The sequence below is a fragment of the Ostrea edulis genome, chromosome 9 (genome assembly GCF_947568905.1).
Source record: "Ostrea edulis chromosome 9, xbOstEdul1.1, whole genome shotgun sequence".
Taxonomy (NCBI): Eukaryota; Metazoa; Mollusca; class Bivalvia; order Ostreida; family Ostreidae; genus Ostrea; species Ostrea edulis.
The window spans coordinates 8,417,102-8,489,190 of record NC_079172.1 but is presented as its reverse complement, the minus strand read 5'-3'; the positions used below and the strand labels follow the sequence as shown (position 1 = coordinate 8,489,190).

The 72,089-nt window shown below is 34.8% G+C and overlaps 5 long non-coding RNA genes across 5 annotated transcripts in view; 1 reads left to right on the top strand and 4 right to left on the bottom strand.

The window, feature by feature from the left end:
• Positions 1–3,164, bottom strand: part of LOC130050028 (uncharacterized) — a 3,330-nt gene extending 166 nt beyond the window's left edge. The window contains exons 1-2 of the long non-coding RNA XR_008798408.1: positions 3,079–3,164; positions 1,902–2,015 (exon numbers count right to left, since the gene is read on the bottom strand). This is a non-coding gene — a long non-coding RNA (uncharacterized LOC130050028). The remainder of the gene's footprint in view (positions 1–1,901; positions 2,016–3,078) is intronic.
• A 10,617-nt stretch (positions 3,165–13,781) lies between these two features.
• Positions 13,782–17,119, bottom strand: LOC125659562 (uncharacterized). The gene is made up of 3 exons (XR_007364120.2): positions 17,034–17,119; positions 15,849–15,962; positions 13,782–13,923 (listed from the first exon to the last, which is right to left on the bottom strand). It is a non-coding gene; the product is annotated as an uncharacterized LOC125659562 (long non-coding RNA).
• A 9,917-nt stretch (positions 17,120–27,036) lies between these two features.
• On the bottom strand, positions 27,037–30,373 carry LOC130050027 (uncharacterized). Its single transcript, XR_008798407.1, has 3 exons — positions 30,288–30,373; positions 29,105–29,218; positions 27,037–27,178 (listed from the first exon to the last, which is right to left on the bottom strand). It is a non-coding gene; the product is annotated as an uncharacterized LOC130050027 (long non-coding RNA).
• Positions 30,374–40,876: 10,503 nt separating this feature from the next.
• On the bottom strand, positions 40,877–44,204 carry LOC130050030 (uncharacterized). The gene is made up of 3 exons (XR_008798410.1): positions 44,119–44,204; positions 42,944–43,057; positions 40,877–41,018 (listed from the first exon to the last, which is right to left on the bottom strand). It is a non-coding gene; the product is annotated as an uncharacterized LOC130050030 (long non-coding RNA).
• A 22,530-nt stretch (positions 44,205–66,734) lies between these two features.
• On the top strand, positions 66,735–68,136 carry LOC125659565 (uncharacterized). The gene is made up of 3 exons (XR_007364123.2): positions 66,735–66,808; positions 67,626–67,739; positions 67,983–68,136. It is a non-coding gene; the product is annotated as an uncharacterized LOC125659565 (long non-coding RNA).
• Positions 68,137–72,089: the final 3,953 nt, after the last annotated feature.

The following is a 72,089-nucleotide window of genomic DNA, read 5'->3' as shown; positions in this document are numbered from 1 at the left end:
TGAATACGTTTGATCAAAGCTGCAATAATCAAAGGTGAAGATAACGAACAGTGATCGATCTCATAACTCCTATAAACAATACAAAATAGAGAATTGGTCAAATAAGGACCCCTAAATATGCCAGAGGTGGGATCAGGTGCTTAGGAAGAGGTCAACCATTCGTTAAAATCACTGTAATGGTGCAAATGCGGAAGTTATTTACCCCCGCAACATCTGTGATCATTCTAAACATTTGCTGACTTTCTTTACGTAAATAAAAGGACATTGTATGTTTCTTAGTCAATATATAAAGTAACAACCTGCAACGTACGATTTGTGAGGCGATATTCGACCATTTTCAACAACTTCGATATATTCTAATTTCTCGATTTATATTTTTGCGCAATGTTTGGGATATTGAAGTTTCAACTTCCGATTGTCAAGTTATTTGCATATGGCATATAAGGTAGTATTTACATCAATGCACGAGTGCAGAGGAGTAAGTTATTTCGTCGATATTGAAAAAGTTTAAATCTAATATCAATTTGAAAAACGAACAGCAGAGAGAAAACTCTTTCTGCAATCATATTGTTGGGTACTATTTCCTTGCACTAAATTGACTCCTGTGACCTAGATTGTTCTGGAGATCTGATGTATATATTGCATTGACACATGACTGTGACTTAGATTGTTCTAGATCTCATGTTACTTTTAGTAGAAAGATGACGTAATGGTCGCATCATTGTCTTTCAAGATTGTACTGGAAAATTCAATGTTATTATAAATAAACTGAAATGCTTATGATAAATAGAATTGCCACGATGGTCTAGAGGTTAGAGAGTTCGCCTTACATGCGGAAGCCCGAGGTTCAAATCCGGTCACAACAAACCTAAGTCGTTAGAATAGGTAGTGACAGTTGAATCGCCAAACGCTCGGTATCAGATGTGAATGTCACGAGTCCTCGGTGAAGACCTTAAAAACGAATGTCCCGTGTCACAGTAAGTGTGGTACGCTAAAGAACCCTCATTCCTCAATGGATGTAAGCGTCGAGCAAATGCCTAACTTTGAAGCCCCTCACCGGGCTTGGTAACGTCTCCATCTGAATGAAAATTCTCAAGATAGACATTAAACAAGATACAATCAATCAATATGATAAATAGAAGTTCTGGTTAGATACTCTGTATGCATTTAGATTTTTATGTGTAATGGAAACTACGGTTTTTGAATTACTTTTTTGTGTATGTAGATTCTGTTCAGATTTATTGTTTAACTACCGTAAGTTAGAATTTTCGTTTTGTTACAATTTTCTATCAATTAATAATTGTAAATACATATTGTCCATTGTTTGATTGCCTTTTATTAGTAAATTCTGCTGCGCTATGTTAAGGTATTTTCCGACCCACAATAAAGGTTTGTTCCTCTCTTTGTTAGGATGGCTCGAGTGACTACATTTTGCGTGTTGATTTTCAATGTTTAGGTTTTTCAGTATATCCACCTACGAGATCTTGCGATAACTATCATGGCGGAGTAGAGGAATACATTATATCTGAAGAAAAACAGCTTTATTAGACATGCCCGAGCACAAAGCTGGTACTCCTTTTGTTGTAAACAACATTTGGGACTATTACATATGTACACCGAACTTATTATCGGTTATTGCTAAAATTATTTTGCACCATTATGGAGATCCCTAAAATATTGGGGCTAATTTTATCACTGATTAAATAATCAAATGGTACCATCATTGTTAAAGAAATTTAAAAAAACGGGATAATCTGTATATATTAACCACAACATCGAATAAGCTTGTTTGGAAAAGGTCAGTGGAGTCTCCTAGTATGTTGATATTTATAACTATAATTACAATAATTTATAGGTATCACTTTTATCATCATTTACAGTGTACATTCTGAAATACTTACTTATTTCGCAGCAACCCCATTGGCCGTATTTGTAATCACACTCATATCCATCGCAACAAGGTTTCGAGTCATGACATGTTTTAAGTGCATAATGGCACCCACCACTTGGAATACCTAAAACCATGAACGAAATTAACTAACATTTTATTTCCTATATAAGCAATGTATCCACTTTATTACTTTCATTTCAAAGATACCATAAAAAAGCACACAGAGTCTGGTTTGGTTTAGGGGACAAAAACTTAATTCATTGATAGTATGATAAAAAGTTATAAAGACTCCGAAAGTTTTCGCAAAAGTATTCGACAGTAATCGTTTTGAAAACAGTTATTCTTGTAATTCAACTTGTTATAAACCTCGGACAAATTGATGATAGGATTTAGTGATCAATCTAGTAAACAACATGCGTGTGCAACATTCTTAAGTGGTACATCCGTCACAGAGTATATACAATCTAGTTGATTTAGACCATAATACGTGGGTCAACTCATGTTAGAGAATATTTTGTCAGATAGATGCTCTTCTTCCCCCAAGAAAATAAATAAAAGTAGAAATGTTTAGTGGTTTGGTTTGCGATATAAAGAATTAAATTATAAAGTATAATGTAACATGGCTGTCTAGGGTAATCCCGTACATGATTACATCCAGGTCCAGAAAGGTTAACGAGTTCTCAGTGTTTAGAAATAATTATATTGTTTTGTAATTGAACATGTATGAAATAACATAATTTAGATATTGAGAATTATCATGATATATCAAAGGGAGTGCGGTATGTACCGTTATAGCCCCTGTGCCCGAAATCAATTGCTTAATATACAAATTGGCCAATATATATAATATAATATAGTATATATATATATATATATATATATATATATATATAACACATTTCCCGGTCGGAATCTATAGATCCGGACAGGGTAACCAGGGCGGGCGCAACCCGGTCGGGATATAAACAAATGGGCAATAACTCAATAATACAATTAAGGAAATGCATAAAGAGGGTAAAATAGACTATAAATAAAGACATATAATTAAGTGAACAATATGCAAAAACATCACAATAATAACGCAGGAATTGAAATTTGACATTGTTTGAATAATTAAAAAGATAAATCAAAACTCAGAGGTGAAAAAAAAAACTTGGAGGAAAGAAGATGAGTTATAATTATCTTACCGAATGACAGGGCAACCAAACAGACGAGGAGAGTGAGAACTAGTAGTTTTCCCATTTTGATTCTAGACGATGCAGGTAACATCTGATCGACTGAATGTCTTTATATACAATCTGAGTCACTACATCCACCAATCAATGCGATTGAAATGTTATTTACTTGTCTGACATTTATTCATTGTCAATAAAACAAGATACATTAAATATCCCAGAAAAATGATCAACAATTAAGTTACCTAATCAGTATCCGTTATTAAGTTAGTTTTGAAGATATTTTTCATTCCTTTATTCATATTTGTTGTCATTATTTTCGTATTATTCAAATGAGGGAATAAAATGACATTTTAGTACGCCATTGATTGCACTGAAGATTTATTTCCACATAATTCAATTGCAATTTCTTACACCCAATTGTAACGTTAAATATTACAACTATAAAAATCAAAATGTAATTCAACTACATAAACCACATGTTTTATAACGACAAAAATGTACCATCCACATATGATGGATATCGTCTATCCTTAATATACAAATTACTCTAAAGCTCACGTGAACTTTCCTAATAAAATTTTGTTTGTTGTATGTCTGTAAAAATGTTCAAAATTTCGATTTCTTCAGAAGAACACTGTGCTCTTTTCAGTTGAAAGTCTAAATTTCTTTCCAAAGGAATAGGGTTGAAAAAACGCTGAAATGCAGTTGGGTACTAGAACCCGTCTGAAGATTGATGAATTGATTGCATATTGTTTAACTGGAGCATTTTTCACTCACTTCTGAAGATGTACTAAAACAGAATAGTCATGTTTTTGTATAGGCTGTATCTACACTGCAAGAAAGATTGGGGTTTGTTAGAACCATAATAGTCATCGACTGTGACAATATGTTTTATAGGCTATACGCGGGTATGTTAAGGTACGTCATGCTTCATTTTTGCACGTATACTGCATGATTTTTAAAATCTGTCTTACACAGAGAGGAGCTTCTAACTCTTAAAAGCTATTTTGGTTGTTTACATGAGAACATTTTGTATCATAACAACATGACAAACATGTGCTTCAATATGGCGTCTTTCCATGACTTTTATAAATAGATCATGGATGTACCTTAATAGAAAATGTAAAAGTAGCACACTACCCCAAGATTTAAAATGTAAAAGTAGCACACTACCCCAAGATTTAAATATTGGTCTAACTGGCGATAATGACGGTAAACCACTCATAGTATATCAGAATTACTGATAGAATCCTACCACTTTCAATAAGAAATAATTATTGAACATTTAAACACGAAACCATCTAGCCCATGTTTTAAATTTTGCACTGATGCTATGCAGTTTTATTAATTGTCAATCAAACAAGATACATTAAATATCCCACCAAATGAATAACAATTAAGTTACCTAATCAGTATTCCTTATTAAGTTAGTTTTGAAGATAGTTTTCATTCCTTTATTTATATTTGCTGTCATTACTTTCGAATTCTTCAAATGTGGGAATAAAATGACATTTTACTACGCCATTGATTCTTCTGAAGATATAGTTCCATATGATTCAATTGCAATTTCCCATACCCCATTGTAACATTGAATATTACAACTATAAACAACAAAATGTAATTCAACTACATAAACCACATGTTTTATAACGACAAAAATGTATCATCCACATTCGGTGGATATCGTCTATCCTTAATATACAAATTACTCTAAAGCTCACGTGAACTTTCCTAATACAATTTCGTTTCTTGTATGTCTGAAAAGTTTCAAAATTTCCATTTCTTTAAAAGAACACTGTGCTAAATTCAAGGAATCTTTTCAGCTGAAAGTCTAAATTTCTTCACAAAATAAATAGGATTGAAAACTCGTTGAAATGCAGTCGGGTACTAAAACGCATCTGAAGATTGATGAATTGATTGCATATTGTTTAACTGAAGCATTTTTCACTCACTTCTGAAGATGTACTAAAACAGAATAGTCATGTTTTTGTATAGGTTGTATGTACACTGTAAGGAAGATTGGGGTTTGTTAGAACCATTATAGTCATCGAATGTGTCAACATGTTTTATAGGCTATATGTACACTTTAAGGAAGATTAAAGTTCGTTCGAACCATAACCCATGGTACTTAAGAATGAATAGAACGGGTGTAAATTGATACGAAAGTTTCTATGCACAGAAATAATTGTCCCCTTAATATATACTGTTTTCCTTAATCTTAGGTAGATATCTTTTTATATTAATGGGTTAACTCAATTGGAAATTTTGATCTTTGTGTCAATGGACGAAAACATGTATCAGATAATAAAACCAGCCGATTTGATAAGAGGTCCAAGTGTTATGAGCTTAGGTTGGGCTTAAAAAAAGCTAAGGGGTCAAATACACAGAGGTGGGATTCGTTGAATGATTCAATTAATACAATGAAACTGTTTTGTTGGAAGCAGTTCCTTAGTGTTTGGTGGCAGACAACATAATGAGGCCTTTTCTGAATTGCCTTAAATGCATCACTTACCGCCCTCAACAAGGACGATATTTTCATTGTGGTTAGTCTTCCATTCTAATAGTTTATGACTTGCAAAATGTTAGATTTTAAAAACAAGTTGGAGAGGTAGTCCTTGCTGGGGGAATCAATTGCACAGGCGTGCAATTGCAAAATGCTGACTTTAATCGATACTGTTGAAACCCCTATACCATCAATTTCTTTGTCAGTAGTTTGAATCGCTTTAAAAACTTACTATACGCAGAACAAGATCTTGAGTATCGAATCAGTTAAGAGATATAAACACCATATGCAAGTGATAATGCGATATTGCTACATAAATATGGGAAGTTTACGATGGAGAAGCTGAAATCATCCCGTTTGTCATACAATGGCGTTGTCAGTTTGCCGTTAATGTCTAGTTTCAATAAAATATCTAAATAGGAATCGGAAGTGGACGACTGGATCCAATGTGTCTTTGTTTGTAAGGGTTTTTGTGTAGTTTTGGAATCTAGTATTGGTATGGTATCTCATATTCATTGTACCCATTGACTGGGATATTAAATGTGTCTAAAACTCAAACAAGGTTTTGAAGAAAGGGCAGTTGGAGTATAAGTGCATTTACCAAAAGTGGAATTAATGTCAAGTTCGTTTAAAATACAGCTGTAATAATGAGCCTTTGTCAGCTGGAACCAAAACATATTCCTCATACTGATGATGAATTGAATTTCAATTTCAATGTTCCGGTCTTTTTAGGTCGCTATGCATTTTGATAAGGATTTGATGTAAATTATATGAAAAAGAAAATAAGGTGAATTAAATATCAACAGTCCAACACATTTATTGAATCATTATTTTTGTATAATCATGTAGGCTATCATAAATCTTAATATAGGAAATAAGATGACAGATATTTTTTGTGAAAATTCCCTTGGCCTTCAATGTGACACTACAGGGAATGAATTAATTTTGACTCCACTTTTTTTGGCACGCTGTTTATGGCTATAATAGCTCTAAAACTTCATTGTTATTTCGGATTTCAAGCATTTCGGTTGAGCATCACTGAAGAGACTTTATTTGTCGAAATGTGCATCTGGTGCATCAAAATTGGTACCGTATAAGTTTTACATATATAACCTATCTATTGATGGGTAATTCCAAAAGCCTTTGGACAGTGACAGGTAAACTGAAAACAACAGAAACAAACGGTAGTTAATTTAATTTTACAACAATGGCCCCCTATTGCCAACATCTGAGGAAGTCATAAAATTGATAGTTTATGGCTATTGGTTATAGTTTCTTGTCTGTCTGATAAAGAGTTTTATACTTTTTTAATTCGTTAATAACACAGGCAGAAACATGAAAATCAAGAATATCGCATTCCAGTAAATTCAAAAACTGACCAAATGCAGAATAAGTTATTGCGTATCGAATCTTGAAAATACCGACGTATATTTAACTGTCGTTATAAAATTTTGAATTTCATTTCAAAATTAAGGATTATCTCCCTCATGCATAGCTCTTATCCTTAGACGAATTTGACTCCTCTTTTTTGGCACACTGTTTTTTGCCCTATAATAGCTATAAAACTTCATTATTATTTCGGATTTCAAACATTTTGGTTGAGCATCACTGAAGAGACATTATTTGTCGAAATGCGCATCTTGTGCATCAAAATTGGTACCGTTTAAGTTTTACATTATGACCCCTGGGTCAAGGCCTCTGCTGGTGGACTGTTAGTCCCCGAGGGTCTCTACAGTCCAGTAGCTAAGTACTTCGTTACTAGCTTGAAAATACGGATATATATTTAATTGCTGTTATAAAATTTAGAAATTCATTTCAAAATTAAGGAATTTCTTCCTCACGCATAGCTCTTATCCTTAGACGAATTTGACTTTTTTGGCACACTGTTTTTGCCCTATAATAGCTATAAAATTTCATTGTTATTTCGGATTTCAAACATTTTGGTTGAGCATCACTGAAGAGACATTATTTGTCGAAATGCGCATCTGGTGCATCAAAATTGGTACCGATTAAGTTTTACATTAAGAGATATAAACACAGGTGATAATGGAATATTGCTATATAAATTTGGGAAGTTGACTATGGAGAAGCTGAAATCATTCCGTTTGTCATACAGTTGAGTTGTCAGTTTGCTGTTTATGTTTACTTTCATTAAAACTATCTAAGTATGAAACAGAAGTGGACGACCAGATGGTATCTTTTATTTCGAGCTCACAGGGATATACCGAATCGACATATGAATGAAATTATCATTGTCAATAGACAGAACGTCGACGATATATCTAAATGTCGAATTAAAGGTCACAGCAACATATTTTTTTCTTCTCACGTAGAGGTCTTGAATAAATCCTGCTTTATATCAATATAAAAACAGGCCAGGTAACAAAGGAGCACAATTCGTGCCCGTGGGAATTCCAACAGACCTTTAGAAGACCTGATGACCGAAGACCAAGAAGATATTGTCATTGTTATATATAATGAACTCTAGCATATTTTTTTTATTACAACTTCAGAGTACTTGTGCATGGAATCAGGGTAGTGTTTAACAAAGTATTTTTAGGTGACTAATCACTAGATGTGAATATCTTCGTTTTCCATTTTTGTTGAAGAAGCAACTGTCTATGATGTGAAAAAGTCTAGTCTCTAATTTATCATGAGGAATGGTCGTGTAGAGTGAAAAGTCATAGGTTTTAATGTTATCGATTTGGGAGGCGTTTTGCGATTTCAAGTTTACTAAAAGTTCTTTAGGATTTTTTAAGAATCTACATTTGACTTACACCATTTCTGGCATATGTAGTCGCACAGTAAGTTTGAAGTTTCTCCATCACAGCTGTTAATATTTTCGTGAGGAGCAAAGGTATGAGCTTGGTAGAGAACTTACTGGATTTAGCAATGTATCTTTCTCTGTAAGGGATTTTATGTAGTTTAGGAATCCATTATAGGTATGGTAACTCACATTCATTCCACCCATTGACTGGGGTATTAATGGTGTAGAAAAGTGAAACGTGATTTAGAAAAAATTCGATTACCAAAAGTGGAATTAATGCCAAGTTTGTTTAAAATACAGCTGTACTAATGAGCCTTAGAAACGAAGACAATGTTGTTACAAGCTTTGTCAACTGGAACCAAAATATATTCCTCATACTGATGATAAATTGAATTTCAAAATCAATGTTTCGGTCTTATTAGGTCATTATGTATTTTGATAAGGATTTGATGTAAATTATATGAAGAAGAAACAATTAAAGTGAATTAAACATTAACAGTCCAATACATTTATTGAAGTATTGTTGTTGCATATTCCTGTAGGCTAGAATAGATCATAGATCATAATATAGGAAATAAGATGACAGATATATAACCTATCTATCATTAGGTAATTCTAAAAACCTTTGGATAGTGACAGGTAAACTGAAAACAACAGAAACAAACGGCAGTTAAATTCAATTTTACAACAATGGCCCTCTACTGCCAACATAGGAGGAAGTCATAAAAGAGCTAATCTATGGCTAATAGTAATTTTTCTTGTTTTTCTGGTAAAGAGTTTTATTCATTTTGAATTCCTTAATGACACAGACAAAAACACTAAAAGTCAAGAATCTCGCATTCCAGTGTGTTTTAACTTCTATATTCACAAATCACATTTAATTCCCTGGGTCATAATCTTACAGTAGAACGTAAATTTGAAAAACATATTAGTATTTCACTGCCGCAGTAGTCTAGAGGTAGAGGGCTTGCCCCGGAAGCGGAAGGTCGGGTTTGTAACAGATAGTGACAGTTCCATCGCCAAACGCTCGGAATCAGGTGTGAATGTCACGGGTCCTCGGAGATGACCTTTAAAATGGATGTCCCGTGTCACAGTAGGTGTGGTATGCTAAAGAACCTTCGTTGCTTAATGGCCGTAAATTCCGAGCATAGGCCTAAATTTGAAGTACTTCACCGGTATTGGTGACGTCTCCATATGAGTGACATAATCTAAAATGGGGCGTTAAACAAGATACAATCTATCAATTAATCAATCATACTTGTATTTCTATGCTTTATATGAATTTCACTTGATTAAGAAACAAGTTCAGAAAGGTGAAAATAACGAACAGTGATCAATCTCATAACTCCTATAAGCAATACAAAATAGATAGTTGGCCAAACACGGACCCCTGAACAGACCAGAGATGGGATCAGGTGCCTAGGAGGAGTAAGCACCCCCTGTTGACCGGTCACACCCGCCGTGAGCCATATATCCTGATCAGGTAAACTTAGTTATCCGCAGTCAAAATCAGTGTGCCAAGAACGGCTTAACATTCGGTATGAAACACGTCAGACAGCATTTGACCCAATGCATGGTTGTACTAGCGAACTAGATCGTTATAACGACCATAAAATTTGCGAAATGCTGATCTTCTCCTTCCACTGTTGAAACTCCTGTACCATCAACTTGTTTGTCAGTAGCTTACCTCGAGTTAAAACTAGACTATACGCAGAATAAGCTCTCGCATATCGAATCAGTTGAAATATATAAACACCATATGCAGGTGATAATGGAATATTGCTACACAAATATGGGAAGCTGACGATGGAGAAGCTGAAATCATCCCGTTTGTCATACAGTTGAATTGTCAGTTTGCCGTTAATGTCTACTTTCAATAAAATATCTAAGTATGAAGCAGAAGTGGATGACTCTGTGGTGTCCTTTATTTCAAGCTCACAGGGATATATCAAATCGACATATGGTTAAAAGCTATCTTTGTTAACACCCCCAAATTGGTAGCCGTCTGTCAATCAAACATTTAACAATAGATCTCAGGTGGAGTGACATCTACAGAAACTGTGGTCTAGAGCTACCCGAGAGAAGTGTTTTGATAACAATAACAGCCAGTACCTACAGGCATTATCTGGATGTTGAGGAAGCCCTATATTCTAAAGTTTTGATAGCATTGACCTGTCCACAACTGCTCTTTTCTGGTAATTCAATTGTTTTTAAAAAGACCCCTGAACAATGCAATTTTGATATAATTGTAATGCCCCCTCTCTATATACATATATTATAAATTACACAATCAGAAATCAAACAACCATTTGCCCATTAATGTCTAAAACTTGTAACTTATTGCAATAATCTATATTATCAAATTATTTATTGAGCCAATGACTGAGGGCAAAACATAAAAAGAGGGGTGCTCTAGACTGTTTGTCGTCTAGCCATAGGGATACAACCATTATACAAACAATCTGACCACAGAAACACTGCAGACGGTTCTGAGACCCTTCCTGTGTACATCAAAAGTATACACGACACCCTGGTCTCTTGGTCAGGTAAATTCCAGGTAAAAAACAATGACCATATTTGAGCTAAACCCACATCCAGTGATCCGTGAAGAGACCGTACGGTATGCTATGTGAGTCTTAAAATTCCATCGGACAAACTTTGGTCCAGTATGAATACAGTCAGATTACAAATTCAGTGTATGAGGAACAGTTGTTTAATTGATAGTGGGAGAGGGCGCGAACTCTACCAAGTTGTGCATGGAAACAAATCTGTTTTGTAATATTATTTGTAGAATAGCTTCATGAAAGGTGAAGATAATGAACAGTCATCAATCTCAAATCCTGTAAGCAATACAAAATAGAGAGTTGAGCAAACATGTCATCTCAATATTTTCCCTTTAATGTACTTTCTACTTTGACCATTATGAGCCAAATAAACACGATGAGATACTCTCATTAAAATAAGACACTTAAGATTCAATGAATAGTAAAAACAAGAGACGTCTGACAATTTCAGTATATTGGGTCATTGACCTGTATGGGACAAGTAAACACCATGATACACTCAAATTCAACTAAAATAAATTAAAACTCAACGAATGGTTTCATGGAAAATAGGGATCACAAAACAAAAGAAGTTTGACAATACTAATTTATTATACCTCACATAAAGAATCACTAGTAAAACAGAATCTGATTGGCCGAGAAGGTCAGGTGACCGTTGTGTTTGCCCGGCAACAAAACGTTGTGCTCTACCCCTTCGGATATCTCTTATTTCCCTTTCGTTTCCAGTTAAATGAACAAAGCCGAGTGTTCCGAATGACGCAGACAACAAACATAAATTTAACGTCAAGACGTCAAGGTAGACGAAGTTTAGTGTGACATCACAATAAGTCCAAGTCCTTGTACATACATAGTTCGTACGGCACAAAATATGCGAGTCTTTGATACAGTTTGGTTTGGTTTATATAAAAACAAACAAGTAAATCAGCATTCAAGGAGAATGGAAATACAAAAACTAGCTATTACATCACTGTATTTTGTTGTTAGTACCTTCTAATACGTTGACGGCGCAGTGTTATTGTTAGGGCAATCTCAGCTCTTTATGATGTTTAAATGAGTGAACTCTAATTTCAAATGTGTTTTTGTAGTCTTGTTTTGATTAGGTATAATAAACAATGCATTGCATGAATGTTCGGGAGATATGAAGAGTTATTCACCCAAGAAAAACCATATTCCCCGAGTACAAGATTGGGTGAATGCAAGGTGAAGATAACGAACAGTGATCAATCTCATAACTCCTACAAGCAATACAAAATAGATAGTTGGGCAAACACGGACCCCTGGACACACCAGAGGTGGGATCAGGTGCCTAGGAGGAGTAAGCACCCCCTGTTGACCGATCACACCCGCGGTGAGCCCTATATCCTGATCAGCTAAAGGAACCCCTGGACACACCAGAGGTGGGATCAGGTGCCTAGGAGGAGTAAGCATCCCCTGTTGACCGGTCACACCCGCCGTGAGCCCTATATCCTGATCAGCTAAACGGAGTTATCCGCAGTCAAAATCAATAACAGCGATCAATCCCACAACTCATATAAGCAATACAAAATCGATAGTTGGGCAAACACGGACCCCTGGACACACCAGAGGTGGGATCAGGTGCCTAGGAGGAGTAAGCATCCCCTGTTGACCGGTCACACCCGCCGTGAGCCCCATATCCTGATCAGGTAAACGGAGTTATCCGCAGTCAAAATCAGTGTGCCAAGAACGGCTTAACATTCGGTATGAAACACGTCAGACTGCATTTGACCCAATGCGAGGTTGTATTGACGAACTAGATCGTTATAACGACCATAGAATTTACGAAATGCTGACTTCAATCGAGACTGTTGAAATCCCTGTACCATCAACTTGTTTGTCAGTAGCTTACCTCGATTTAAAAACTGACTATACCCAGAACAAGCTCTTGCATATCGAATCAGTTGAGACATATAAACACCATATACAGGTGATAATTTAATATTGCTACATAAATGTGGGAAGTTGACGATGGAGAAGCTGAAATCATCCCGTTTGTCATACAGTTGAGTTGTTAGTTTGCCGTTAATGTCTCCTTTCAAGAAAATATCTAAGTATGAAGCAGAAGTGGACGACTCTGTGGTGTCCTTTATTTCGAGCTCACAGGGATATATCAAATCGACATATGAATGAAAGCTATCATTGTTAAGAGACAAAACGTCATCGATATATCTAAAAGTCGAATTGAAGGTCACAGCGAGAGATTTTTTTCTTCTCACGTAGAAGTTTTTTAATAAATTCTGCTTCATATGAATATAAAAACAGGTCAGCTAACAAAGGAGCAGAATTCGTGCCCATGGGAATTCCAATAGACTGAATAAATCTTTATATCTCGCTCATTATCATGCAATAAATGTATATAATTCCTCTATCTATCCATTATTTTGTTTGATTTTCAGGGCCATAATATGAATGACATCACTATGTCGTATATGGAATGGATGATAAATGCACATATACAATAAAGACCGTCATATGCTGGCATCACAGTTGGGGAATTGCTCTGTTAAGAAGAACAAGAAAACATCTATCATTTGAATATTTTGGGGGAGTGCATTCTTTTGTAATCTTTACGATTGTATGTTATGTAATCATACCGGTAAATTTATTTATTTTGTAATGACAAGAGCAATATTTGAGAGAGTGTTTACTAATAGATTAATCCTAGCATGAAAAAACATTCACAGACGAACGCAATCTCTCACTAAGTAGTCTCGGTTGTAACAATCATGATACATGAAGATTGACCAAGTCAATGAGTCAATAAAAGGTAAAGATTAAGATTTTATTGATACTATTAATCTTGTTATACCTGTTGTCGGATTATGATACAGTAATAATGTGTCTAAATTCAAATAATGGAGAGGTTTTACACAAGACTTTATTTTAAGGCAGGAAAACTACTCAAATCACACATATAACGTTAAATCAAGAAAAGCTGTTTGTTCCATCGTCATTTCCCGAGTATCTGGCGCAATTGTCTCAGTCTTAACCAGGAGGATACACTGAATAAAGAAAAACAAAATAACTGAATACGTTTGATCAAAGCTGCAATAATCAAAGGTGAAGATAACGAACAGTGATCGATCTCATAACTCCTATAAACAATACAAAATAGAGAATTGGTCAAATAAGGACCCCTAAATATGCCAGAGGTGGGATCAGGTGCTTAGGAAGAGGTCAACCATTCGTTAAAATCTCTGTAATGGTGCAAATGCGGAAGTTATTTACCCCCGCAACATCTGTGATCATTCTAAACATTTGCTGACTTTCTTTACGTAAATAAAAGGACATTGTATGTTTCTTAGTCAATATATAAAGTAACAACCTGCAACGTACGATTTGTGAGGCGATATTCGACCATTTTCAACAACTTCGATATATTCTAATTTCTCGATTTATATTTTTGCGCAATGTTTGGGATATTGAAGTTTCAACTTCCGATTGTCAAGTTATTTGCATATGGCATATAAGGTAGTATTTACATCAATGCACGAGTGCAGAGGAGTAAGTTATTTCGTCGATATTGAAAAAGTTTAAATCTAATATCAATTTGAAAAACGAACAGCAGAGAGAAAACTCTTTCTGCAATCATATTGTTGGGTACTATTTCCTTGCACTAAATTGACTCCTGTGACCTAGATTGTTCTGGAGATCTGATGTATATATTGCATTGACACATGACTGTGACTTAGATTGTTCTAGATCTCATGTTACTTTTAGTAGAAAGATGACGTAATGGTCGCATCATTGTCTTTCAAGATTGTACTGGAAAATTCAATGTTATTATAAATAAACTGAAATGCTTATGATAAATAGAATTGCCACGATGGTCTAGAGGTTAGAGAGTTCGCCTTACATGCGGAAGCCCGAGGTTCAAATCCGGTCACAACAAACCTAAGTCGTTAGAATAGGTAGTGACAGTTGAATCGCCAAACGCTCGGTATCAGATGTGAATGTCACGAGTCCTCGGTGAAGACCTTAAAAACGAATGTCCCGTGTCACAGTAAGTGTGGTACGCTAAAGAACCCTCATTCCTCAATGGATGTAAGCGTCGAGCAAATGCCTAACTTTGAAGCCCCTCACCGGGCTTGGTAACGTCTCCATCTGAATGAAAATTCTCAAGATAGACATTAAACAAGATACAATCAATCAATATGATAAATAGAAGTTCTGGTTAGATACTCTGTATGCATTTAGATTTTTATGTGTAATGGAAACTACGGTTTTTGAATTACTTTTTTGTGTATGTAGATTCTGTTCAGATTTATTGTTTAACTACCGTAAGTTAGAATTTTCGTTTTGTTACAATTTTCTATCAATTAATAATTGTAAATACATATTGTCCATTGTTTGATTGCCTTTTATTAGTAAATTCTGCTGCGCTATGTTAAGGTATTTTCCGACCCACAATAAAGGTTTGTTCCTCTCTTTGTTAGGATGGCTCGAGTGACTACATTTTGCGTGTTGATTTTCAATGTTTAGGTTTTTCAGTATATCCACCTACGAGATCTTGCGATAACTATCATGGCGGAGTAGAGGAATACATTATATCTGAAGAAAAACAGCTTTATTAGACATGCCCGAGCACAAAGCTGGTACTCCTTTTGTTGTAAACAACATTTGGGACTATTACATATGTACACCGAACTTATTATCGGTTATTGCTAAAATTATTTTGCACCATTATGGAGATCCCTAAAATATTGGGGCTAATTTTATCACTGATTAAATAATCAAATGGTACCATCATTGTTAAAGAAATTTAAAAAAACGGGATAATCTGTATATATTAACCACAACATCGAATAAGCTTGTTTGGAAAAGGTCAGTGGAGTTTCCTAGTATGTTGATATTTATAACTATAATTACAATAATTTATAGGTATCACTTTTATCATCATTTACAGTGTACATTCTGAAATACTTACTTATTTCGCAGCAACCCCATTGGCCGTATTTGTAATCACACTCATATCCATCGCAACAAGGTTTCGAGTCATGACATGTTTTAAGTGCATAATGGCACCCACCACTTGGAATACCTAAAACCATGAACGAAATTAACTAACATTTTATTTCCTATATAAGCAATGTATCCACTTTATTACTTTCATTTCAAAGATACCATAAAAAAGCACACAGAGTCTGGTTTGGTTTAGGGGACAAAAACTTAATTCATTGATAGTATGATAAAAAGTTATAAAGACTCCGAAAGTTTTCGCAAAAGTATTCGACAGTAATCGTTTTGAAAACAGTTATTCTTGTAATTCAACTTGTTATAAACCTCGGACAAATTGATGATAGGATTTAGTGATCAATCTAGTAAACAACATGCGTGTGCAACATTCTTAAGTGGTACATCCGTCACAGAGTATATACAATCTAGTTGATTTAGACCATAATACGTGGGTCAACTCATGTTAGAGAATATTTTGTCAGATAGATGCTCTTCTTCCCCCAAGAAAATAAATAAAAGTAGAAATGTTTAGTGGTTTGGTTTGCGATATAAAGAATTAAATTATAAAGTATAATGTAACATGGCTGTCTAGGGTAATCCCGTACATGATTACATCCAGGTCCAGAAAGGTTAACGAGTTCTCAGTGTTTAGAAATAATTATATTGTTTTGTAATTGAACATGTATGAAATAACATAATTTAGATATTGAGAATTATCATGATATATCAAAGGGAGTGCGGTATGTACCGTTATAGCCCCTGTGCCCGAAATCAATTGCTTAATATACAAATTGGCCAATATATATAATATAATATAGTATATATATATATATATATATATATATATATATATATATATATAACACATTTCCCGGTCGGAATCTATAGATCCGGACAGGGTAACCAGGGCGGGCGCAACCCGGTCGGGATATAAACAAATGGGCAATAACTCAATAATACAATTAAGGAAATGCATAAAGAGGGTAAAATAGACTATAAATAAAGACATATAATTAAGTGAACAATATGCAAAAACATCACAATAATAACGCAGGAATTGAAATTTGACATTGTTTGAATAATTAAAAAGATAAATCAAAACTCAGAGGTGAAAAAAAAAACTTGGAGGAAAGAAGATGAGTTATAATTATCTTACCGAATGACAGGGCAACCAAACAGACGAGGAGAGTGAGAACTAGTAGTTTTCCCATTTTGATTCTAGACGATGCAGGTAACATCTGATCGACTGAATGTCTTTATATACAATCTGAGTCACTACATCCACCAATCAATGCGATTGAAATGTTATTTACTTGTCTGACATTTATTCATTGTCAATAAAACAAGATACATTAAATATCCCAGAAAAATGATCAACAATTAAGTTACCTAATCAGTATCCGTTATTAAGTTAGTTTTGAAGATATTTTTCATTCCTTTATTCATATTTGTTGTCATTATTTTCGTATTATTCAAATGAGGGAATAAAATGACATTTTAGTACGCCATTGATTGCACTGAAGATTTATTTCCACATAATTCAATTGCAATTTCTTACACCCAATTGTAACGTTAAATATTACAACTATAAAAATCAAAATGTAATTCAACTACATAAACCACATGTTTTATAACGACAAAAATGTACCATCCACATATGATGGATATCGTCTATCCTTAATATACAAATTACTCTAAAGCTCACGTGAACTTTCCTAATAAAATTTTGTTTGTTGTATGTCTGTAAAAATGTTCAAAATTTCGATTTCTTCAGAAGAACACTGTGCTCTTTTCAGTTGAAAGTCTAAATTTCTTTCCAAAGGAATAGGGTTGAAAAAACGCTGAAATGCAGTTGGGTACTAGAACCCGTCTGAAGATTGATGAATTGATTGCATATTCTTGAACTGGAGCATTTTTCACTCACTTCTGAAGATGTACTAAAACAGAATAGTCATGTTTTTGTATAGGCTGTATCTACACTGCAAGAAAGATTGGGGTTTGTTAGAACCATAATAGTCATCGACTGTGACAATATGTTTTATAGGCTATACGCGGGTATGTTAAGGTACGTCATGCTTCATTTTTGCACGTATACTGCATGATTTTTAAAATCTGTCTTACACAGAGAGGAGCTTCTAACTCTTAAAAGCTATTTTGGTTGTTTACATGAGAACATTTTGTATCATAACAACATGACAAACATGTGCTTCAATATGGCGTCTTTCCATGACTTTTATAAATAGATCATGGATGTACCTTAATAGAAAATGTAAAAGTAGCACACTACCCCAAGATTTAAAATGTAAAAGTAGCACACTACCCCAAGATTTAAATATTGGTCTAACTGGCGATAATGACGGTAAACCACTCATAGTATATCAGAATTACTGATAGAATCCTACCACTTTCAATAAGAAATAATTATTGAACATTTAAACACGAAACCATCTAGCCCATGTTTTAAATTTTGCACTGATGCTATGCAGTTTTATTAATTGTCAATCAAACAAGATACATTAAATATCCCACCAAATGAATAACAATTAAGTTACCTAATCAGTATTCCTTATTAAGTTAGTTTTGAAGATAGTTTTCATTCCTTTATTTATATTTGCTGTCATTACTTTCGAATTCTTCAAATGTGGGAATAAAATGACATTTTACTACGCCATTGATTCTTCTGAAGATATAGTTCCATATGATTCAATTGCAATTTCCCATACCCCATTGTAACATTGAATATTACAACTATAAACAACAAAATGTAATTCAACTACATAAACCACATGTTTTATAACGACAAAAATGTATCATCCACATTCGGTGGATATCGTCTATCCTTAATATACAAATTACTCTAAAGCTCACGTGAACTTTCCTAATACAATTTCGTTTCTTGTATGTCTGAAAAGTTTCAAAATTTCCATTTCTTTAAAAGAACACTGTGCTAAATTCAAGGAATCTTTTCAGCTGAAAGTCTAAATTTCTTCACAAAATAAATAGGATTGAAAACTCGTTGAAATGCAGTCGGGTACTAAAACGCATCTGAAGATTGATGAATTGATTGCATATTGTTTAACTGAAGCATTTTTCACTCACTTCTGAAGATGTACTAAAACAGAATAGTCATGTTTTTGTATAGGTTGTATGTACACTGTAAGGAAGATTGGGGTTTGTTAGAACCATTATAGTCATCGAATGTGTCAACATGTTTTATAGGCTATATGTACACTTTAAGGAAGATTAAAGTTCGTTCGAACCATAACCCATGGTACTTAAGAATGAATAGAACGGGTGTAAATTGATACGAAAGTTTCTATGCACAGAAATAATTGTCCCCTTAATATATACTGTTTTCCTTAATCTTAGGTAGATATCTTTTTATATTAATGGGTTAACTCAATTGGAAATTTTGATCTTTGTGTCAATGGACGAAAACATGTATCAGATAATAAAACCAGCCGATTTGATAAGAGGTCCAAGTGTTATGAGCTTAGGTTGGGCTTAAAAAAAGCTAAGGGGTCAAATACACAGAGGTGGGATTCGTTGAATGATTCAATTAATACAATGAAACTGTTTTGTTGGAAGCAGTTCCTTAGTGTTTGGTGGCAGACAACATAATGAGGCCTTTTCTGAATTGCCTTAAATGCATCACTTACCGCCCTCAACAAGGACGATATTTTCATTGTGGTTAGTCTTCCATTCTAATAGTTTATGACTTGCAAAATGTTAGATTTTAAAAACAAGTTGGAGAGGTAGTCCTTGCTGGGGGAATCAATTGCACAGGCGTGCAATTGCAAAATGCTGACTTTAATCGATACTGTTGAAACCCCTATACCATCATTTCTTTGTCAGTAGTTTGAATCGCTTTAAAAACTTACTATACGCAGAACAAGATCTTGAGTATCGAATCAGTTAAGAGATATAAACACCATATGCAAGTGATAATGCGATATTGCTACATAAATATGGGAAGTTTACGATGGAGAAGCTGAAATCATCCCGTTTGTCATACAATGGCGTTGTCAGTTTGCCGTTAATGTCTAGTTTCAATAAAATATCTAAATAGGAATCGGAAGTGGACGACTGGATCCAATGTGTCTTTGTTTGTAAGGGTTTTTGTGTAGTTTTGGAATCTAGTATTGGTATGGTATCTCATATTCATTGTACCCATTGACTGGGATATTAAATGTGTCTAAAACTCAAACAAGGTTTTGAAGAAAGGGCAGTTGGAGTATAAGTGCATTTACCAAAAGTGGAATTAATGTCAAGTTCGTTTAAAATACAGCTGTAATAATGAGCCTTTGTCAGCTGGAACCAAAACATATTCCTCATACTGATGATGAATTGAATTTCAATTTCAATGTTCCGGTCTTTTTAGGTCGCTATGCATTTTGATAAGGATTTGATGTAAATTATATGAAAAAGAAAATAAGGTGAATTAAATATCAACAGTCCAACACATTTATTGAATCATTATTTTTGTATAATCATGTAGGCTATCATAAATCTTAATATAGGAAATAAGATGACATATATTTTTTGTGAAAATTCCCTTGGCCTTCAATGTGACACTACAGGGAATGAATTAATTTTGACTCCACTTTTTTTGGCACGCTGTTTATGGCTATAATAGCTCTAAAACTTCATTGTTATTTCGGATTTCAAGCATTTCGGTTGAGCATCACTGAAGAGACTTTATTTGTCGAAATGTGCATCTGGTGCATCAAAATTGGTACCGTATAAGTTTTACATATATAACCTATCTATTGATGGGTAATTCCAAAAGCCTTTGGACAGTGACAGGTAAACTGAAAACAACAGAAACAAATGGTAGTTAATTTAATTTTACAACAATGGCCCCCTATTGCCAACATCTGAGGAAGTCATAAAATTGATAGTTTATGGCTATTGGTTATAGTTTCTTGTCTGTCTGATAAAGAGTTTTATACTTTTTTAATTCGTTAATAACACAGGCAGAAACATGAAAATCAAGAATATCGCATTCCAGTAAATTCAAAAACTGACCAAATGCAGAATAAGCTATTGCGTATCGAATCTTGAAAATACCGACGTATATTTAATTGCCGTTATAAAATTTAGAATTTCATTTCAAAATTAAGGATTATCTCCCTCATGCATAGCTCTTATCCTTAGACGAATTTGACTCCTCTTTTTTGGCACACTGTTTTTTGCCCTATAATAGCTATAAAACTTCATTATTATTTCGGATTTCAAACATTTTGGTTGAGCATCACTGAAGAGACATTATTTGTCGAAATGCGCATCTTGTGCATCAAAATTGGTACCGTTTAAGTTTTACATTATGACCCCTGGGTCAAGGCCTCTGCTGGTGGACTGTTAGTCCCCGAGGGTCTCTACAGTCCAGTAGCTAAGTACTTCGTTACTAGCTTGAAAATACGGATATATATTTAATTGCTGTTATAAAATTTAGAAATTCATTTCAAAATTAAGGAATTTCTTCCTCACGCATAGCTCTTATCCTTAGACGAATTTGACTTTTTTGGCACACTGTTTTTGCCCTATAATAGCTATAAAATTTCATTGTTATTTCGGATTTCAAACATTTTGGTTGAGCATCACTGAAGAGACATTATTTGTCGAAATGCGCATCTTGTGCATCAAAATTGGTACCGTTTAAGTTTTACATTATGACCCCTGGGTCAAGGCCTCTGCTGGTGGACTGTTAGTCCCCGAGGGTCTCTACAGTCCAGTAGCTAAGTACTTCGTTACTAGCTTGAAAATACGGATATATATTTAATTGCTGTTATAAAATTTAGAAATTCATTTCAAAATTAAGGAATTTCTTCCTCACGCATAGCTCTTATCCTTAGACGAATTTGACTTTTTTGGCACACTGTTTTTGCCCTATAATAGCTATAAAATTTCATTGTTATTTCGGATTTCAAACATTTTGGTTGAGCATCACTGAAGAGACATTATTTGTCGAAATGCGCATCTGGTGCATCAAAATTGGTACCGATTAAGTTTTACATTAAGAGATATAAACACAGGTGATAATGGAATATTGCTATATAAATTTGGGAAGTTGACTATGGAGAAGCTGAAATCATTCCGTTTGTCATACAGTTGAGTTGTCAGTTTGCTGTTTATGTTTACTTTCATTAAAACTATCTAAGTATGAAACAGAAGTGGACGACCAGATGGTATCTTTTATTTCGAGCTCACAGGGATATACCGAATCGACATATGAATGAAATTATCATTGTCAATAGACAGAACGTCGACGATATATCTAAATGTCGAATTAAAGGTCACAGCAACATATTTTTTTCTTCTCACGTAGAGGTCTTGAATAAATCCTGCTTTATATCAATATAAAAACAGGCCAGGTAACAAAGGAGCACAATTCGTGCCCGTGGGAATTCCAACAGACCTTTAGAAGACCTGATGACCGAAGACCAAGAAGATATTGTCATTGTTATATATAATGAACTCTAGCATATTTTTTTATTACAACTTCAGAGTACTTGTGCATGGAATCAGGGTAGTGTTTAACAAAGTATTTTTAGGTGACTAATCACTAGATGTGAATATCTTCGTTTTCCATTTTTGTTGAAGAAGCAACTGTCTATGATGTGAAAAAGTCTAGTCTCTAATTTATCATGAGGAATGGTCGTGTAGAGTGAAAAGTCATAGGTTTTAATGTTATCGATTTGGGAGGCGTTTTGCGATTTCAAGTTTACTAAAAGTTCTTTAGGATTTTTTAAGAATCTACATTTGACTTACACCATTTCTGGCATATGTAGTCGCACAGTAAGTTTGAAGTTTCTCCATCACAGCTGTTAATATTTTCGTGAGGAGCAAAGGTATGAGCTTGGTAGAGAACTTACTGGATTTAGCAATGTATCTTTCTCTGTAAGGGATTTTATGTAGTTTAGGAATCCATTATAGGTATGGTAACTCACATTCATTCCACCCATTGACTGGGGTATTAATGGTGTAGAAAAGTGAAACGTGATTTAGAAAAAAATCGATTACCAAAATTGGAATTAATGCCAAGTTTGTTTAAAATACAGCTGTACTAATGAGCCTTAGAAACGAAGACAATGTTGTTACAAGCTTTGTCAACTGGAACCAAAATATATTCCTCATACTGATGATAAATTGAATTTCAAAATCAATGTTTCGGTCTTATTAGGTCATTATGTATTTTGATAAGGATTTGATGTAAATTATATGAAGAAGAAACAATTAAAGTGAATTAAACATTAACAGTCCAATACATTTATTGAAGTATTGTTGTTGCATATTCCTGTAGGCTAGAATAGATCATAGATCATAATATAGGAAATAAGATGACAGATATATAACCTATCTATCATTAGGTAATTCTAAAAACCTTTGGATAGTGACAGGTAAACTGAAAACAACAGAAACAAACGGCAGTTAAATTCAATTTTACAACAATGGCCCTCTACTGCCAACATAGGAGGAAGTCATAAAAGAGCTAATCTATGGCTAATAGTAATTTTTCTTGTTTTTCTGGTAAAGAGTTTTATTCATTTTGAATTCCTTAATGACACAGACAAAAACACTAAAAGTCAAGAATCTCGCATTCCAGTGTGTTTTAACTTCTATATTCACAAATCACATTTAATTCCCTGGGTCATAATCTTACAGTAGAACGTAAATTTGAAAAACATATTAGTATTTCACTGCCGCAGTAGTCTAGAGGTAGAGGGCTTGCCCCGGAAGCGGAAGGTCGGGTTTGTAACAGATAGTGACAGTTCCATCGCCAAACGCTCGGAATCAGGTGTGAATGTCACGGGTCCTCGGAGATGACCTTTAAAATGGATGTCCCGTGTCACAGTAGGTGTGGTATGCTAAAGAACCTTCGTTGCTTAATGGCCGTAAATTCCGAGCATAGGCCTAAATTTGAAGTACTTCACCGGTATTGGTGACGTCTCCATATGAGTGACATAATCTAAAATGGGGCGTTAAACAAGATACAATCTATCAATTAATCAATCATACTTGTATTTCTATGCTTTATATGAATTTCACTTGATTAAGAAACAAGTTCAGAAAGGTGAAAATAACGAACAGTGATCAATCTCATAACTCCTATAAGCAATACAAAATAGATAGTTGGCCAAACACGGACCCCTGAACAGACCAGAGATGGGATCAGGTGCCTAGGAGGAGTAAGCACCCCCTGTTGACCCTTCCTGTGTACATCAAAAGTATACACGACACCCTGGTCTCTTGGTCAGGTAAATTCCAGGTAAAAAACAATGACCATATTTGAGCTAAACCCACATCCAGTGATCCGTGAAGAGACCGTACGGTATGCTATGTGAGTCTTAAAATTCCATCGGACAAACTTTGGTCCAGTATGAATACAGTCAGATTACAAATTCAGTGTATGAGGAACAGTTGTTTAATTGATAGTGGGAGAGGGCGCGAACTCTACCAAGTTGTGCATGGAAACAAATCTGTTTTGTAATATTATTTGTAGAATAGCTTCATGAAAGGTGAAGATAATGAACAGTCATCAATCTCATAAATCCTGTAAGCAATACAAAATAGAGAGTTGAGCAAACATGTCATCTCAATATTTTCCCTTTAATGTACTTTCTACTTTGACCATTATGAGCCAAATAAACACGATGAGATACTCTCATTAAAATAAGACACTTAAGATTCAATGAATAGTAAAAACAAGAGACGTCTGACAATTTCAGTATATTGGGTCATTGACCTGTATGGGACAAGTAAACACCATGATACACTCAAATTCAACTAAAATAAATTAAAACTCAACGAATGGTTTCATGGAAAATAGGGATCACAAAACAAAAGAAGTTTGACAATACTAATTTATTATACCTCACATAAAGAATCACTAGTAAAACAGAATCTGATTGGCCGAGAAGGTCAGGTGACCGTTGTGTTTGCCCGGCAACAAAACGTTGTGCTCTACCCCTTCGGATATCTCTTATTTCCCTTTCGTTTCCAGTTAAATGAACAAAGCCGAGTGTTCCGAATGACGCAGACAACAACAAACATAAATTTAACGTCAAGACGTCAAGGTAGACGAAGTTTAGTGTGACATCACAATAAGTCCAAGTCCTTGTACATACATAGTTCGTACGGCACAAAATATGCGAGTCTTTGATACAGTTTGGTTTGGTTTATATAAAAACAAACAAGTAAATCAGCATTCAAGGAGAATGGAAATACAAAAACTAGCTATTACATCACTGTATTTTGTTGTTAGTACCTTCTAATACGTTGACGGCGCAATGTTATTGTTAGGGCAATCTCAGCTCTTTATGATGTTTAAATGAGTGAACTCTAATTTCAAATGTGTTTTTGTAGTCTTGTTTTGATTAGGTATAATAAACAATGCATTGCATGAATGTTCGGGAGATATGAAGAGTTATTCACCCAAGAAAAACCATATTCCCCGAGTACAAGATTGGGTGAATGCAAGGTGAAGATAACGAACAGTGATCAATCTCATAACTCCTACAAGCAATACAAAATAGATAGTTGGGCAAACACGGACCCCTGGACACACCAGAGGTGGGATCAGGTGCCTAGGAGGAGTAAGCACCCCCTGTTGACCGATCACACCCGCGGTGAGCCCTATATCCTGATCAGCTAAAGGAACCCCTGGACACACCAGAGGTGGGATCAGGTGCCTAGGAGGAGTAAGCATCCCCTGTTGACCGGTCACACCCGCCGTGAGCCCTATATCCTGATCAGCTAAACGGAGTTATCCGCAGTCAAAATCAATAACAGCGATCAATCCCACAACTCATATAAGCAATACAAAATCGATAGTTGGGCAAACACGGACCCCTGGACACACCAGAGGTGGGATCAGGTGCCTAGGAGGAGTAAGCATCCCCTGTTGACCGGTCACACCCGCCGTGAGCCCCATATCCTGATCAGGTAAACGGAGTTATCCGCAGTCAAAATCAGTGTGCCAAGAACGGCTTAACATTCGGTATGAAACACGTCAGACTGCATTTGACCCAATGCGAGGTTGTATTGACGAAGTAGATCGTTATAACGACCATAGAATTTGCGAAATGCTGACTTCAATCGAGACTGTTGAAATCCCTGTACCATCAACTTGTTTGTCAGTAGCTTACCTCGATTTAAAAACTGACTATACCCAGAACAAGCTCTTGCATATCGAATCAGTTGAGACATATAAACACCATATACAGGTGATAATTTAATATTGCTACATAAATGTGGGAAGTTGACGATGGAGAAGCTGAAATCATCCCGTTTGTCATACAGTTGAGTTGTTAGTTTGCCGTTAATGTCTCCTTTCAAGAAAATATCTAAGTATGAAGCAGAAGTGGACGACTCTGTGGTGTCCTTTATTTCGAGCTCACAGGGATATATCAAATCGACATATGAATGAAAGCTATCATTGTTAAGAGACAAAACGTCATCGATATATCTAAAAGTCGAATTGAAGGTCACAGCGAGAGATTTTTTTCTTCTCACGTAGAAGTTTTTTAATAAATTCTGCTTCATATGAATATAAAAACAGGTCAGCTAACAAAGGAGCAGAATTCGTGCCCATGGGAATTCCAATAGACTGAATAAATCTTTATATCTCGCTCATTATCATGCAATAAATGTATATAATTCCTCTATCTATCCATTATTTTGTTTGATTTTCAGGGCCATAATATGAATGACATCACTATGTCGTGTATGGAATGGATGATAAATGCACATATACAATAAAGACCGTCATATGCTGGCATCACAGTTGGGGAATCGCTCTGTTAAGAAGAACAAGAAAACATCTATTATTTGAATATTTTGGGGGAGTGCATTCTTTTGTAATCTTTACGATTGTATGTTATGTAATCATACCGGTAAATTTATTTATTTTGTAATGACAAGAGCAATATTTGAGAGAGTGTTTACTAATAGATTAATCCTAGCATGAAAAAACATTCACAGACGAACGCAATCTCTCACTAAGTAGTCTCGGTTGTAACAATCATGATACATGAAGATTGACCAAGTCAATGAGTCAATAAAAGGTAAAGATTAAGATTTTATTGATACTATTAATCTTGTTATACCTGTTGTCGGATTATGATACAGTAATAATGTGTCTAAATTCAAATAATGGAGAGGTTTTACACAAGACTTTATTTTAAGGCAGGAAAACTACTCAAATCACACATATAACGTTAAATCAAGAAAAGCTGTTTGTTCCATCGTCATTTCCCGAGTATCTGGCGCAATTGTCTCAGTCTTAACCAGGAGGATACACTGAATAAAGAAAAACAAAATAACTGAATACGTTTGATCAAAGCTGCAATAATCAAAGGTGAAGATAACGAACAGTGATCGATCTCATAACTCCTATAAACAATACAAAATAGAGAATTGGTCAAATAAGGACCCCTAAATATGCCAGAGGTGGGATCAGGTGCTTAGGAAGAGGTCAACCATTCGTTAAAATCTCTGTAATGGTGCAAATGCGGAAGTTATTTACCCCCGCAACATCTGTGATCATTCTAAACATTTGCTGACTTTCTTTACGTAAATAAAAGGACATTGTATGTTTCTTAGTCAATATATAAAGTAACAACCTGCAACGTACGATTTGTGAGGCGATATTCGACCATTTTCAACAACTTCGATATATTCTAATTTCTCGATTTATATTTTTGCGCAATGTTTGGGATATTGAAGTTTCAACTTCCGATTGTCAAGTTATTTGCATATGGCATATAAGGTAGTATTTACATCACTGCACGAGTACAGAGGAGTAAGTTATTTCGTCGATATTGAAAAAGTTTAAATCTAATATCAATTTGAAAAACGAACAGCAGAGAGAAAACTCTTTCTGCAATCATATTGTTGGGTACTATTTCCTTGCACTAAATTGACTCCTGTGACCTAGATTGTTCTGGAGATCTGATGTATATATTGCATTGACACATGACTGTGACTTAGATTGTTCTAGATCTCATGTTACTTTTAGTAGAAAGATGACGTAATGGTCGCATCATTGTCTTTCAAGATTGTACTGGAAAATTCAATGTTATTATAAATAAACTGAAATGCTTATGATAAATAGAATTGCCACGATGGTCTAGAGGTTAGAGAGTTCGCCTTACATGCGGAAGCCCGAGGTTCAAATCCGGTCACAACAAACCTAAGTCGTTAGAATAGGTAGTGACAGTTGAATCGCCAAACGCTCGGTATCAGATGTGAATGTCACGAGTCCTCGGTGAAGACCTTAAAAACGAATGTCCCGTGTCACAGTAAGTGTGGTACGCTAAAGAACCCTCATTCCTCAATGGATGTAAGCGTCGAGCAAATGCCTAACTTTGAAGCCCCTCACCGGGCTTGGTAACGTCTCCATCTGAATGAAAATTCTCAAGATAGACATTAAACAAGATACAATCAATCAATATGATAAATAGAAGTTCTGGTTAGATACTCTGTATGCATTTAGATTTTTATGTGTAATGGAAACTACGGTTTTTGAATTACTTTTTTGTGTATGTAGATTCTGTTCAGATTTATTGTTTAACTACCGTAAGTTAGAATTTTCGTTTTGTTACAATTTTCTATCAATTAATAATTGTAAATACATATTGTCCATTGTTTGATTGCCTTTTATTAGTAAATTCTGCTGCGCTATGTTAAGGTATTTTCCGACCCACAATAAAGGTTTGTTCCTCTCTTTGTTAGGATGGCTCGAGTGACAACATTTTGCGTGTTGATTTTCAATGTTTAGGTTTTTCAGTATATCCACCTACGAGATCTTGCGATAACTATCATGGCGGAGTAGAGGAATACATTATATCTGAAGAAAAACAGCTTTATTAGACATGCCCGAGCACAAAGCTGGTACTCCTTTTGTTGTAAACAACATTTGGGACTATTACATATGTACACCGAACTTATTATCGGTTATTGCTAAAATTATTTTGCACCATTATGGAGATCCCTAAAATATTGGGGCTAATTTTATCACTGATTAAATAATCAAATGGTACCATCATTGTTAAAGAAATTTAAAAAAAACGGGATAATCTGTATATATTAACCACAACATCGAATAAGCTTGTTTGGAAAAGGTCAGTGGAGTCTCCTAGTATGTTGATATTTATAACTATAATTACAATAATTTATAGGTATCACTTTTATCATCATTTACAGTGTACATTCTGAAATACTTACTTATTTCGCAGCAACCCCATTGGCCGTATTTGTAATCACACTCATATCCATCGCAACAAGGTTTCGAGTCATGACATGTTTTAAGTGCATAATGGCACCCACCACTTGGAATACCTAAAACCATGAACGAAATTAACTAACATTTTATTTCCTATATAAGCAATGTATCCACTTTATTACTTTCATTTCAAAGATACCATAAAAAAGCACACAGAGTCTGGTTTGGTTTAGGGGACAAAAACTTAATTCATTGATAGTATGATAAAAAGTTATAAAGACTCCGAAAGTTTTCGCAAAAGTATTCGACAGTAATCGTTTTGAAAACAGTTATTCTTGTAATTCAACTTGTTATAAACCTCGGACAAATTGATGATAGGATTTAGTGATCAATCTAGTAAACAACATGCGTGTGCAACATTCTTAAGTGGTACATCCGTCACAGAGTATATACAATCTAGTTGATTTAGACCATAATACGTGGGTCAACTCATGTTAGAAAATATTTTGTCAGATAGATGCTCTTCTTCCCCCAAGAAAATAAATAAAAGTAGAAATGTTTAGTGGTTTGGTTTGCGATATAAAGAATTAAATTATAAAGTATAATGTAACATGGCTGTCTAGGGTAATCCCGTACATGATTACATCCAGGTCCAGAAAGGTTAACGAGTTCTCAGTGTTTAGAAATAATTATATTGTTTTGTAATTGAACATGTATGAAATAACATAATTTAGATATTGAGAATTATCATGATATATCAAAGGGAGTGCGGTATGTACCGTTATAGCCCCTGTGCCCGAAATCAATTGCTTAATATACAAATTGGCCAATATATATAATATAATATAGTATATATATATATATATATATATATATATATATATATATATAACACATTTCCCGGTCGGAATCTATAGATCCGGACAGGGTAACCAGGGCGGGCGCAACCCGGTCGGGATATAAACAAATGGGCAATAACTCAATAATACAATTAAGGAAATGCATAAAGAGGGTAAAATAGACTATAAATAAAGACATATAATTAAGTGAACAATATGCAAAAACATCACAATAATAACGCAGGAATTGAAATTTGACATTGTTTGAATAATTAAAAAGATAAATCAAAACTCAGAGGTGAAAAAAAAAACTTGGAGGAAAGAAGATGAGTTATAATTATCTTACCGAATGACAGGGCAACCAAACAGACGAGGAGAGTGAGAACTAGTAGTTTTCCCATTTTGATTCTAGACGATGCAGGTAACATCTGATCGACTGAATGTCTTTATATACAATCTGAGTCACTACATCCACCAATCAATGCGATTGAAATGTTATTTACTTGTCTGACATTTATTCATTGTCAATAAAACAAGATACATTAAATATCCCAGAAAAATGATCAACAATTAAGTTACCTAATCAGTATCCGTTATTAAGTTAGTTTTGAAGATATTTTTCATTCCTTTATTCATATTTGTTGTCATTATTTTCGTATTATTCAAATGAGGGAATAAAATGACATTTTAGTACGCCATTGATTGCACTGAAGATTTATTTCCACATAATTCAATTGCAATTTCTTACACCCAATTGTAACGTTAAATATTACAACTATAAAAATCAAAATGTAATTCAACTACATAAACCACATGTTTTATAACGACAAAAATGTACCATCCACATATGATGGATATCGTCTATCCTTAATATACAAATTACTCTAAAGCTCACGTGAACTTTCCTAATAAAATTTTGTTTGTTGTATGTCTGTAAAAATGTTCAAAATTTCGATTTCTTCAGAAGAACACTGTGCTCTTTTCAGTTGAAAGTCTAAATTTCTTTCCAAAGGAATAGGGTTGAAAAAACGCTGAAATGCAGTTGGGTACTAGAACCCGTCTGAAGATTGATGAATTGATTGCATATTCTTGAACTGGAGCATTTTTCACTCACTTCTGAAGATGTACTAAAACAGAATAGTCATGTTTTTGTATAGGCTGTATCTACACTGCAAGAAAGATTGGGGTTTGTTAGAACCATAATAGTCATCGACTGTGACAATATGTTTTATAGGCTATACGCGGGTATGTTAAGGTACGTCATGCTTCATTTTTGCACGTATACTGCATGATTTTTAAAATCTGTCTTACACAGAGAGGAGCTTCTAACTCTTAAAAACTATTTTGGTTGTTTACATGAGAACATTTTGTATCATAACAACATGACAAACATGTGCTTCAATATGGCGTCTTTCCATGACTTTTATAAATAGATCATGGATGTACCTTAATAGAAAATGTAAAAGTAGCACACTACCCCAAGATTTAAAATGTAAAAGTAGCACACTACCCCAAGATTTAAATATTGGTCTAACTGGCGATAATGACGGTAAACCACTCATAGTATATCAGAATTACTGATAGAATCCTACCACTTTCAATAAGAAATAATTATTGAACATTTAAACACGAAACCATCTAGCCCATGTTTTAAATTTTGCACTGATGCTATGCAGTTTTATTAATTGTCAATCAAACAAGATACATTAAATATCCCACCAAATGAATAACAATTAAGTTACCTAATCAGTATTCCTTATTAAGTTAGTTTTGAAGATAGTTTTCATTCCTTTATTTATATTTGCTATCATTACTTTCGAATTCTTCAAATGTGGGAATAAAATGACATTTTACTACGCCATTGATTCTTCTGAAGATATAGTTCCATATGATTCAATTGCAATTTCCCATACCCCATTGTAACATTGAATATTACAACTATAAACAACAAAATGTAATTCAACTACATAAACCACATGTTTTATAACGACAAAAATGTATCATCCACATTCGGTGGATATCGTCTATCCTTAATATACAAATTACTCTAAAGCTCACGTGAACTTTCCTAATACAATTTCGTTTCTTGTATGTCTGAAAAGTTTCAAAATTTCCATTTCTTTAAAAGAACACTGTGCTAAATTCAAGGAATCTTTTCAGCTGAAAGTCTAAATTTCTTCACAAAATAAATAGGATTGAAAACTCGTTGAAATGCAGTCGGGTACTAAAACGCATCTGAAGATTGATGAATTGATTGCATATTGTTTAACTGAGGCATTTTTCACTCACTTCTGAAGATGTACTAAAACAGAATAGTCATGTTTTTGTATAGGCTGTATGTACACTGTAAGGAAGATTGGGGTTTGTTAGAACCATTATAGTCATCGAATTTGTCAACATGTTTTATAGGCTATATGTACACTTTAAGGAAGATTAAAGTTCGTTCGAACCATAACCCATGGTACTTAAGAATGAATAGAACGGGTGTAAATTGATACGAAAGTTTCTATGCACAGAAATAATTGTCCCCTTAATATATACTGTTTTCCTTAATCTTAGGTAGATATCTTTTTATATTAATGGGTTAACTCAATTGGAAATTTTGATCTTTGTGTCAATGGACGAAAACATGTATCAGATAATAAAACCAGCCGATTTGATAAGAGGTCCAAGTGTTATGAGCTTAGGTTGGGCTTAAAAAAAGCTAAGGGGTCAAATACACAGAGGTGGGATTCGTTGAATGATTCAATTAATACAATGAAACTGTTTTGTTGGAAGCAGTTCCTTAGTGTTTGGTGGCAGACAACATAATGAGGCCTTTTCTGAATTGCCTTAAATGCATCACTTACCGCCCTCAACAAGGACGATATTTTCATTGTGGTTAGTCTTCCATTCTAATAGTTTATGACTTGCAAAATGTTAGATTTTAAAAACAAGTTGGAGAGGTAGTCCTTGCTGGGGGAATCAATTGCACAGGCGTGCAATTGCAAAATGCTGACTTTAATCGATACTGTTGAAACGCCTATACCATCAATTTCTTTGTCAGTAGTTTGAATCGCTTTAAAAACTTACTATACGCAGAACAAGATCTTGAGTATCGAATCAGTTAAGAGATATAAACACCATATGCAAGTGATAATGCGATATTGCTACATAAATATGGGAAGTTTACGATGGAGAAGCTGAAATCATCCCGTTTGTCATACAATGGCGTTGTCAGTTTGCCGTTAATGTCTAGTTTCAATAAAATATCTAAATAGGAATCGGAAGTGGACGACTGGATCCAATGTGTCTTTGTTTGTAAGGGTTTTTGTGTAGTTTTGGAATCTAGTATTGGTATGGTATCTCATATTCATTGTACCCATTGACTGGGATATTAAATGTGTCTAAAACTCAAACAAGGTTTTGAAGAAAGGGCAGTTGGAATATAAGTGCATTTACCAAAAGTGGAATTAATGTCAAGTTCGTTTAAAATACAGCTGTAATAATGAGCCTTTGTCAGCTGGAACCAAAACATATTCCTCATACTGATGATGAATTGAATTTCAATTTCAATGTTCCGGTCTTTTTAGGTCGTTATGCATTTTGATAAGGATTTGATGTAAATTATATGAAAAAGAAAATAAGGTGAATTAAATATCAACAGTCCAACACATTTATTGAATCATTATTTTTGTATAATCATGTAGGCTATCATAAATCTTAATATAGGAAATAAGATGACAGATATTTTTTGTGAAAATTCCCTTGGCCTTCAATGTGACACTACAGGGAATGAATTAATTTTGACTCCACTTTTTTTGGCACGCTGTTTATGGCTATAATAGCTCTAAAACTTCATTGTTATTTCGGATTTCAAGCATTTCGGTTGAGCATCACTGAAGAGACTTTATTTGTCGAAATGTGCATCTGGTGCATCAAAATTGGTACCGTATAAGTTTTACATATATAACCTATCTATTGATGGGTAATTCCAAAAGCCTTTGGACAGTGACAGGTAAACTGAAAACAACAGAAACAAACGGTAGTTAATTTAATTTTACAACAATGGCCCCCTATTGCCAACATCTGAGGAAGTCATAAAATTGATAGTTTATGGCTATTGGTTATAGTTTCTTGTCTGTCTGATAAAGAGTTTTATACTTTTTTAATTCGTTAATAACACAGGCAGAAACATGAAAATCAAGAATATCGCATTCCAGTAAATTCAAAAACTGACCAAATGCAGAATAAGCTATTGCGTATCGAATCTTGAAAATACCGACGTATATTTAATTGCCGTTATAAAATTTAGAATTTCATTTCAAAATTAAGGATTATCTCCCTCATGCATAGCTCTTATCCTTAGACGAATTTGACTCCTCTTTTTTGGCACACTGTTTTTTGCCCTATAATAGCTATAAAACTTCATTATTATTTCGGATTTCAAACATTTTGGTTGAGCATCACTGAAGAGACATTATTTGTCGAAATGCGCATCTTGTGCATCAAAATTGGTACCGTTTAAGTTTTACATTATGACCTCTGCTGGTGGACTGTTAGTCCCCGAGGGTCTCTACAGTCCAGTAGCTAAGTACTTCGTTACTAGCTTGAAAATACGGATATATATTTAATTGCTGTTATAAAATTTAGAAATTCATTTCAAAATTAAGGAATTTCTTCCTCACGCATAGCTCTTATCCTTAGACGAATTTGACTTTTTTGGCACACTGTTTTTGCCCTATAATAGCTATAAAATTTCATTATTATTTCGGATTTCAAACATTTTGGTTGAGCATCACTGAAGAGACATTATTTGTCGAAATGCGCATCTGGTGCATCAAAATTGGTACCGATTAAGTTTTACATTAAGAGATATAAACACAGGTGATAATGGAATATTGCTATATAAATTTGGGAAGTTGACTATGGAGAAGCTGAAATCATTCCGTTTGTCATACAGTTGAGTTGTCAGTTTGCTGTTTATGTTTACTTTCATTAAAACTATCTAAGTATGAAACAGAAGTGGACGACCAGATGGTATCTTTTATTTCGAGCTCACAGGGATATACCGAATCGACATATGAATGAAATTATCATTGTCAATAGACAGAACGTCGACGATATATCTAAATGTCGAATTAAAGGTCACAGCAACATATTTTTTTCTTCTCACGTAGAGGTCTTGAATAAATCCTGCTTTATATCAATATAAAAACAGGCCAGGTAACAAAGGAGCACAATTCGTGCCCGTGGGAATTCCAACAGACCTTTAGAAGACCTGATGACCGAAGACCAAGAAGATATTGTCATTGTTATATATAATGAACTCTAGCATATTTTTTTTATTACAACTTCAGAGTACTTGTGCATGGAATCAGGGTAGTGTTTAACAAAGTATTTTTAGGTGACTAATCACTAGATGTGAATATCTTCGTTTTCCATTTTTGTTGAAGAAGCAACTGTCTATGATGTGAAAAAGTCTAGTCTCTAATTTATCATGAGGAATGGTCGTGTAGAGTGAAAAGTCATAGGTTTTAATGTTATCGATTTGAGAGGCGTTTTGCGATTTCAAGTTTACTAAAAGTTCTTTAGGATTTTTTAAGAATCTACATTTGACTTACACCATTTCTGGCATATGTAGTCGCACAGTAAGTTTGAAGTTTCTCCATCACAGCTGTTAATATTTTCGTGAGGAGCAAAGGTATGAGCTTGGTAGAGAACTTACTGGATTTAGCAATGTATCTTTCTCTGTAAGGGATTTTATGTAGTTTAGGAATTCATTATAGGTATGGTAACTCACATTCATTCCACCCATTGACTGGGGTATTAATGGTGTAGAAAAGTGAAACGTGATTTAGAAAAAAATCGATTACCAAAAGTGGAATTAATGCCAAGTTTGTTTAAAATACAGCTGTACTAATGAGCCTTAGAAACGAAGACAATGTTGTTACAAGCTTTGTCAACTGGAACCAAAATATATTCCTCATACTGATGATAAATTGAATTTCAAAATCAATGTTTCGGTCTTATTAGGTCATTATGTATTTTGATAAGGATTTGATGTAAATTATATGAAGAAGAAACAATTAATGTGAATTAAACATTAACAGTCCAATACATTTATTGAAGTATTGTTGTTGCATATTCCTGTAGGCTAGAATAGATCATAGATCATAATATAGGAAATAAGATGACAGATATATAACCTATCTATCATTAGGTAATTTTAAAAACCTTTGGATAGTGACAGGTAAACTGAAAACAACAGAAACAAACGGCAGTTAAATTCAATTTTACAACAATGGCCCTCTACTGCCAACATAGGAGGAAGTCATAAAAGAGCTAATCTATGGCTAATAGTAATTTTTCTTGTTTTTCTGGTAAAGAGTTTTATTCATTTTGAATTCCTTAATGACACAGACAAAAACACTAAAAGTCAAGAATTTCGCATTCCAGTGTGTTTTAACTTCTATATTCACAAATCACATTTAATTCCCTGGGTCATAACCTTACAGTAGAACGTAAATTTGAAAAACATATTAGTATTTCACTGCCCCAGTAGTCTAGAGGTAGAGGGCTTGCCCCGGAAGCGGAAGGTCGGGTTTGTAACAGATAGTGACAGTTCCATCGCCAAACGCTCGGAATCAGGTGTGAATGTCACGGGTCCTCGGAGATGACCTTTAAAATGGATGTCCCGTGTCACAGTAGGTGTGGTATGCTAAAGAACCTTCGTTGCTTAATGGCCGTAAATTCCGAGCATAGGCCTAAATTTGAAGTACTTCACCGGTATTGGTGACGTCTCCATATGAGTGACATAATCTAAAATGGGGCGTTAAACAAGATACAATCTATCAATTAATCAATCATACTTGTATTTCTATGCTTTATATGAATTTCACTTGATTAAGAAACAAGTTCAGAAAGGTGAAAATAACGAACAGTGATCAATCTCATAACTCCTATAAGCAATACAAAATAGATAGTTGGCCAAACACGGACCCCTGAACAGACCAGAGATGGGATCAGGTGCCTAGGAGGAGTAAGCACCCCCTGTTGACCGGCCACACCCGCCGTGAGCCATATATCCTGATCAGGTAAACTTAGTTATCCGCAGTCAAAATCAGTGTGCCAAGAACGGCTTAACATTCGGTATGAAACACGTCAGACAGCATTTGACCCAATGCATGGTTGTACTAGCGAACTAGATCGTTATAACGACCATAAAATTTGCGAAATGCTGATCTTCTCCTTCCACTGTTGAAACTCCTGTACCATCAACTTGTTTGTCAGTAGCTTACCTCGAGTTAAAACTAGACTATACGCAGAATAAGCTCTCGCATATCGAATCAGTTGAAATATATAAACACCATATGCAGGTGATAATGGAATATTGCTACACAAATATGGGAAGCTGACGATGGAGAAGCTGAAATCATCCCGTTTGTCATACAGTTGAATTGTCAGTTTGCCGTTAATGTCTACTTTCAATAAAATATCTAAGTATGAAGCAGAAGTGGATGACTCTGTGGTGTCCTTTATTTCAAGCTCACAGGGATATATCAAATCGACATATGGTTAAAAGCTATCTTTGTTAACACCCCCAAATTGGTAGCCGTCTGTCAATCAAACATTTAACAATAGATCTCAGGTGGAGTGACATCTACAGAAACTGTGGTCTAGAGCTACCCGAGAGAAGTGTTTTGATAACAATAACAGCCAGTACCTACAGGCATTATCTGGATGTTGAGGAAGCCCTATATTCTAAAGTTTTGATAGCATTGACCTGTCCACAACTGCTCTTTTCTGGTAATTCAATTGTTTTTAAAAAGACCCCTGAACAATGCAATTTTGATATAATTGTAATGCCCCCTCTCTATATACATATATTATAAATTACACAATCAGAAATCAAACAACCATTTGCCCATTAATGTCTAAAACTTGTAACTTATTGCAATAATCTATATTATCAAATTATTTATTGAGCCAATGACTGAGGGCAAAACATAAAAAGAGGGGTGCTCTAGACTGTTTGTCGTCTAGCCATAGGGATACAACCATTATACAAACAATCTGACCACAGAAACACTGCAGACGGTTCTGAGACCCTTCCTGTGTACATCAAAAGTATACACGACACCCTGGTCTCTTGGTCAGGTAAATTCCAGGTAAAAAACAATGACCATATTTGAGCTAAACCCACATCCAGTGATCCGTGAAGAGACCGTACGGTATGCTATGTGAGTCTTAAAATTCCATCGGACAAACTTTGGTCCAGTATGAATACAGTCAGATTACAAATTCAGTGTATGAGGAACAGTTGTTTAATTGATAGTGGGAGAGGGCGCGAACTCTACCAAGTTGTGCATGGAAACAAATCTGTTTTGTAATATTATTTGTAGAATAGCTTCATGAAAGGTGAAGATAATGAACAGTCATCAATCTCATAAATCCTGTAAGCAATACAAAATAGAGAGTTGAGCAAACATGTCATCTCAATATTTTCCCTTTAATGTACTTTCTACTTTGACCATTATGAGCCAAATAAACACGATGAGATACTCTCATTAAAATAAGACACTTAAGATTCAATGAATAGTAAAAACAAGAGACGTCTGACAATTTCAGTATATTGGGTCATTGACCTGTATGGGACAAGTAAACACCATGATACACTCAAATTCAACTAAAATAAATTAAAACTCAACGAATGGTTTCATGGAAAATAGGGATCACAAAACAAAAGAAGTTTGACAATACTAATTTATTATACCTCACATAAAGAATCACTAGTAAAACAGAATCTGATTGGCCGAGAAGGTCAGGTGACCGTTGTGTTTGCCCGGCAACAAAACGTTGTGCTCTACCCCTTCGGATATCTCTTATTTCCCTTTCGTTTCCAGTTAAATGAACAAAGCCGAGTGTTCCGAATGACGCAGACAACAACAAACATAAATTTAACGTCAAGACGTCAAGGTAGACGAAGTTTAGTGTGACATCACAATAAGTCCAAGTCCTTGTACATACATAGTTCGTACGGCACAAAATATGCGAGTCTTTGATACAGTTTGGTTTGGTTTATATAAAAACAAACAAGTAAATCAGCATTCAAGGAGAATGGAAATACAAAAACTAGCTATTACATCACTGTATTTTGTTGTTAGTACCTTCTAATACGTTGACGGCGCAGTGTTATTGTTAGGGCAATCTCAGCTCTTTATGATGTTTAAATGAGTGAACTCTAATTTCAAATGTGTTTTTGTAGTCTTGTTTTGATTAGGTATAATAAACAATGCATTGCATGAATGTTCGGGAGATATGAAGAGTTATTCACCCAAGAAAAACCATATTCCCCGAGTACAAGATTGGGTGAATGCAAGGTGAAGATAACGAACAGTGATCAATCTCATAACTCCTACAAGCAATACAAAATAGATAGTTGGGCAAACACGGACCCCTGGACACACCAGAGGTGGGATCAGGTGCCTAGGAGGAGTAAGCATCCCCTGTTGACCGGTCACACCCGCCGTGAGCCCTATATCCTGATCAGCTAAACGGAGTTATCCGCAGTCAAAATCAATAACAGCGATCAATCCCACAACTCATATAAGCAATACAAAATTGATAGTTGGGCAAACACGGACCCCTGGACACACCAGAGGTGGGATCAGGTGCCTAGGAGGAGTAAGCATCCCCTGTTGACCGGTCACACCCGCCGTGAGCCCCATATCCTGATCAGGTAAACGGAGTTATCCGCAGTCAAAATCAGTGTGCCAAGAACGACTTAACATTCGGTATGAAACACGTCAGACTGCATTTGACCCAATGCGAAGTTGTATTGACGAACTAGATCGTTATAACGACCATAGAATTTGCGAAATGCTGACTTCAATCGAGACTGTTGAAATCCCTGTACCATCAACTTGTTTGTCAGTAGCTTACCTCGATTTAAAAACTGACTATACCCAGAACAAGCTCTTGCATATCGAATCAGTTGAGACATATAAACACCATATACAGGTGATAATTTAATATTGCTACATAAATGTGGGAAGTTGACGATGGAGAAGCTGAAATCATCCCGTTTGTCATACAGTTGAGTTGTTAGTTTGCCGTTAATGTCTCCTTTCAAGAAAATATCTAAGTATGAAGCAGAAGTGGACGACTCTGTGGTGTCCTTTATTTCGAGCTCACAGGGATATATCAAATCGACATATGAATGAAAGCTATCATTGTTAAGAGACAAAACGTCATCGATATATCTAAAAGTCGAATTGAAGGTCACAGCGAGAGATTTTTTTCTTCTCACGTAGAAGTTTTTTAATAAATTCTGCTTCATATGAATATAAAAACAGGTCAGCTAACAAAGGAGCAGAATTCGTGCCCATGGGAATTCCAATAGACTGAATAAATCTTTATATCTCGCTCATTATCATGCAATAAATGTATATAATTCCTCTATCTATCCATTATTTTGTTTGATTTTCAGGGCCATAATATGAATGACATCACTATGTCGTATATGGAATGGATGATAAATGCACATATACAATAAAGACCGTCATATGCTGGCATCACAGTTGGGGAATCGCTCTGTTAAGAAGAACAAGAAAACATCTATTATTTGAATATTTTGGGGGAGTGCATTCTTTTGTAATCTTTACGATTGTATGTTATGTAATCATACCGGTAAATTTATTTATTTTGTAATGACAAGAGCAATATTTGAGAGAGTGTTTACTAATAGATTAATCCTAGCATGAAAAAACATTCACAGACGAACGCAATCTCTCACTAAGTAGTCTCGGTTGTAACAATCATGATACATGAAGATTGACCAAGTCAATGAGTCAATAAAAGGTAAAGATTAAGATTTTATTGATACTATTAATCTTGTTATACCTGTTGTCGGATTATGATACAGTAATAATGTGTCTAAATTCAAATAATGGAGAGGTTTTACACAAGACTTTATTTTAAGGCAGGAAAACTACTCAAATCACACATATAACGTTAAATCAAGAAAAGCTGTTTGTTCCATCGTCATTTCCCGAGTATCTGGCGCAATTGTCTCAGTCTTAACCAGGAGGATACACTGAATAAAGAAAAACAAAATAACTGAATACGTTTGATCAAAGCTGCAATAATCAAAGGTGAAGATAACGAACAGTGATCGATCTCATAACTCCTATAAACAATACAAAATAGAGAATTGGTCAAATAAGGACCCCTAAATATGCCAGAGGTGGGATCAGGTGCTTAGGAAGAGGTCAACCATTCGTTAAAATCTCTGTAATGGTGCAAATGCGGAAGTTATTTACCCCCGCAACATCTGTGATCATTCTAAACATTTGCTGACTTTCTTTACGTAAATAAAAGGACATTGTATGTTTCTTAGTCAATATATAAAGTAACAACCTGCAACGTACGATTTGTGAGGCGATATTCGACCATTTTCAACAACTTCGATATATTCTAATTTCTCGATTTATATTTTTGCGCAATGTTTGGGATATTGAAGTTTCAACTTCCGATTGTCAAGTTATTTGCATATGGCATATAAGGTAGTATTTACATCAATGCACGAGTACAGAGGAGTAAGTTATTTCGTCGATATTGAAAAAGTTTAAATCTAATATCAATTTGAAAAACGAACAGCAGAGAGAAAACTCTTTCTGCAATCATATTGTTGGGTACTATTTCCTTGCACTAAATTGACTCCTGTGACCTAGATTGTTCTGGAGATCTGATGTATATATTGCATTGACACATGACTGTGACTTAGATTGTTCTAGATCTCATGTTACTTTTAGTAGAAAGATGACGTAATGGTCGCATCATTGTCTTTCAAGATTGTACTGGAAAATTCAATGTTATTATAAATAAACTGAAATGCTTATGATAAATAGAATTGCCACGATGGTCTAGAGGTTAGAGAGTTCGCCTTACATGCGGAAGCCCGAGGTTCAAATCCGGTCACAACAAACCTAAGTCGTTAGAATAGGTAGTGACAGTTGAATCGCCAAACGCTCGGTATCAGATGTGAATGTCACGAGTCCTCGGTGAAGACCTTAAAAACGAATGTCCCGTGTCACAGTAAGTGTGGTACGCTAAAGAACCCTCATTCCTCAATGGATGTAAGCGTCGAGCAAATGCCTAACTTTGAAGCCCCTCACCGGGCTTGGTAACGTCTCCATCTGAATGAAAATTCTCAAGATAGACATTAAACAAGATACAATCAATCAATATGATAAATAGAAGTTCTGGTTAGATACTCTGTATGCATTTAGATTTTTATGTGTAATGGAAACTACGGTTTTTGAATTACTTTTTTGTGTATGTAGATTCTGTTCAGATTTATTGTTTAACTACCGTAAGTTAGAATTTTCGTTTTGTTACAATTTTCTATCAATTAATAATTGTAAATACATATTGTCCATTGTTTGATTGCCTTTTATTAGTAAATTCTGCTGCGCTATGTTAAGGTATTTTCCGACCCACAATAAAGGTTTGTTCCTCTCTTTGTTAGGATGGCTCGAGTGACTACATTTTGCGTGTTGATTTTCAATGTTTAGGTTTTTCAGTATATCCACCTACGAGATCTTGCGATAACTATCATGGCGGAGTAGAGGAATACATTATATCTGAAGAAAAACAGCTTTATTAGACATGCCCGAGCACAAAGCTGGTACTCCTTTTGTTGTAAACAACATTTGGGACTATTACATATGTACACCGAACTTATTATCGGTTATTGCTAAAATTATTTTGCACCATTATGGAGATCCCTAAAATATTGGGGCTAATTTTATCACTGATTAAATAATCAAATGGTACCATCATTGTTAAAGAAATTTAAAAAAACGGGATAATCTGTATATATTAACCACAACATCGAATAAGCTTGTTTGGAAAAGGTCAGTGGAGTCTCCTAGTATGTTGATATTTATAACTATAATTACAATAATTTATAGGTATCACTTTTATCATCATTTACAGTGTACATTCTGAAATACTTACTTATTTCGCAGCAACCCCATTGGCCGTATTTGTAATCACACTCATATCCATCGCAACAAGGTTTCGAGTCATGACATGTTTTAAGTGCATAATGGCACCCACCACTTGGAATACCTAAAACCATGAACGAAATTAACTAACATTTTATTTCCTATATAAGCAATGTATCCACTTTATTACTTTCATTTCAAAGATACCATAAAAAAGCACACAGAGTCTGGTTTGGTTTAGGGGACAAAAACTTAATTCATTGATAGTATGATAAAAAGTTATAAAGACTCCGAAAGTTTTCGCAAAAGTATTCGACAGTAATCGTTTTGAAAACAGTTATTCTTGTAATTCAACTTGTTATAAACCTCGGACAAATTGATGATAGGATTTAGTGATCAATCTAGTAAACAACATGCGTGTGCAACATTCTTAAGTGGTACATCCGTCACAGAGTATATACAATCTAGTTGATTTAGACCATAATACGTGGGTCAACTCATGTTAGAGAATATTTTGTCAGATAGATGCTCTTCTTCCCCCAAGAAAATAAATAAAAGTAGAAATGTTTAGTGGTTTGGTTTGCGATATAAAGAATTAAATTATAAAGTATAATGTAACATGGCTGTCTAGGGTAATCCCGTACATGATTACATCCAGGTCCAGAAAGGTTAACGAGTTCTCAGTGTTTAGAAATAATTATATTGTTTTGTAATTGAACATGTATGAAATAACATAATTTAGATATTGAGAATTATCATGATATATCAAAGGGAGTGCGATATGTACCGTTATAGCCCCTGTGCCCGAAATCAATTGCTTAATATACAAATTGGCCAATATATATAATATAATATATATATATATATATATATATATATATATATATATATAACACATTTCCCGGTCGGAATCTATAGATCCGGACAGGGTAACCAGGGCGGGCGCAACCCGGTCGGAATATAAACAAATGGGCAATAACTCAATAATACAATTAAGGAAATGCATAAAGAGGGTAAAATAGACTATAAATAAAGACATATAATTAAGTGAACAATATGCAAAAACATCACAATAATAACGCAGGAATTGAAATTTGACATTGTTTGAATAATTAAAAAGATAAATCAAAACTCAGAGGTGAAAAAAAAACTTGGAGGAAAGAAGATGAGTTATAATTATCTTACCGAATGACAGGGCAACCAAACAGACGAGGAGAGTGAGAACTAGTAGTTTTCCCATTTTGATTCTAGACGATGCAGGTAACATCTGATCGACTGAATGTCTTTATATACAATCTGAGTCACTACATCCACCAATCAATGCGATTGAAATGTTATTTACTTGTCTGACATTTATTCATTGTAAATAAAACAAGATACATTAAATATCCCAGAAAAATGATCAACAATTAAGTTACCTAATCAGTATCTGTTATTAAGTTAGTTTTGAAGATATTTTTCATTCCTTTATTCATATTTGTTGTCATTATTTTCGTATTATTCAAATGAGGGAATAAAATGACATTTTAGTACGCCATTGATTGCACTGAAGATTTATTTCCACATAATTCAATTGCAATTTCTTACACCCAATTGTAACGTTAAATATTACAACTATAAAAATCAAAATGTAATTCAACTACATAAACCACATGTTTTATAACGACAAAAATGTACCATCCACATATGATGGATATCGTCTATCCTTAATATACAAATTACTCTAAAGCTCACGTGAACTTTCCTAATAAAATTTTGTTTGTTGTATGTCTGTAAAAATGTTCAAAATTTCGATTTCTTCAGAAGAACACTGTGCTCTTTTCAGTTGAAAGTCTAAATTTCTTTCCAAAGGAATAGGGTTGAAAAAACGCTGAAATGCAGTTGGGTACTAGAACCCGTCTGAAGATTGATGAATTGATTGCATATTGTTTAACTGGAGCATTTTTCACTCACTTCTGAAGATGTACTAAAACAGAATAGTCATGTTTTTGTATAGGCTGTATCTTCACTGCAAGAAAGATTGGGGTTTGTTAGAACCATAATAGTCATCGACTGTGACAATATGTTTTATAGGCTATACGCGGGTATGTTAAGGTACGTCATGCTTCATTTTTGCACGTATACTGCATGATTTTTAAAATCTGTCTTACACAGAGAGGAGCTTCTAACTCTTAAAAACTATTTTGGTTGTTTACATGAGAACATTTTGTATCATAACAACATGACAAACATGTGCTTCAATATGGCGTTTTTGCATGACTTTTATAAATAGATCATGGATGTACCTTAATAGAAAATGTAAAAGTATCACACTACCCCAAGATTTAAAATGTAAAAGTAGCACACTACCCCAAGATTTAAATATTGGTCTAACTGGCGATAATGACGGTAAACCACTCATAGTATATCAGAATTACTGATAGAATCCTACCACTTTCAATAAGAAATAATTATTGAACATTTAAACACGAAACCATCTAGCCCATGTTTTAAATTTTGCACTGATGCTATGCAGTTTTCTTTAAAGGTTTTCTTAACAGACGATTCTATCAGTAATTGCCGTGTACATTAGTTTATGACCTTTCACACGGTGTATAAAAAGTCTCTGAAAGTATGTGGCCTAATGTGCTACTTTTGCAGTTTTATTTCAGTGTGTGACAGGAAAATCGGATCGACATGCTAAATGGAACATTTTCCACGTTAAACAAAATTGTCAATGAATCAATGAATGATATCAACATACCTTCTTAATATCAATACATTCTCTGCGTTTCACATCTATATTCCATATATCCCATGTCATATATTTCAAATACTCCACATTTTGTCGATATTTGCATGGCACACATAAATAAATTCCTTGCATGTGTCAACGTCACTCGATGTATAGTCATGCCGTCATCAGTTTACTTTCATATTGATCAGACAGAAATTACAGAACAGCAGTGTAGCATTTCAAATGTCGTTGGATCTTTGTAGCTGCATGGTTTATTTTATGCATAAATAAAACTTAAATAAAAAATAAAATCGGAATTTAATATATAGTTAGTGATATACTTATTTCAATTATGACGTCACATTGTTTTGCGGATTTTATCCCAGTAAAGATTTTCATAACCTGCCATATCGTACTCACGTATGTACACTTTAAGGAAGATTAAAGTTCGTTCGAACCATGACCCCTGGTATTTGAGAAGGACTAGAGCGGGTTTAAATTGATACGAAATTTTCTATACACAGCAATCATTGTCCCCTTTATATTTACTGATTTTCCTTAATCGTAGGTGGATACACAGCGGTGGGATTCATTGAATGATTCAATTAATACAATGAAACTATTTTGCTGGAAACAGTTCCCTAGTGTTTCTTGGCAGACAGCATAATGAGGCCGTTTCTGAATTATCTTGAAAGCATCACTTACCGCCCTTAACAATGCAATATTTTCATTTTGGTTAGCTTTCCATTCTTATAGTTTATAACTGGCAAAATGCTATATTTTTACGAAAGTTTGGAGAGGTAGTCCTTGCTATGGGGAATATGTTGCGCAGGCTTGCTGGATGCTGTTTTCCTATCTTTCTTGTATTGCTGAAAGCTGAAGACAACGAACAGTGATCAATCTCATAACTCCTATAAGTAATACAAAATAGATCGTTAGGGAAACACGGACCCCCGGACACACCAGAGTTGGAAGCAAGTGCCTAGGAAGAGTAAGCATCCCCTGTCGGCCTGTCACATCCGCCGTGAGCCCTATATCCTGATCATATCAACGGAGTTATTCGTAGTCAAAATCAAGAACGGTCTAACAATCGGTATGAAACAAGTCAGACAGCATTTAGCCCAATGATAGGTTGTATTGACGAACTAGATCGTTATAATGACCAAAGGATATGCGAAATGCTGACTTTAATTGAGACTGTTGAAACCCCTGTATCATCAATTTCTTTGTCAGTAGTTTGCATCGATTTAAAAACTGACCATACGCAGAACAATCTCTTGCGTATCGAATCAGTTGAGAGATATAAACACCATATGCAATTGATAATGGAATATTGCTACATAAATATGGGAAGTTGACAATGGAGAAGCTGAAATCATCCCGTTTGTCATACAGTGGCGTTGTCAGATTACCGTTGATGTCTAGTTTCTATAAAATATCTAAGTATGAACCAGAAGTGGACGAATCTATGGTGTATTTTATTTCGAGCTCACCAGGATATATCGAATCGCCATATGAATGAAATTATTATTGTCAATAGACAAAAAGTTCTCGATATATCTAAATGTTGAATTGAAGGCCACAGCAGGAGATTTTGTTTTTCTGACGTAGAAATTCTTGGATAAATTCTGCTTTATATCAATAGAAAAACAGGCCAAGAAATAAAAGAGCACAATTGGTGCCCATAGGAATTCCAACACAGTGTTGGAACACCTAGTCACCAAAGACCAAGGATATATTGTCAGTGATGAACTCATGTTTTTAAAATTTCAACTTCAGAGTACTTGTGCATGGAATCAGGGTGTTGTTTAGCAAGATTTTTTTTGGATGACTGATCATTGGATATAGATATTTGCATTATCCATTTTTGTTGAAGAAGCAACTGTATATGATGTCAAAATGTCTAGTCCCAGCTGTTAATATTTTCGTAAGGAGCAAAGATAGGGGCTTGGTAGAACACTTACTGGATTCAGCAATGTGGCATTGTTTGTATGGGATTTTATGTAGTTCTGGAATTTAGTATAGGCATGGTAGCTCATATTTATTATACCCATTGACTGGGATATTAAATGGTTCTAAAACTGAAACATGGTTTTGAAGAATTTCATCTTTTGAAAGGGCAGTTGGAGTATAAGTACGTTTACCAAAAGTGGAATTAATGTCAAGTCGTTTGCAATACAGTTGTAATAGTGAGCCGTACAAACAAAGACAATGTTGTTACAAGCTTTGTCATCTGGAACCAAAACATGTTCCTCATACTGATAATGAATTGAATTTCAATTTCAATGTTCCGGTCCTTTTGGGTCATTATGTATTTTGATAAGGATTTGATGTAAATTATATGATGGAAAAAAATTAAGGTAAATTGAAAATCAACAGCCCAATACATTTATTTAAGCATTCTTGTTGTATAATCATGTAGGTTATCATATATGTTACGTTAGGAAATAAGATGACAGATATATAACCTATTTATTATTTGGTAAGTCGAAAAACAGTGACAAATAAACTGAAAACAACAGAAACAAACGGTAGTTAATTTAATTTTATAACAATGCCCCTAGTGCCAACATCCGAGGAAGTAATAAATAGCTAGTTTATGGCTAATGGTTATTGTTTCTTGTCTGACTGATAAAGATTTTCATTCTTTTTTAATTCCTTAATGACACAGGCAGAAACATTGACAATTCCAATGTTTTTAACTTCTAGATTCACAAATCACATTTAAGTCACTGGGTCATAATTTTGACAATTGAACTTAAATTTGAAAGATATATTAGTAATTCACCGCCGCGGTTGTCTAGAGGTAGAGCGTTTGCCCCGCAAGCTGAAGGCGGGGATTCGAATCTCGACCCGAATCTCGACCCGGACAGACCTAAGTCGTTAAAACAGGTAGTGTCAGTTCCATCGCCAAACGCTCAGCATCAGATGTGAATGTCACGGGTCCTCGAAGATGACCTTAAAAATGGATGCCCCGTGTTACAGTAGGTGTGATACGCTGATGAACCCTCACTGCTCAATGGCCGTAATCGCCGAGCATAGGCCTAAATTTGAAGCACTTCACCGGTATTGGTGACGCCTCCATCAAAGTGAAATATTCTAAAGAGGGACGTTAAACATGATACAATCTAACAATTAATTAATCATACTAGTATTGTGCTTGATATGAACTTCACTTGACTATGATAAACTTCCAGAAACGTCTTCAAACCGTTTGCAATTGTTTACTGTTTCTTATTTCAATCCCCAATTTTTGAATCAGTTTTTCCACTTCTTCCCTGGATAATTTGGCTCCATTTTACAAGGTGGGCATCTTGAATGATTTGATATGAACCGATTCGTAAAACGCAATTCACTTAATATCAAAAGTATCGATTCTGTAGAAGAAATGTTTCGGATAAAGCCATATTATACCATCAACTTTCCTCTCTTTTTGCAATATGCACAAATTTGAATTTTTTAAATTTACAATTTGAATCTAAATTTTATTATTTGTGATGCTGAACATTAACCTTCAAAATGGACATAAGCAGTGTCTTCTCCAGTCTAACACTGATTTTGGATATAACTGTTTCTAACTGCAATCTTGATATTTTCTATATGTTGCAAATTTCAATGTGAATTTTACATGTATTGGCACCCTACTATGGGGCCGAAATTTACAAATAAAAAATCATTTGGAAATAGCGAACTGATTGATTGATTGAATATTTTTAACGTCTCTGTTGCAGGATGGTTGCCAGGCATTGAACTAGCTAGACGAAGTTTTACTGTTTATACTGTTTTAATACATTCGAGTTAAACACAAATGTTCATCAGCCTTTTCTGTACTTCAAAAAGGAGTCAAATGAAGAAGGGATCTGTAACGATAAAATTTGTAAAAACAATTTAGATACAGATATACTGTTACAATACACATCCAACACTAACTTTGCTTCACTTTACTTTACACAGACTACATTTTGCTGCAGGCACATTTTACACATTTCATTTTACTGCATACTTCACTATACTATACTATACTTAATAGCATTTTACTGCATATACACATTACACACTGCATTTTATTGGATATACACTTCACATACTGCACTTTACTGCATATACACTATACTCTACTAAATAGCATTTTACTCCGTACTCTGGGCGTTTCCCTATACTCTGGCATGAACGGTACACCGTACATTTACGTTTAGGAAAATACGTATACATTTGAAACAAGATAGAACATGAATGTATTATATACTCACAAGAGTAAAGTCTAATATAAATGGTAAAGAATTTTGAACGTTGGCCATTATAGGAATAAATGTGGAATAAAATATTGAAGTAATGAGTAATCTTACCTCAGAAGTAGTGGACTCTGGTCACAAGGTATTAAAACTTGATGACTATTACTAGATGAAATTCATGAACATCAATACGGATAAACACGTCAACACCCAGCAATTGCTACACTCAAACTAAATGCTCGAGATTTAAATGTACAAGAATACCTGGTGAACGATTCGCATAATATGGAAACACATTGAGGTATTTGACTATTGAAAAGGATGAAGATTCTAACATCTATGGAGCTATAATCGGGAAATATATACATTAATTGTGACAGTCTCTCTCTTGAGAATCTTTCACTCATATGTAAACCACACAATTGTCGGTGAAGGGGCTGCACAATTTAATCTTATGCTTGACGCTTTCAGCCTTTAAGCAAGAGGATATCTTTTTTGTGCCACATCTGCTATGACAAGGGGCCTCCGTTTTTGCGGTCTCATCCGAAGGACGGCCCTATTTAGTCGCCTTTTACGACAAGCATGGGGTACTGAAGACCTATTCTAACCCAGATGCACGCAACAAATATCAAATTAAAAATGCCCAAACGCTACATACATCATGGTACAGTGCTACCTCGATATGCTAGATAGTATTTCCAACTTTTGTTTAGAATATATTTGGGCAATAATGAAAGGTGAAGATAACGAATAGTGATCAATCTCATAACTCCTATACGCAATACAAAATAGATTGTTGGGCAAATACAGACCTCTGGACACATCAGAGGTGGGATCATGTGCCTAGGAGGAGTAAGCATCCCCTGTCGACCGGTCACATCCGCTGTGAGCCCTATATCCTGATCAGGTAAACGTAGTCATCCGTAGTGAAAATCAGTGTGTCATGAACGGCTTAACAATTCATATGAAACATGTCAGGCAACATTTTACCAAATGATGGGTTGTATTGACGAACTAGATCGTTATAACGACCATAAAATTTCCGAAATGCTGACTTTGATCGAGAATGTTGAAACCCCTGTACCATCAACTTGTTTGTCAGTAGCTTGACTCGATTAAAAAAAACTGACTACGCAGAACAAACTCATGCGTATCGAATCAGTCGAGAGATATAAACACCATATGCAGGTGATAATGGAATATTGCTACATAAATATGGAGAAACTGAAATCAGCCCGTTTGTCATACACTTGTGCTGTCAGTTTGAAACATGAAACATGTCTAATGTCTAATTCACCGTTATAGACAATTCACCGAGCAGTCGAAATAAATTGAATTCTGTAAATTTATTTGGGCTCCATTCTGTATAACCAATTAGATAACCTTGAGTTTAACTCAATAATGATGTGTGATTGATCTTACCACCTGATTCAGACTCTCACACTTAAACGCACTGCTCTCAAAGAACAGATGTGATTAAGGATGGGTGTTGGTAAAATGGCATTATCATGAAAGGTAAACTCCATAACATTTGACCATTTCAGCAAATCAGTGGCTTATTGTATTATACGGTGTTAGCATTATGAAGGGGGTTTTATAATATGGGGAGAAATATGTTCTGTTGAACGAATATGGTAAACTGTGTGTATAGACTAAAACCAAATCCGGTCCAAGAGGTTTTTCCTGAATATATCCTATGGTATTATAGCATTTTAACCCTCTGTATCAGGATATAACGGATAATGTCGGTTCTAATCACAGCATATTTGTACCTGTTGGTCACTTGTTGGTCACCAAGTTCATGGGTAGACTGCAAACAAAGTCAAAGTATGACATTGCTCTCCAGGATTCGACGGAAATGGGTACATTGATCGATTACGGTTTTACGCTGCTTTAGTAATAGGTATATTTTTGTAGGTTGATATACAAAGTTGTGAAATGATAATGTATTATGTTCATCGTCTTCTATTCTAAGTTATTGTTTTCTTTACACTTTTATTTGCAGGAGAGACATTTTCGCGAGGCTGCGAGAACCTCATAATCACAAAGATTTCTTGACGCGAACCAGTTCTTTAATCTTTTTTGTATTTGTTTAAGAAAATTTCGTAGCAAAAATTAGTCACCGCAAATCAGTTCATTACTGGTAAATGATGAAATAAAATCGTTAAGAATAGAATTGTTTAATAGTATGTATTTGAAAAAAAAAATTAATTCGATTTTTTGCACTTCACAAATGTAGTCTTTACTTTATAGTTATGCTAATCAAGATTTTCTTTTCATTATACGAAAAAATATTGAATCCAATGTCCTTCACCTTATTTGGAGAATATGTTTCATGGATTGTAATTTTCAATCGCCCAACTGTTCACACTAATGATTCTAAGCCCGGAGTTACGTGTGTTTTCTTTACATTAGATAACTTGTTCCCATATTCTTGTTGGTCTATAGTTATTGTTAAGCAACCGTATATTTCCCACATATTAACGGAGGTAACTCTACCTGATGCTATCTTACAATCTGCAACATGTACAATCTAAAGAAATACCAAACCCTAAAGGATCCGTGGCGTCAAATTGTGTGCTTCAGATTTCTAGTCTTAATATTTCAAAAACATAATGACATAACCAGAAGTTTAGTTTTAATGCAAATGACTACCATGCTGAACTATATCCAAATTGTCTTTCTAAGGTAGAATTTTTCACTTGAAGTAGCATTATAAAGCCTTTCTTACATATGCAAGGTGAAGATAACGAACAGTGATCAATCTCATAACTCCTACAAGCAATACAAAATAGATAGTTGGGCAAACACGGACCCCTGGACACACCAGAGGTGGGATCAGGTGCCTAGGAGGAGTAAGCATCCCCTGTTGACCGGTCACACCCGCCGTGAGCCCCATATCCTGATCAGGTAAACGGAGTTATCTGCAGTCAAAATCAGTGTGCCAAGAACGGCTTAACAATCGGTATGAAACACGTCAGACAGCATTTCACCCAATGCGAGGTTGTATTGACGAACTAGATCGTTATAACGACCATAGAATTTGCAAAATGCTGACTTCAATCGAGACTGTTGAAATCCCTGTACCATCAACTTGTTTGTCAGTAGCTTACTTCGATTTAAAAACTGACTCTACCCAGAACAAGCTCTTGCATATCGAATCAGTTGAGACATATAAACACCATATGCAGGTGATAATGGAATATTGCTACATAAATGTGGGAAGTTGACGATGGAGATGCTGAAATCATCCCGTTTGTCATACAGTTGAGTTGTTAGTTTGCCGTTAATGTCTACTTTAAATTAATAAAATATCTAAGTATGAAGCAGAAGTGGACGACTCTGTGGTGTCCTTTATTTCCAGCTCACAGGGATATATCAAATCGACATATGTATAAAAGCTATCATTGCTAATAGACAAAACGTCATCGATATATCTAAAAGTCGAATTGAAGGTCACAGCGAGAGATTTTTTCTTCTCACGTAGAAGTTTTTGAATAAATTCTGCTTCATCTGAATATAAAAACAGGTCACCTAACAAAGGAGCACAATTCGTGCCCAGGAGAATTCCAACAGACTGTTGGAAGACCTGATCACCAAAGACCACGAAAATATTGTCAATGAGGAACTCTAGCATATTTTTTATTTCAACTTAAGTAAGTTTTTGAATGACTGATCACTAGATATGAATATTTCCGTTTTCCGTTTTTGTTGAAGAAGCAACTGTCTATGATGTCAAAAAGTCTAGTCTTTAATTTATTGTGAGGAATGGTCGTGTATAGTGTTGAAAAGTCATAGGTTTTAATGCTATTGATTTGGGAAATATTCTGTGATTTCAAGTTTACTAAAAGTTCTTGAGAATTTTTTAGAATCCACATTTGATTAATACCACTTCTGGCATATGTAGTCGCACAGTAAGTTTGAAGTTTCTCCTTCACAGCTGTTAATATTTTCGTGAGGAGCAAAGAGAGGGGCTTGGTAGAGTACTTACTGGATCCAGCAATGTATTTTTGTAAGGGTTTTTATGTAGTTTAGGAATCCAGTATAGGTACGGTAACTCATATTCATTTGACCCATTGACTGGAATATTAAATGTGTCTAAAACTGAAGCATGGTTTTGAAGAATTTCGTCTTTTGAAAGGGCAGTTGGCATATATTTTGAGAATTGCTGAGTGATGCTATTTGCAATTCAGAATGTTGATATAGAGCTCACGGCGGGTGTGACCAGTCGACAGGGGATGCTTACTTCTCCTAGGCACCTTATCCCACTTCTGGTGTGTCCAGGGGTCCGTGTTTGCCTAACTATCTATTTTGTATTGCTTGTAGGAGTTAAGAGATTGATCACTGTGCGCTATCTTCACCTTTCATTTTTCATAATGTTGAATGCAATAGGTTCGAACATAATTTCAGAAGGTGCAATAGGAGTGAGCCTTATTAAAGGTGATCTGGTTAAATTAGAGAAGCCATAGGAACATTTCATGAATGAGGATGTGTACAGCGCCACCTGTGTCAGGACAGGAACACTCTCCATGATGCCAAGAGATTTGATCTACGTCATCCCAACTACTGACGAACCAGCTCGTGATACCTTAGTGAGTTTTTCTAAATCTAGGGAATAGTATAGACCTTGCAATTTTTGCTAGGCAGAGGCTCCGATCCCTTTCGCTAATATTCACATGAAAAATGTAAGTAACAAACCAGAATCCTTGACTAGCAAGATGAGGTCAATTTACTATAATACCGGTATATCTTTGATAATTAGATACTTTTATTTTACAGTGCATGTTAGCTGTTGGATTATGCAAAGATCCTAGTGTTTTTCCAACCTATAATTGTGTTCAGCATGAACATTTAGTCGCCTCTTACGAGAAGCAAGGATTACTGATGACCTAGTCTAATCCGGTTCCCCACTAGACTTTTATATATGAATGGATATGAGAATAAATATATATGCCGTGAAATAAATGTTCATTTCATTTTGTTTCAGACAAAATAGTGATAATGCAGTCGCCAAATTGTTATCCAAAGCTTCATCTAAATCTCCAAAGAAAGATAAATAACATACATCGTATAATTAACAGATGAGCGTTTTGTTCCTTTCCTTTCCTAAAGCAAAGTTTTATTTTTGAGACTGACGTAGTAATGTAATTACTAAACATCTTGTGTTATAATTACTTTTAAACTCCTCTGCAATTCGGAATGATTTAGAACTAATACAATGGAAACATAGGTAAAGATTTCGAAATGTTTACGTATTTTGTTTCCCTTCATTTAAATGAATCTTCATCAACGTACAGATACATTTTACTGAAGAAAATGCATGACATTCCTGTTTATTCATTTTCATGCTTAAATTGCATCGGACAAACGTGCATGTTCAGTTTTTCGTTTTGGTTTTTTAAAAACATCAATCATATTTTACTGAAAATGCATTGAAAATGAATAAAGTCCAGAAATTAAAATTCACAATCCCTTGATAACACTACATTTTAAATTGAATATTCCGTTTGAAACAGGCAATGTTATAAGGTGTTGAATCACAAAGTATAGTGCTTTGCTCAGATAGTCATCCATGTGGGGCCCAGTATGGTTTTCTCGCTAAGAGAGGGTTTCTATAATGTGATTTTTTAAAAAGACAACTCTGGTCCAGTATGAATACAGTCAGATTACAAATTCGGTGTATGAGGAACAGTCGTTTAATTGAGAGTGGGAGAGGGCGCGAACTCTAGCAAAGTATGCATGGAAACAAATCAGGTTTGTAATATGATTTGTAGAATATCTTTATCTCAATATTTTCCCTTTGATGGTCATTGACCATTGCATGTATGGGCCAAGTAACCATGATGAGAAACTCTCGTTAAACTAAGACAATTAAAATTCAATGAGTAGTGCAAACAAGAGAAGTCTAACAATTTCAGTATGTTGGGTCATTGACCTGTTCGGGCCAAGTAAACACGATAATACACTCAAATTCAACTACAACATATTAAAACTCAACAAATGGCTTCATGTAAAATAACATCTCAAAACAAAAGAAGTTTGACAATACCAATTTATTATACCTCCCATAAAGAATCAATAGAAAGACAGTATCTGATTGGCCGAGAAGATCAGGTGACCATCGTGTTTGCCCGATAACAAAACGTCGTATTCCACCCCTTTGGATATTCCTTGTTTCACTTTCGTAACCAGATAAATGAACAAAGACGAGTGTTCAAACATAAATTTAACGTCAGGACGTTAAGGTAGACGAAGTTTATTGTGACGTCACAATAAGACCGAGTCCTTGTACATACACAGTTCGTAAGGCACAAAATATGCGGGTCTCTGATACACCAGGGTTTGGTTGATACAAAAATTCGCCAGTAAATCAGCAATCAGCATTCAGGGAGAATGGAAATACAAAAACTAGTTATCATATCACTGTATTTTGTTGTTTGTACCTTCTAATACGTTGACGACGCGGTGTTACGGTTAGGGCAATCTCAGCTCTTTACGATGTATAGATGAGTGGACTCTAATTTCAAATGCGGTTTTGTAGTCTTGCTTTATGTTGGTATAATAAAGAATCCATTGCATGAATGTTCGAGAGATATGTAGATTTATTCACCTAAGAAAAATAACATTCCCTGAGGACAACACTCGCAGGGAATATGATTTTTCTTAGGTGAATAAATCTTCATATCTCACTCACTATCATGCAATAAATGTATATACAGTAGCGGGAAAAAGAAAGTGTGCATTATCTAATATATGAAAAAATATAAAATAACAATGAACAATGAACAAATGAACAATGAACAAATTTAATTTTTGTAATACTGTTAACAAATGTATTCGCTACAACATTTCATAATCCATTAATGTTTGCGTCGAATAACACCAATTTCAGCACACCCTAAAGACACTGGTATTCGAACTTGAATTAACAAAGTTAACGCGTATGACCACCATTTGCATTCACGCATGCCTGACTACGGCGAATATCCCAGTCAATGGGTCAAATGAATATGAGTTACCTTACTGGATTCCTAAACTGCATAAAAACCCTTACAAAGATATATTGCTTGATCAGTAAGTGCTCTACCAAGCCCCTCTCTTTGCTCCTCACGAAAATATTAACAGCTGTGAAGGAGAAACTTCAATCTTGCTGTGCGACTACATATGCCAGAAGTGGTATTAATCAAATGTGAATTCTAAAAAATTCTCAAGAACTTTTAGTAAACTTGGAATCGCAAGACTTTTCCCAAATCAATAACATCAAAATCTATGACTTTTCAACACTATACACGACCATTCCTCACTATCAATTGAAGACTAGACTTTTTGACATCATAGACAGTTGCTTCTTCAACAAAAATGGAAAAAGGAAATATTCGTATTTAGTGATCAGTCATCCAAAAACTTACTTTGTTAAACACCACTGTGATTCTACGCACAAGTACTCTGAAGTTGAAATAAAAAATATGCTAGAGTTCCTCATTGACAATATCTTTGTGGTCTTTGGTGATCAGGTCTTCCAACCGTCTGTTGGAATTCTCCTGGGCACGAAGTGTGCTCCTTTCCTAGCTGACCTGTTTTTATATTCAGATGAAGCAGAATTTATTCAACAACTTATGCGCGAGAAGAGGAAATTTCTTGCTGTGGCCTTCAATTCGACATTTAGATATATTGACGAGGTTTTGTTTATTAACAATGATAACCTTCATTCATATGTCGATTTGATACATCCCTGTAAGCTCAAAATAAAAGACACCACACGGTCGTCCATTTCTGCTTCATACTTTGATATTTGATTGAAAGTAGACATTAACGTAAAACTGACAACTCAACTGTATGAAAAACGGGATGATTTACATAGCAATAGTCCATTATCACCTGCATATGGTGTTTATATCTCTCTACTGATTCGATACGCAAGAGCTTCTTCTGCGTATAGTCAGTTTTTAAATCGAGGTAAGCTACTGACAAACAAGTTGATGGTACAGGGATTTCAACAGTCTCGATTAAAGTCAGTATTTCACAAATTATATGGTCGTTATAACGCTCTAGTTCGTCAATACAATCTATCATTGGGGCAAATGCTATCTGACATGTTTCATACCCATTGTTAGGCCGTTGTTGGCACACCTATTTTGACTACGGATAACTCCGTTTACCTGATCAGGATATAGGGCCCACGATGGGTGTGACCGGTCGACAGAGAATACTTACTCCTCCTAGGTACCTAATCCCACCTCTGGTGTGTCCAGGGGTCCGTGTTTGCCTAACTATGTATTTTGTATTGCTTATATGAGTTATGAGATTGATCACTCTTCGTTATATTCACCTTTCATAGATCATATTGAACATCAAAGTTCTTATCAACATCCGTGGGCATGTTATACCCGTATTTCATTTTTACTGTTAATTCTAGTCATTGTCATAAAGCTTTTCAAGTTATGAGATTGATTACTGTTCGTTATCTTCGCCTTTCATCAAACTCCATATAGTGATAAAAATGTAGTTCATACCAATGTATCTGGAGAGGTTGTACACAAGACTTTATTTCTTTGCAGGAAAATGAATGAAATAACAAATTTAACGTTAAATCAAGAAAAGATGTTTGTTGCATCGTCATTTCCCGATGATCTGGCGCCCTTGTCTCAGTATTAACGACGACCACCACTATACACTGAAGAAAGAAAAATCATAGATGTGATAATAAAAGGTGAAGATAACGAAGAGTGAACAATCTCATAACTCCTATAAGCAATACAAAATAGAGAGTTGGGCGAACACGGACACCTGGACATACCAGAGGTGGTATCAGGTGCTTAGGAGTAGGACTAAAATTCGTTAGGACCTCCGTAATGGTGCAAATGCGGGAGTGATTCACCTCGCAACATCTTCGATCAGTATAAACATTAGCTGACTTTCTTGTCGTAAATAAAAGGATATTCTATGTTTCTTAGTGAATATATAAATTTACAACCTGCAACTTACGATTTGTGAGGCGCTATTCGATATAATCTAATTTCTCGGTTCATATGTGTGCACCATGTTTGGTATATTGAAGTTTCAACTTCCGATTGTTAACTTATTTGCATATGCCATATGAGTTAGTATATATATATAAATATTATCAATTGTTTAATTGCCTTTTGTAAGTACATTCTGTTGCACTATATAAAGGTTTGTTTTGACCTTTAACAACATGATTTTCCTCTCTTTGTCGGGACGGCCCGAGTGACTACATTTTTACGCTGATTGTCAATGTTTATAACTCGCGATAACTATTATGGCGGAGCAGACGAAGAAATTTGCATGCTGTACATTATATTTGATGAAAAACATCTTTATTAGATACGCCCGAGCACGAAGTTGATACTCCTTTTGGTGTAAACAACATTTGGGACTAATATACGGACCTTATTATCGGTTTTTCTTAAAATCATTTTGCTCCATTTCGCAATATATTGCTGCCATTATTGTTAAAGAAATAAGAAAATGAGGTAATCTGTATAAATTAACCACGGCATCGTATAAACTTGTTTGGAAAAGGTCAGTGGAGTCTTCTAGTGTGCTGATATTTATAACTATAGGTACATTAGTTTATATGAAAGATAACGAACAGTGATTAATCTCACAATTCCTATAAGCAATACAAAGTAGATATTTAGGCAAACACGGACCTCTGGACACACCAGGGGTGGGATCAGGTTCATAGGAGGAGTAAGCATCTCCTGTCGACCGGTCACACCCGCCGTGAGCCCTATATCCTGATCAGGTAAACGGATTTATCAATAGTCAAAATCAGTGTGCTAAGAACATATATACATTCTAAAATACTTACTCAATACGGAGCAACCCCAATGACCATATTTGTTAATATTTATAATTATAGTTACAATAGGTTATAGGTATCACTTTTGTCAACATTTACAGTATACATTCTACAATACTTACTCCTTTCGCAGCAACCCCAATGGCCGTATTTGTAATCACACTCATATCCATTCAACAAGGTTTCGAATCATGACATCTTTTATGTCCATAATGGCACCCACCACTGGGAATACCTAAGACCATGAACATAATTAACTAACACTTTATTTCTTGTAAAAGGAATGCATGCACTTGTACTGCTTTTATTTCAAAGATACCATAAAGAGTACACAGAGTTTGGTTGGAATTTAGGGACAACAACTTAATTTATTGATAGTATAATAAATATTATAAAAACTCCGAAAGTAAGTTTTCGCAAAAGTATTCAACAGTAATCGTTTTGAAAATAATCATTTTTGTAGCTTCAACTTGTTATCAACTAGGACTAATTGATAAATCTAAAAAGCAACATGCGAAGATAACGAACAGTGATTAATCTCATAACTCCTATATGCAATACAAAATAGATAGTTGGGCAAACACGGACCCATGGACACACCAGAGGTGGGATCAGGTGCCTAGGAGGAGAAAGCATCCCCTGTTGACCGGTCACACCCGCCGTGAGCCCTAAAACAAACCATAATCAATGTACCCATTTCCGTCGAATCCTGGAAAGCAATGCCATACTTTGACTTTGTTTGCAGTCTATCCATGAACTTGGTAACCAACAGGTGACCAACAGGTACAAATCTGCTGTGATTAGAACCGACATTATCCGTTATATCCTGGATACAGAGGGTTAAAATGCTATAATACCAAACGATGGATTCAGGAAAAACCTCTTGGACCGGATTTGGTTTTAGTCTATACACACAGTTCACCATATTCGTTCAGCAGAAGAGATTTCTCCCCATATTATAAAACCCCCGTCATAATGCTAACACCGTATAATACAATAAGCCACTGATTTGCTGAAATGGTCAAATTTTATGGAGTTTACCTTTCATGATAATGCCATTTTACCAACACCCATCCTTAACCACATCTGTTCTTTGAGAGCAGTGCGTTGAAGTGTGAGAATCTGAATCAGGTGGTCAGATCAATCACATATCATTATTGAGTTAAACTCAAAATTATGTAAATGGTTATACAGAATGGAGCTCAAATAAATTGACAGAATTGGATTTATTTCGACTGCTCAGTGAATTGTCTATAACGGTGAATTCGTTATATTATTGCCCAAATTGGTCTCGAACAAAAGTTGGCAATACTAGCTAGTATACTGAGGTAGCATTGCACCATGATGTATGTAGTGTTTACAAATTTTCAGTTCGTTATTACCAAATGATATTTCATATTTTGTAAATTTCGAACCCAGAGCAGGATGTCCCTAATATTCCTATTGTAAATTGTTCTTAAGTTTGTAACATGTAGAAAAGAACATAATTTCATTGATAAACAGGACTGTCCTAAAGGATTTGAAAGCAAAAATTCCTACCAAATTCAGTGCTGAAATAGGGAAAACACTGTTTAGGTCCACTTTGATGGTTCATTTTCAGTATCACAACTAATAGATTTTAGGTGCAAATCGTACATTTGAAAAGATCAAACATATATATGGCAATTGTTTTTTATGAATCTGTTCATACAGAAAAATCAAAGATACCCAGCTTGTAAAAGGAAGCAAAATTATCCAGGAAGTGCAAATACGGATTCAGAATTCGGTGATTGAAATAAGAAATTGTAAAACATTGCAAACGGTGTGCAGACGTTCCTGAACGTGTCTCTAAATCACGCGAAATTGATACAAAACATGGAAATGCTAGTATGTCTTTCAAATTTCAGTTCTATTGTAAAAATTATGACCCAGGGAATTAAGTGTGATTTGTAAATGTATAAATTTTAAAACGCTGGAATGCGAGATTCTTGATTAGTTTTTCCGTGATTTCTGTTTAAGTTCACTTGTGTTATTAAGGAATTCAAAATGAATGATAATCTTTACATACAAACAACAATGACCATTAGCCATAGACCAGCTATTTACTGACTTCTTCAGATGTTGACACTAGGGAGCCATTGCTGTAAAATTAAATTAACTACCGTTTGTTCTGTTGTTTTCAGTTTACCTGTCAGTATTCAAATTTTTTAGGATTTACCTAATAATAGCCAGGTTAATTAATTGTCATTTTATTTCCCAAATTAAGCAATTTGATGGCCTACATGATTATATAACGAGAATGTTTTTGCAGAAAAACAAAACAAAAAATTATTGGACCGTTAATTTTCAATTCACCTTGATTTTTCTCCTTCATATAAAACATCAATTTTTACAACAATACATAATGATTTAATGAGACTGCAACATTGAAATTGAAATTCAATTCATCATCAACAATAGGAACAAGACAAAAAACGACATCCATCACATATTCCCCTCCCAAAACTTTCGTAAACAGAAAATGTTACCAATTACAAACTACTAGAATGGAATGCAAACCAAAATAGAAATAACGTTTGAGATCAGTAAGTGATGGGTTTAAGATAATTTAGAAAAGTCCTCATTGTGCTGTCACCAAACACTAAAGAACTGTTTCCAACAAAATAGTTACATTGTATTAATTCAATCATTCAATGAATCCTACCGCTGTGTATTTGACCCCTTACCTATTTTTACGCCCAACATAAGTTCCTTACACTGAAACCTTCTTAAAATGGCAGATTTTATCATTTGATAAATTTTTGAGGCTGCAATAATGACAATGAAAATATCTATTAATGCTTACTTTTTATTTTCGACCTTTGGCAAATATAGACAGTAAATCCTTCCAACTGAATTAACCCATAACCATATGAATTTTTCCTCCTAGGATTAAGAAAAATGGGTAAATATGAAGGGCCAATGGTTTCCGTGCATAGAAGATTCCATATCAATTGAAACCCGCTGTAACCCCACTGAAGTACCTGGGGTCAGAGTTCGAACGAACTTCAATCTTCCTTACAGTATACAAATAGCCTATAGAAATTCATTACTATTCTGTTTTACTACTTTTCCAGAAGAAAGTAAAGAATTCTCGAATGGAGTGTTAAAAATTATACAATTAGTCTATCAATCTTTAGACGAGTTTTGGTATCCCGCTAAATTTCAACGATTTTTTGGTCAAACATCTTCCTTTTGAAAGAATCTTAGACTTTCAGTTGAAAAAAATTGCTTGAAATCAGGAAAGTGTTCTTTTTACAGAATTCAAAACTTCAAAGATTTTTACAGATAAGCGACAAATAAAATTTTATTAGAAAAGTTCACGTGAGCTTAAAAGTGTTTGTATATTAAGGATAGACGATATCCGCCGTATGTGGATGCATGTTCGTGGTTATAAAACATGTGGTTTATGAAGTTGAATTACATTTTCTTATTTTATTGAAAGCTACAATGGGGTGTGGGAACCTGCAATTGAATTATCAGGGACTATATTTTCAGTGGAATCAACGGAATGGTAAAGTGTCACTTTATTCCCTTTAGTAATAACAGCAAATATGATTGGATATTCTCAAACCCATAGGATTAATTTGTAATGGAAAAACCTAATTGTGCATAATAAATATATGTGATATTTAGAACTTGTTACTCCTCTTGGGTAGTTTGGAGGTCTATCATTTATACTTCCGCAAGATTTTACTTATTCTGTACCCCTATGAGCATTATTACAACAATATTGAACAATTCCAAAATGTAAAACTTTAAAGACTCAACTTTAAGTTAACACCCCCAATTGTTAGCCGTCTGTCAATCAAACATTTAACAATAGGTCTCAGGTGGAGTGACATATGCAGAAACTGTGATCTAGAGGTACCCCTAAGAGGTGTTTTGATAACAATAACAGCTAGTACCTACAGGTATTCTTCAGATCTTGAGGAAGCCCTGTGTTCTAGAGTTTTGAAAGCATTGACCTGTCCACAACTGCTATTTTCTCGCAATTCAATTGTTTTTAAAAAGACTCCCGAACAACGCAATTTTAATTTAATTGTAATTTCCCCCCTCTATATGCATGTATTATAAATTATACAATCAGAAATCAAACAATAATTTGCCCATTAATTTCCTTAACTTGTAACTTATTGAAATAATTTATATTATTAATTTATGATAGTTCTATATTTATAAAAGAAATTATTCATTGAGCCAATGACTGAGAGTAAAAGAAAGAAAGAGGGGGGGGGGGTGTAGACTGTATGTCATCTAGCCATAGAGATACAACCATTATTCAAACACTATGACCACAGAAACACTGCAGACGGCCCTGAGACCCTTTCTGTATACATCAAAAGTATACACAGCACCTTGATATCTTGGCCAGGTAAATAACAATGACCATAAATGAGCTCCGCCCACATCCAGTGATCTGCGAAGAAACCGTACGGTATTTTATTTGGGTCTTTAAGCAGTAGCAGCAAAATAGATATACAGTGAAACTTCTCTAAACCAGCCGGCTCTCAGACCGGAAAAAACGGCCGGTTTAGAGGGATGGCCGGTATACCGAGAATTTAGCAATTATAGACGTTTTATCCCTATATTCACAAAGTAGGTACTGTTCACTTTGATCTGGTGATATATGATCAATTATCGGTGGAAATTAAATTAGTTCGCTTGTACATAAAGATAATTATGAATTACAAGAAATATTCTCGCTGAAATCATCTGATTTTAAACTGAAAATCTATAACAGGATACATAAAGAAAACACAGAAGCCTATTATTGGAATTACTCTTACCTCTGAAAACTCTGTTTACATTCATCGCTTATGTCATTAACAATTTTGTTTTGACGTTTTGAAAAAGTACAGTAGTAAATATGAAATTGTAATTTGAATATTTCTTTGGAATTTTAAGTCTATGGAAACCAAGAAAATGAATCTATCTTTTAATAATTATCATTAACAGTCATGGCTTTGTTCTTTATTAACTATCGCTTATATCCATACGATAGTATAGTGAAAGAATATGGCGTTTGATACTGTATTCATTCATTATGTTCCTACCTTCTTCTTTTTTTTTTTTTTTTTTTACATTTACAGAATTTGAAAGGGTCTCTTGAATTAGCTAAATGTCAATTAACACCCTTGACAGCACAGGTAAACAATAGAAATTAAAGAGGCCACTAGTGTTTTTCACACCTCCGGTCAATAATTTCCCACCAGGCCGGTCGGTCAGTCAATTTGCACACCTGGACGATCTTGATCAATCTCTGGCCAAAATTTTCTTGTCTTCAAAACGTGGCTGGTATGTTAAGGGTAAATTACACATGTTTGTTAACAAATGTACTTTAAAAAGTGGCCGATGTCCGGTTTTCAGGGGTGGCCAGTTTTGTAAGACTTTCTTTATAAGGAAATGTTATGATTTCTGCCGGGACTTTGAAAATCGCCCAATATTCAGGGAGAACCGGTTTTCTGAGGGACCGGTTTGGAGAAGTTTCACTGTATGTGCGTAAATCTAAAATTAATAGAGGAAGCACGGTCTTCCTTATTATATAATTGATTTTATTTTGTGTTTATTACTTTTGCTTTACAAAACAACAATGATATGTTTATGCTGTACTATAGGACAAAGTTTGTCATGAATTATAACCCATCCCGAAGCATACCACTACACTAAATGAACCGTTCCATTCTCAATTAGAATTGTTCTGCTCACATACCAAACCATTATGTTAAAACTGTTCGTCTTTCAATCTCCATACCTAAGCTCTCCGTTCTCTTAGTAAAGCGTTCTGGCATCATTCAAACCAGTTTATTGTCGATAAACTGTTCGTTTCCTTAATGTGTTCGTTCCCACGTGGCCATTCGAAACACAACTATCTCTATCGGGTCATTATAGATAAACATGATGCTCGGTTGGGGTGGAGAAATACTTTCACTCTAGAAATAAGGTTACGTTACTGGGGAGTTAAGAACAGCAAAGAGAATTTTAAATTTTAAAACAATATTCAGGGGATTATGCTCGTTAGTTCTTAATTTGCAGGAAGAAAATTTGAACTTACCAAGAAAATGGACGACGTCTTCTCGAACAGGGATGGGGTAATTGAAAAATGAAATAGTAATTAGCTATATTTAAATACATTTTTATAAAGTATTTGAATGTATTTGTAATTGACTTTACTTTCGATTACAAGTAATTGAATGTATTTAAATATATTTTTAAAAAGTCAAATATTTCAATTACATTGCAGTTACATTATTCAAACTTAAAAGTTTGAAAATAATGGAATGAAAGAGTTTGATAATAATGGCGTTAGAATATTTCACTGTTTGTCATGGAATGTTTATGCAATAATGAAATATGTTATGTCTTATTATGTATGTATCCTTGATGTAGTATGACTACAGTTCTCAGGGCTATAGGTGATGCTAATTTTGTTCAAGTGTGAACGTCTCTCATACATGATAACATAAGCACAGGTAGAAAAGAGTTCACGTCTTTCACATATTATATTCAGAATTAAACATGACTTAAAATGTATTGGATGAATTTCATGTCCAAAAAATGCATCTGGAAATTTCAAAGCCAATTTTTCAGCAGCATTCTTCAAAAAGTTTGAAAATGAATCAGCGCAGGCTTTGCGGTCTAATCTTCCAAGAGATTTTGAAATAAACTTCAGTAAATGAAATGTATTTAATTACATTCTTTAACGTAATTGAAAGTAAAAATAGCATTCGTTAAAATCAATGTAATTGCAAGTTATTGACAAAATCTTCAATGTAATTGACCCTTATTCCTGGTCTCAAAACACTGATTTTCAGTTTTACAAAACATAATAACGGGTACTAATTAAGTAAGGTAATTGTAAATCATTTTTCTAGGATATTTAATGTATCTTGTTTGATTGACAAGGACTAGAAGTTAGACAAGGAAATAACTTTTCAATCGCATTGAATGGTGGATGTAGTGACTCAGATAGTATATAAAGACATTCAGCCGATCAGATGTTACCTGCATCGTCTAGAATCAAAATGGGAAAACTACTACTTGTTCTGACTCTTCTCGTCTGTCTGGTTGCGCTGTCATCCGGTAAGATAAATATATCTATCTGGCGTACCGGTATATATTTTCTAATTATTTAAACAATGTTAAATTTCAATTCGTGCGTTATTATACTTTATAATTTAATTCTTTATATTGCTAATCCAACCACTAAAAATTTCATAATTTTATTTATTTCCTTGGGGAAGGAGAGCATCTATCTGACTAAATACTGTCTTAAATGAGTTGGTTCAAATCGTTTGGTCTAAACTAATTAAATTGTATACACTATGTGACGGATGTACCACTTATAAATGTTGCACATGCATGTTGCTTTCTATATTGATCAATTAGTCCGAGGATTTATAATAAGTTGAATCACGTGGGGATTCGGTTTAGAATAGGTCCTCAGTACCCATTGCTTGTTGCAAGAGGCGACTATATGGGGCGGTCCTTCGGATGAGAGTGCAAAAACCGAGGTCCCGTGTCAGAGAGGGTTTGGCACGATGAGTATCTCTCCCTGCTTAAAGGACGTAAGCGCCAAGCATAGGACTTACTTTTACAGTCCTTTACCGGCAATGGTGACGTTTCCATATGAGTAAAAAATTCTCAAGTGGGATGTGAAACAATATAAAATCAAATATAACAAGTTTAATTTACAAGAATATTTATTTTCAAAACGATTAATTTTGTTTAAACTTTCGAAGTCTTTATAGCTTTTTCTCTCAATAGATCAAGTTTTGTCCCCAAATTTAAACCAAACTTTGTGTGCGCTGTATCTTATCTTTGCAATAAAAGTAATATAAGTGCATAGATCGCTTAAACAGGAAATAATGTGTTTAATTAATTCTCGTCATGGTTTTAGGTCTTCCCAGTGGTGGGTGCCATTATGGACTTAAAACATGTCATCACTGGAAACATTGTTGCGATGGATATAAGTGTGATTACAAATACCGCCATTGGGGTTGCTGTGTAATGAGTAAGTATTTTAGAATATATTACTTCAATGCTAATAAAAGTAATGCCTATAAACTATTATAGTTATAAATATTAGCATATTAGAAGACTCCACTGACCGTTTCCAAACAAGCTGATACGATGTCGTGGTTAATTTATAAAGATTACCCCGTGTCCATATTTCTTTAACAATGATGGTACAGGTGCCAACTAATTATCGAATCAATGATGAAGTACATTCCGATTATATCTTTACTTTATTCAGTGAATGGTGATGTTTATAAAGGTGGTTAAAACTGAGACGATGGCGCCAGATGATCGCGAAATGACAATGCAACATACATCTTTCCTTGATTTAACGTTGAATTTGTGATTTGAGTCATTATCCTGCATAAAAATAAATTCTTGTATGCAACCTCTTCATTGTTTGAATTTAGATACATTGGTATAAACTAGATTTTTATCACTATTTGGAGTTTGATACTTGAAATGCTTTATGGCAATGACTAGAATTAACAACAAACAAGAAATACGAGTATAACATGGCCACCAACGTTTATAAGAACTTCTATGTAAGGTGAAGATAACGAACAGTAATCAATCTCATAACTCCTATAAGCAATACAAAATAGAGAGTTGGGCAAACACGGACCCCTGGACACACCAGAGGTGGAATCATGATTTATAGATCATGTTCAACATGATCTCAACATGATCTATAAATGATTACCAGTACATTCTGCATGGAAAGATTTGAACAGGTTGGCACGCATTACATACGTTTACATGAGTAGTACAGTTAACTCCCGTGGTCATCCTTAACCTATCACATATTGTGTATGCATATTGTGTAAGTTACTAAATTACTAACATCTGAAGGAGAGGAAATAGAAGAAAATTTATACATAGATCAAATTAGAAGTAGATTTTGTTCCAAAATGTACATGTAGATGTGACACCACTTTAAATGTGGTTTGTAGTATGCCCTTGTATATGTGATAAAGGATACATGAATATTTCAATTAAACATTTCCCTGTAAACTAATATGTTGACGGTGCTACCGTTTGAACGAGCACAGCTTCATGTATGTACATATTTTGTAAAGTTCATACTTTGATCAGGTTCAATTAAAACAATATTTATTTGCCAAATACTCATTACATGAATTTTCTCCAAGGGTTTTATATAAAAAATCATTAAAACATGAATACATGAATGTGATTCAAATATTTTTATGCTATAGATCTATATACATTTTATTTCTGCTGCCTTCACTGTGACTTGCTTAACCTCTGATGCACGACTTGTTCTGAACTGTATGTTCTCAGCCTCTACTTTCCTTTTTTCTACTCTCAATCTTTTCAAGATACTAATTGTATGATAAAATTGCCCAAACTTTTCAAGTTTGTAAAACTATGTTTAAACAGCACTGCCTTTGAACGCAAAACGAATTTAAGTATATAATGAAAATTTAAAAATAAATCGATAAATTCAACTATCGGATCGGGCATGTATATGCCCCCCCCCCCCACCCCACCCCCACCCACTCCCTGCGATCCTATCTAATTAAAAAAAATGAAATTCATATGATAATCCCCTTGTAGCAATTCTATGTTCCAAAAGAGAAAATTACAACATTTTTTTATAATATTGTACATAATCGTAGTTGTAACACAATGATGAAATATTTCAGCATTCACATATAATCATTGAATAAAATTGCAACATCATTGATTTCAGCCCTTCTCCTGGAATGCTGTTGTTGTGAGGATACATTAATTAAGATTCATTCACAAAACTAGAATTAATTAATTGTTTTTCAGTCGTTAATAGCAAGTGGCATAGTTGATTATCATGAGGGAGAGGGGGGGGGGGGGGGGTGTCATCGTGGTTTGCATTACCGGACATATTAAAAGGAAATTGATTGAATCACTTATTATTTTTTAGTCGCGGGAAAACCCTCAAAAATTTTTAAAAATGTTTTCAATCCGACCGAATTCTATAGACTTTTTGTAATTTTTTAAATAGCAATAATTCAGTACCTGTGGTCCCTCACAATATTCTAACAATTTTAAAGAAGTCACTCTCCATTTTTTCTTGTTAGAATAATAAATTCCTATTGAAAAGTTAGTATTTTAATCGATTACGTCCCGGTATTATGACTTTTAACAAGTACGTATTTAGATCCGCCACTGCCTGTCATATTGTGACGTACGTCAAAACGTAGACATGACGTCACACATTATCTTAGCCTGCCTTTCATAAACATATGCACATTCGTTAAACATCTCGCCTAATGGTGCACTAAATTTTGGAGCTAGGAGGCCACAAGATTAGGATGCTAATCCATGTAAGTTCACAATCATATTCCAAGGTGTGACTTTGCGAGATCTCAGCCATTTTTGACAAAGGACTTCTGGGATTGGTGTCAAAAAAATTTCCTTGTTAGAGGTTGAGATTTAGCTCGGATTATTTCCCGCGCTCTAATCATTAGAGCTCGCAGTACGAGCCTGCGCGAAGCGCTTGCTCGCTGCGCTCGCTATTAGATTTCCCACAAATCACCATATTGAGTCGAGAAGACACAAATGCCAAAGATAGGGATGTTTTCATTAACGCAGCTCTTTAGAAATGCATGTTTCAATATTTTTAAAAAATATCACGTTAATGGTATCCTATTTTTCAATTATTTCGAATGGTAATATTTAGTAGGAAAACTTCGTTTAAATGCAAATTATGTGCAATATCTAAATAATTAATGACTAGAATAATAACATTTTGTTCGTGCACTCATGTAAAAAGGGGGAAGATAACGAACAGTGATCAATCTCATAACTCCTACAAGCAATACAAGATAGATAGTTGGACAAACACGGATCCCTGGACACACCAGTGGTGGGATCAGGTATAATAAATTTTTCAAACTACTGTATGTCAAGTTGACGGTCATTCGATTTTGAACACAGTGCGCAGTTGACTATTTGCAACTCAAAAGTGAATTGCATTCTTGAGCAAATATTGTAAATGCATAGAAAAGAAACCAGGCGGTGATTTTAAGGATACAGTGTTAGTGGTGAATTCCAACTACCTCTTGATCAGGTAAACGGCGAAATCCGTAGTGAAAATCAGTGTGCCAAGAAACGGCCTAACAATCGGTATGAAAGGCGTCAGACAGCATTTGACTCAATGATAGTTTGCATTGACAAATTAGATTATTATAACGTCCTTAGACTTTGCAAAATGCTGACTTTAGGCAAGCCTGATCAAACACCTGTATCATTAACTTATATGTCAATAGCCTGCTTCGATTTAACTTAACAAGCTCTTACGCATCGAATCAGCTGAAAGATATAACATCATATACTAGGCACCTGATCCCACCTCTGGTATACCCAGGGGTCCCTGTTTCCCCCACTCTCTAATTTGTATTGCTTGTAGGAATTATGAAATTGATCACTGTTCGTTATTTTCACCTTTCATGCAGGTGATAATGGAATGTTGCTACATAAATATGGGAAGTTGACGATGGAGAAGCTTAAATCACCCCGTTTGTTATAAAATTGAGTTAATGTTTTCAGCTTTTCCATCGTCAACTTCCTATATTGATCTAGAAGGGTTTCGACAGATATAGGCTCACGGCTGGTTTAACCGTTCGACAGGGGATGCTTAGTCCTCCTTGGTACATGGTCCTACCGCTGGTTTATCAAGCGGTCCTTGTTTGCCCAACTCTATAGTCTGTATTGCTTATAGGAGTTATGAGAATACATCATTCAGCGGCGAAAGCAAATGATACTGTTACGTCATAGGTGGTCTGATATATCTCTAAAGTTTAGCAAGACAATTGTACTAAATTGCTATTCATGATAACATTGTGCAAGTTTGGAAACATATCGTATGGTGCGTCATATTTTACAATGTATATTGCACCTTGTAAAGCTATTTAAAAAAATCGAAGTATTAAACATTAAAAAGTGACCTGACAAATTGGTATTGCAAACAATTATTCAATCCATCAAAGACATGGTACTCCTTTACTCTTCGGATACCTTTTTCTATATGAATCCCAGGGCGTACAATTTCCTAAGTTGAAGCACCCTTCGTCTTGCCTTAGGTCTTAAAAAGGGGGAATAACTAGTCTAGAATGTTTTACTTCAAGCAGGCTAGATATCAAGAAACCTTTGTCCGCCATAACCTCACCATTTCCTTCAAGTAGATCAACTATTCCACATCTAGCTGTGATTTCTTTGTCGGAAATCCCTCCAGTATATAGGGAACTAATAAACCATTCAGCTCAATTTGGTGTAATACTCTTGTAGTTTGAGTAGACATGTATATTTGAGTTGAGGACTTTTGAGTTAGGGGTCTGAACTTTTA